This window comes from Lathyrus oleraceus, chromosome 5, assembly GCF_024323335.1.
Source record: "Lathyrus oleraceus cultivar Zhongwan6 chromosome 5, CAAS_Psat_ZW6_1.0, whole genome shotgun sequence".
Lineage (NCBI taxonomy): Eukaryota > Viridiplantae > Streptophyta > Magnoliopsida > Fabales > Fabaceae > Lathyrus > Lathyrus oleraceus.
In genome coordinates, this window is record NC_066583.1 from 261,508,326 (window position 1) to 261,580,414 (window position 72,089).

A 72,089-nucleotide genomic window follows, 5' to 3' on the forward strand; every position below is an offset into this window, starting at 1 on the left:
ATGATGCACAATGGTCAGATGAACTCAACCCAGAAGCAGAAGTAGAAGTCGACGTTGTTGATGAAGAAGAAGAGGAGACTGAGATACAGGTTGATCACATCCTGAACAACGACGATGAAGATGAGGCTCAACCACCACCAATACCTCCTAGTCATGCCTACAATCCTCCTCAACATATGACAAATATGGATCTTCACGACAATGAAACGTCCGACGGTGTCTTCTATAATCCGTATCCGAGACCAGTAGGCGAATTAAAGGTGGGAGACATGTTTCGTACCAAAGAAGAATGTGTCTTGGCAATCAAAAAATTCCACATGAACAACTTTGCTGACTTTACAGTGAAACGCACTGATTCTAGAAGGTATGTTATCGAATGTCGTAACATGCTTTGTAAGTTTCGTTTGGCTGCATCTTACAAGAAGAAAAATGACTCTTGGGAGATCGCTTCAATAGACCCACCACACAGTTGCGTTGCAACTAACGTTGAACAAGATCACCGTAAACTGAGCACAGCTTTGATATGTCAAGACATTCTGCCATTGGTAAATAAAGACCCATCAGTGAAGGTGAGTATAATTATATCCCATATCCGAACAACATATAATTATACTCCATCTTACAAGAAAGCATGGATTGCGAGGACAAAGGATGTTGAACAGGTTTTCGGCAACTGGGAGGATTCATTCAAGGAATTACCACGATTTTTATAGGCACTAAAAACTTATGTCCCAGGAACTGTGGCAATTCTGGAGACAGTTCCAGCAATGATGCCAGACGGAACCTGCGCTACAGGTAATAGAATATTTCACCGTCTCTTTTAGGCATTTGACCCGTGCATCAAAGGTTTCGCTTTCTGCAAACCTCTCCTGCAAATTGATGGCACCTGGTTATACGGAAAATACAAGGGTACTTTGATCATGGCAGTTGCACAAGACGGTAACAACAATGTATTTCCCATTGCCTTTGCTCTTGTTGAAGGTGAAACGGCTGGTGGATGGGGTTTCTTTCTTCGACATCTCAGAACGCATGTCGCTCCACAAGCCAATCTATGTTTGATTTCAGATAGACATGCTGCCATTGAAAGTGCCTATAACAACCATGACAACGGATGGCATGATCCTCCTTCTACACATGTCTACTGTATCAGACACATTGCACAAAACTTCATGTGTGCTATAAAAGATAAGAATCTTCGCAAGAAGGTGGTGAATGCTGGGTATGCTTTAACTCAACCGTCATTTCAATATTATCGTGATGAGATTCGACTGTCTAATGAAGACGCGGGGAGATGGATAAATAACATCCCAGTAGAGCAGTGGACAAGAGCATTTGACGGTGGTTATCGATGGGGCCACATGACAACAAACATTGTGGAATGCATGAACGGGGTTTTCAAAGGGATTCGAAATCTGCCAATAACCGCCTTGGTAAGATCAACCTATTATAGGTTGGCTTCTATGTTCGTAACCAGAGGTGAAAGATGGAGTGCAGTGTTAATGTCCGAACAAGTATTCAGTGAGTGTTGCATGAAGGTCATGAAAGAGGAGAGCATCAAAGCTACGACACACGCTGTAACAGTGTTTGACCGTCATAGACAAAATTTCAGCGTCCAGGAAACAATGGGCAACAACGAGGGGAGACCAAATTTAGCCTACGCTGTTAGACTACACAGAAGTTGGTGCGATTGTGGAAAATTTCAGGCCTTCCACATACCTTGCTCCCATGTCATTGCAGCATGCGCTAATACTCGTCAAGACGCTTACACCCATTTATCTGATGTGTACAAGGCCAGCACCATCATGAATGTATATAGTCAAAGCTTTTCACTACTACCAATGGAGGATTACTGGCCTCCATATGAAGGAGATATTGTTTGGCACAATGAACAGATGCGTAGAAAGAAGAAAGGAAGGCCAAACAACACACGTATCAGAACAGAGATGGATTCCACAGATAAAATGATAAGATTATGTAGTATCTGTCGTCAACCAGGACACAACAAAAAAAACTGTCCCAATCAAGGAGCATCATCTAGATCTTAAGATTTTTGTAACATTTTATTTAGATCTTAAGCTTTTTTTAACATTTTATCTAGATCTTAAGCTTTTGGTAACATTGTATTTCTGTAACAATCAATCATTATATATCATTAAGTTCTTGTTACAACGAGTTTCATAACCAACATCAGTACAAAACATCTGAAAACATAAATAATTCTAACTGATTACAACAATCAAATTAATGTCGTCTCGACCGAACATCATTTCCCTAGCATCCTTATCAGTCTTCATTCGCACCCAACCAAAGATATTATCAAGTCTCTCAATACTTCTGATTTTTTCCTCTTCTGGTATTTTCCCGTCTAACCATCGAACTAGCTCCCTCTTCAGTTGATCTAACGTGGTGATGTTCCAAAACAGCATCACCAATTGAGGTTTGTCTCTCGCATAAATCACCTTACCGTATCGATGACGAACACCAAACATGATAGCCAAATGATTATATGAGTTATGGAAAAATAGGTCACACAACGCATCTATTTATAAGACAAAAAAGGCATTTTATGAGGGACTCGCCAATTGAGTTGGCGACTCCTCTTAAAACCTACACATAGGCGCCAATTGGATTGGCTAGGGCATCTTCCCTAGCCAATCCAATTGGCGCCTCCATTAAAGTTTTAAGAAGAGTCGCCATATGAACAACTTTCATGTTCATCAAAAATCCATTTGAAACTTGGAAGCTCATCATTCATTTCAAAACATTATAGGTCATTTTGACAGAAACCCTAATTTTGGGTCAAGTTCGCAGGGACCTAACTCACTCATTTTTAATTATTTTGAGGTGGGACCAAGTGAATTGGAGAATTTAAGATGTCTACTTCAGTTGTTATGTTGGACAAAATTTCATAACTCTAAAAGAAACACATGAAATAATGCAAGACATTATAGGTCATTTTGACAGAAACCCTAATTTTGGGTCAAGTTCGCAGGGACCTAACTCACTCATTTTTAATTATTTTGAGGTGGGACCAAGTGCATTGCAAAATTTAAGATGTCTACTTCAGTTGTTATGTTGGACAAAATTTCATAACTCTAAAAGAAACACATGAAATAATGCAAGACATTTTAGGTCAGATTACAGTTGAAAAACTCAGAAGTCCAACTTCAACTGCCCATAACTTTCTCATAAAAAATCCAAATGATGCAAAATTTATATCCAAATTCATTGTCTTGAAAATATCTACAACTTTCATGTTAAAGGTTTTTTCATTTGAGCCTTTTTTCAGGGAGTCGCCAATTGGATTGGCGACCCCTCTTAAAAATAACACATAGGCGCCAATTGGATTGGCTAGGGCAGGTGCCCTAGCCAATCCAATTGGCGCCTCCTTGCAATTTTTAAGAGGGGTCGCCAATCCAATTGGCGCCTCCTCCTAAAAGTGGGGTATTTTGGGAATTTTCCTGAAAAGTGGGGTATTTTGGGAATTTTTTCGAAAATGTGGGTTATCTCGGTAAAAAAACCACATTTTTACATGTGCATTATTAGTTAAAACACATTTTTTTAAACATAATTCTAATCTCATGGACTAACCTCAACACAAAAGTGAGATATAGGAACTCAAACTAACAAAAAAAATATATGGATCAAATTCAAAAATTCAATAACTTATAAGAATCAACAAACTATTTAAACATTTATTCTTTTATAATTCCCTGACACATGTCAAGAATTAATTTGAGACTTTTTGAAACTTAAAAAACTTGTGTTGTCTCTCTCTTTTCAAGTGACCGCCACCCAACGACACAAAATCCTCTTTCTTTTTGTTTTATTATTTTTTATTTATTTATTTTTATTTTTTATTATTTATGTTTTTGTGTTTTGTTGGGTTATGCCCAATTGATTTCTAATGTTTACATCTAATACATGCATGCACCACCTAGTTTTATTTTCTCTAGCTTCTCTTTTTAGTTTTAATAATTAATTACTTAATTGATTAATTTTTTTTATCTAATTAGTTGGTTAATTATTTTTGATTTCTTGATTTAAACATGTCTAGTCATTTTAATTAAGTAATCTCTATCCATATTCATATTTTGCATGTAAATAATCATTTTCTCTTCCTTTTGTCTTTTACTTTGATTAGGGTTTGTATATTATTATTATTACTATTATTATTATTATTATTATTATTATTATTATTATTATTATTATTATTATTATTATTATTATTATTATTATTATTATTATTTGTTTTATATTTATTTGCATTATCTTCCAAATGACAAATGTACCTCCATCTGTTTGATTGTAATTTGTATTTTTATTTGTTTGTTTTTTGTTGCCTTTTTTTAGATAGTTATAATGAACTATTAAAAAATTACCAAAATAATGAATTCAACATTTTTCAAGAAAAATAAAAGCACTTGGTCAACATCAAACTTCATTTTCAAAAGCCCTTGGTCAACACCAAGTTTCCATCATTCCAATTTTCAAAATAACTTCACAATTATTTTCAAACTATTTCACATCCACTCCAATTTCAAGTCATTTCATTTTCAATTCAAATCATTTCACAACTATTCCGCAGTGCAAAACAAACCTCGATCAACATCGAGTGCATTTTTCAAAATAAAAACAAAAATACTTAAATATATCAAACATTTTCTCAAATAGAATGAAAAAGGAACATGGTGTATATGACGAGCTTCTGAGGTTAGGATATGAGATGTATATCTCGAGCATCTGAACTCTCGTTATCACCCAAAAATATCCAACACATCAAACACTTTTCTCGCCGTCGCGCGATCATTATACTTTTACACAAAAGAAAGATGTTTTGTCTTGAGACGATGCAAAATAATGTTTCATCCACAAATGTGTGAGTCGAGATAATTGGCATTTTCCCATGAATGTTGATATGTAGAAATTCATTCAATGTGATGCAAACACCCTTTCTTTTTTCTCTTTTAAAAACTCATGAAAGCCAAACATTTTTAAGCAAACATTAGTGTACAAACTAACTAAATGGTTCCCTTTCAGTACAACGGACGTTGGGGTGCTAATATATTCCTCTTGCATAATCGACTCTCGAATTCGATTTAGTTGTGACGATCATATCATTGTTTTTTTAGGGGTTTTATCGATATTTTCCTTTTCTCTCTTTGGGAATAAATTAAGTTCGGTGACGACTCTATTAGTCCATTCCGCGAGCGTGCAACGTGTCCCGTGAGGGTCGTATTCTTTTTTTCTAGGTATGATAGTTGGCGACTCTACTAGGGAACCTGGTTCTCTTAAAGAGAGTCAATCCTAGTTTGGTTTATTGTGTGACTTTTGTTTGTTTTATTTGTTTGGATTTTCTATATCTTTTGCTTTTGTTATCTCTATTGTGTTATAAATCATATAATCTGTTATATGGCTCCATTATGTTGTGGTATTGAATTGAATGCTCTAATTGTAAACATATTATAGGAAATATTCTATCCCAGAGTCTAGAGTGCAAACATAAAATATGACGAGGTTGTGTAATACGGATCCCTGAGGTGGATGCCTCATAAGGGTCGACACCAAAACCTCACTTAGAGTATATTCCCTCGAAGTTGTTGTCGCTCGATAAGTATTTGCCGTGAGCTTAAATATTTTCATAGGGGTCTATGACTCTAATAATATTTGTAGCACATTAAACCCATTTGGCCTTCTAGGGATGATGGTTGTGTAGTATGTGTCCCCGAGGTGGATGCCTAGTAAGAGTCAGCACGAGAACCTCACTCATAGTAGATTCTCTTGATGGAATTGACGCCCGCAAGTATTTACCGTAAGCGGAAATCATTCTTGGCGAATCTATGACTTTGGGAACTGTGTCGAGAAACTCTTTCAAAACCCTAGATCATGCATGGTGAAAACCATGTGTTAAAAAGAAATCAGATATGTTCGTCATGCATACTCGGGCCTTTGAAACCATGTTGCAAAAAAACACATGGCATTGCATTCTTTTTGCATATCAAAAATACAAAAAAAAATATATGCATGACATGACATTGCATTTTTGCATAAAAATTAAAAAAATTGCATGCATTTGCATCTATCAGCATGCATGCATAACATTTTCCAAAAAAAACTCATTTCACCTTTGTCCATAACTAGTCAGTTGATTTCCCACCGCCTATATTGAACCAGTGATAGTTGTTGAAGAGCATTGGAGAATTTAAAGCATGGTCAAGTGAAAATAAGAGGGAATGTAGACGTCTTAAAAGGTCAAGTAGACCAGATGATAAAAGTTATGCTAGCTATGACAAAGAATAATATTCAGCATGTGGTTGTGAAAAGTGTTTGTCCCCTTGAATATCTGCCTCCACAAGTGGGTGTTCCTACTCAACCTCAGCTGATGCATATCTCGTTATTAAGTAAGATTCCTGTCGCACCTCGAAAAAAAATGGGGATACGACTTCAAAGCGAAGCGCGATCGCACGCTCGCAATGATGGACTGAACAGAGTCGCCACCGAACTTTATTTATTCCTAAAAAGGAAAGGGGAAATATCGATAAAACCCAAGATAAAAGAAAGGATAAGATATGGTCATCGCAACCAATATCAGGGTTCAGGAGTCGATTACGCAAGAGGAAGGTATTAGCACCCCTCACGTCCGTTGTACTCAACGGGAACCATTAGGTCAGTTATGTGCATTAATGTTAGTTTGAAGTGTTAGGCTTTTCAATTATTAGGCGGGAAAGAAAGAAAAAATGAGAAGAAAATGTTTTTGGATTTTTTTTAACGAAGGGCTAAACCTAAGTTTTTTATTAGTGGGCCTGACAAGATTTATAAATCCTGCTCCTACGTATCTCAAAAGAGAAATCAAGGCTTACGTAGTTCTGGGTAGAAAAATGTTTGTTTGTTGGTCGATTTTAGCGAAAGCTATACTGTATTAATCGACGAAAACATTGTTTTACCCAAAATAGATGAGGAGTTGACGCATACCACACATCGAACAGATTTATAAATCTACATTCGGAAAAGCGTCATTTATCTCTACTCAACAATCATGGCCGAAACATTGTTTTATATCACTTAAGACAAGATATCTTTCATTTATGAAAAAGGTTCTTTGATTAGTCGCACGGCGGCGAAAAAGAGTTTGATTGGTTGGATGTATTTTGAATGATGGCGAGAACTTGGATGAGCGAGATATACATCTCGAATCCTAGCCTTAGGAGTGCATGGTATACACCATGTTCCATTTCCACCTTTATTGAAAGAGGTTAAGATAGGAATTAAGTATTTTGGAATTTGATTGAGAAAGGGTTTGAAGAAACCGCATTGACAATTTTAGGCGATGGCGAGAGTTAAGATTGGCGAGGCATACGTCTCGAATCTTAACCTCAGGAGTGCATGGTATACACCATGTTCCATTTCCACCTTTATTGAGAAAGTGTTTAAATAAGAATTAGGTATTTTGAGTTTTGTTGTGAAAATGACTTGACCTAGATCAAATATTGATGGACGTTTGAGAAAGATTTGAATGAGTGTTCGATAGAGCAAAGTGGATAAATTTGGATGATGGCGAGAGCTAGGATTGGCGAGATATACATCTCGAATCCTAGTCTCAGGAGTGCGCGGTATACACCACGTTCCACTTCCATCTTATTGAAAAAGTCTTAACTATAAATTAATATTTTTTGAGTTTTTATTAGAAAAAATGGCTTGACGTTGAATCAAGCGTTTGATGAAAGTTTGAAAGAAATGGAATGGAATAGGAAGGAGAAATGAGTTGATTTGTTTATTGAGAAAATACTCGACGTTGAATCGAGTCATATTTTTGTATTTTTTAGAAACGGTTGGTTTTATTCTTGTGTTAGTATCTAGCTAAACAGTCAAGTAATAAGGAAATAAAACAGTACCAAATTATTACACATCGGGGGAGTGGGGTACATCTTGTTAAATGGGGATTAAAAAATCATGAAATAATTAAATCGGGCCCAAACAACAAATAATGTAATGCATGAGTGTAAGTGCAAGAGAATCGGCTCATTGTAAGAAAGCCCAAGAGTAAGCTATGTGAGGTTGATGGTGATGCTTAAAAAGCAATCGACTTACAAGGGTGTGAAAAAGGACTCGATATTAAATCGAGAAAAGTATGATTTTTTTTATAGTTTTCAAATGGTTTCGAACACATGATGCAATTAAAAAAACAATAATAAAAACTATGAGTAATAAAGCATAAACGTAAAATGTTAAAAAGAAAAAACTACACATAGGGGTATCGAACCCACTACACTAAAGACCTAAACACCACCCCCCTCCACCAAACCACTTACTAACTAATTGTTATCTTAATACTAACTTAAATATATAAACTAAGATAAATAAGAAAAATAATTAAAAACTAATAAATAAAAAAAAGAACTGTTGGTCTACTAGTAATTAAACCCAGCCGCATGGCTGTTGGGTTTACAATGAGGAATAAATTGGAAATGATAAAAAAGAATCATAGTTAATTACCAATATTAATATCTACAACCAAAAGTCACTAAATGGGATTAAAAGGTTTTTTAACCAGACTTAAAGTGAATAATAAATAAAAAAAGAAAATGAAACGAGTTGGACAGGACTCTTCCTCTCTCAAAGCTCTCAATCTCGTCCTCTCCGTCGCTCTCACCATCTCACGATTTTTTCTCACCTGTCTCTCTCTCATTCACTCTAACTCACGAAAACCACTCTCAAACGCTCTCCCTATCTCACGATTTACACCAAACCCTCAATCGCGCTCACCTCTCTCAATAAGAAACCTCTCAATCGCGCTCACCTCTCCCAATCTCTTCTCAATTGCTCGCGTCTCACTTAAATACCCTGAATCATGCAAGAAACCGTGGTTGAAAAGAAAAAAAAAGAGCTCACCTCCGGTGGTGGCGATGGCAACGATGAGATTCGAACCTCCCTCCTTCGCCTCTTCAAAAGGTTTGTTTTTGATTGATTTCTTTTTGATTTTGGGTTTTCTGTTTGGCCGCCTCCCTCTCTCAATTTCTTCGTCCTCTGATTAGGGTTTTTTTCTTCTATTTATGTTCACAGCTAGGGCTTTGGTTTGGTCCCCCAAAGGTTCAATGGAGCAAATTTCCAGAAGAGCTTTTGTGTGCTCAGAATCAATTTCATCTTGTTTTATGCTACAATCCGGAAACGGTACTATGAACTCAACCTTTCCCTTTGAGTTTTGTCTTTATCCCGATTTGGGAATTTTTTTGGAATTTACTGCTTGAAATAATTAACCGTGCTTTACTGCAGTGACTTGAATGGAGCATTGATTTTTAACCGCCTTTGACCATGTGAGGGAATTTGTGACTTTCGTCTAAGGGAAGCAGTACCAATAACACTTCCAGCCGGTAGACCATCACCGAAGGAAGTCTTGAAGATGTTGATCAGTTGCAGAGATCCGCAGGCCAACGCAGGGACGATCGTTGGTATCTATGATGATGCTCCACTTCTTAAGAATTCGAAATGGGAAAAGCATGTGAAATATTCAGAATATCAGTTAAGAAGTTTGCATTTGAGACATCTGTATTAACTTTACTATGTGCAAACTTCAACAGGTACAGGAGGAATGGCTGCATGGCATCCTTGAAATTGAGAAGGCAAACAAGGACTCTCCTGGGATTTGCTTTCTAATGGATGGTTAATCGTGTTCAAATCATCCCCATCAACTGCTATGTCTGAGTCACTTTGATCATATTCCTCGGAATCGGATGAATTTCCATATGCTATAGCCAACAATGCAAGAGCCGTGTTTCCTTTTTCAGTATTTGAAGCTTCCATATAACTTTGATCAGCAATTTGTGTCTGTTGTTCAGAAGATTCAATAGGAACATCATATAAATCATTTCCGGCATTCTGTTTTGTCCATCCTGTATATGTGCTCTGCTCGGGAATGTTTACATCTTCATGCGCAGCAGTAAACTTATTTCTAGTTACTCCAGAATCAATTATCCCATCATTAAAGAAGCTACAATCAGCTGACATTAGGTATCTAGCCGCTGGTTCTTTAGGCCGTACAATTGCAACACAGGAAAAACTTAATATTCCACATGTAACACATGAGAATAATCTTTGGTCTGATAACCCATCTCCTTGGCTCGTACTTCTACTTGTTGATAACTTAGCTGTGTTGTGCTATGATAGGTACTAATGGATGCAGGACTAATCCATGGCCATTTCCTGCAGGATAATGATGGTGTGATGCTGTTGCAAAGCAAGATGACATAAGCTGCGACAACAATAGTGGTTAAACTGTCATGGAGTTCCTTGACCAACGGTTAGGGAATTGGTTAGCTAGTTATGAATTTTGTTAATTTGTGGCTTTTTGGTCGATGGTTGATTATACTGTTGTAACACGTTTCCACTGCAGGTTTTGGCTCAAACGAGGCTTGGTGATAGAGCAACTACAGCAAGTGTCATGGCAACATCTCCATGAATAAATAGCTGACATCCCTATATCCCTTCCAAAGGCGCACCACCACAAGTGCTTGAGTATCTAGCAGCAAAATGCGACCGAGTGAACCGGTTATAGCAGCCAATGTACCACTTGGTGATGAGGTAAGCTTTTCACCTTTCCTAGGATGATCCTTTATACATGTCAGGGGTGAAGCTCGAGCAAATGGCTGAGGTTTCACCGCTGATTTCTTTGGCGATTTCTGTGGAGAAGTATTTTCACTCTGCCAAATCAATTTAGAAAATGAAGCTATTGGATTTTGTCACTCTGCTAATATTTTCTTGGTCTTCATCTTGTCAGCAGCATAATTTGGATTTTGTCTTCAAAATCAACTTCAGATGTATCAATCAACAGATAGCTAGTATGGATCACATGGGAAACATCATAACTGTGGGATGAAGGAAACAATCTTCGATGCCGTCAAGTTGTAACCAGAAGGTTCTAAATTGACGGTTATGGTTATGTTTGCTGTAATGCAGGTTATGGTTATGTTTGCTGTAATGACAATGCCGACATTCACTTACGGTAATTTGAGTGATTCCAATTGGCTTAATTGACTTGAAATCCAGGAGAAGAAGTGAATCTATTGTACAAGGATCGCAGGTTGGGGACGAGATTGCAAGCATGTTGATGAAGGAGTACCGGCAGCAGGTGCAGGTGGTGGTTCAGGTTACTTTGGTGAGAGTCGGTTAGGAGGGACACAACACAATACAAGACAAGGCAGTAAGTGTTGTTAGATAGCAATATGAATGAAAGTGTTGATGTGTAGTTTAATTTTTGCAGGTTATTCAAGCGGCAGCAGCAGAGACACAACACTGATATCAAATTTCACTTTCCCTACAACAGAAAAATCTCCTCCAAGTACAAAATAATGCCAAGCATGTCCAGCAACACCCAGCTGTTTGTATGACTTTACTTTGTTTGCATTGCATTGTACTAATCTCTTGGCAAGAAAAACCGGCTCTGAATTCTTTGATTGATCAGTTAATTACCGTTTAGAATACCATTGTTATCATAAACCAGTTTGGATTTTCATGTATGTTGATGAAGTGTGTATGACATGAGAGTAGCTCTTCTCTTCCAATACCATCCATTACCAAAATATGTTTAATGAATCACACCAAAACTTGTTTGATGAATCACATTAAAACTTGCCTGAGCTGTTCCGGATGATGTGAATATGTCCATAGCATTTTGTATAACTGGCTGGACTGTTGAAGATGTTCCTTGCGGTAACAGAATTGCTTTTGCTGCTTTTGCATCTGTCATAGTTCTTTAATGCCGTCAATTATTATTCTGCAGGTTCACAATCATGCAAGACTTGTAATTGGCTTTATTGAAGGATGAACTGGTTCTTTCTTTCAGGTTTGTGATTGCTTCAGTTATCATCTCAGCGAAAGTGGGATGAGAAGGCGGCCTATTTGCTGCAGCGGTTAGAAGAAATGCAGAATTGGCATGGCTTGTTGAATTGGACGGTGGCAACTTTGTTTTATTTTACTGTTACAGCTTTCTGTTGAAATGTTGTTTCGGGAACGAGTAGGGATGATTAGGGAATCTGCGGGTGTTACGGTTTGTCATACAGCTGTTGTATAGGCAAGAATTCTTTTGTAATTGATTTGTTCAGTTTCCACATGATTTTCTTAGATCTGCACTTGTTCATTATATCAATAAATTCATTTCTCCCAATTCCTGCAAGTCTTAAAGCACCTGTTGCACTAAAATTTGGGATGTTGTCATAAGGTTGCTCGTTTCTCATGACTTCAAAAATCATATCACAAAAATACCTGAAAGGAGACACCCTTATTACACGGAAAACATACTCCGCCAAATGCTGGTAGCAGTTGGATTCAGTTCCAAGCAAGGTGCCTTACGAAGAGGAGTCCTTGGCAAGGAACTGGATATTCTTGTAAACTATGGCTTATGCTCTGGCACCTTGAAGCATTGCGGAATATTTCAATCCACGTAAGAGTAATTAATGATCTTTTCCAAACATTGAGGGAATATTCTTGACTTTCCACTGAGTGAAGCAATGCAAGAAAGTTGCATGACTTACTTAAATGAGGACAAAAACCATTAGAAAGCTCTACTTCAATGTCAGATAGAAGCAGTGTGAGAAGGCCCTTGGTCATGAATGAATGATTGGAATATGAAAGATTATGGCGAATCTTTAAACATGAATGGATGGAAAATCTCAATGTGAAATGAAGAAAATATGAATGTAAATTTTAAAATGTGAAAAGTGTAAAAATATGAAATAGTAAATATGAACATGGAATGGAGGATATGAATGTGTGTAGAGGAACATGTGGAATTTATTTTAATCATGCATGAATGAAATGATTGTAACATGAATGAATGAAAGATCTTTCAATATGAAGTGAAGAGTTTAAACGTGAAATGGTCATGAGGAGAAATGCAAATGACTGATCGATGGGAAAAAAAATTCAGGGACAAAATCGGGGTATGACAGTTGCCCCTATTTAAGCGTCTTCGCTAGAGAATATGAAGCAGGACACTCTTCATATGATCATAGTGGGAGATGGTTAAATACTAAGAAGATCCGGATTTTGATCCTGAATCCCTATGATATGATATGATATGATATGATATGATATGATATGATATGATATGATATGATATGATATGATATGCATGGATGCATGATGCTTTTTTGTAATTTTTATGTAATTTTTATCTGCTAGGGATATGATGGACCCTTGACAGGAGATGCTACTAGATAGACCAATCTGTGGGGAATGCTGGTGGTCCACAGGGAGACAGATAAATGGTAAAAAAAAAAAACTCGCTGGGGAAAACAAGTCCTGCTGGAGAATCAGACACACACTGGGGAGTAACCGAAGTGAAAGTTGATAAACAACATTCAGAGCACAAGAGGTTTCGGTAGTAAGTTCATATATGACTTACTAAACCTAACTAAAGGAAAAGATGCTACAAACAGTTCACATATGACCTGACAACGCTGGGGAATATCAAGAAGTTCTGACAGCAGGTTCAGGTATGACCTAACAAACTTAGAAAAATTCAAGAAGAGTGTATCAACATGTTCATATATGACCTGATAATACTGGAACAATCATAGAGAAAGACTCTTCAGAACAGGTTCATATATGATTTGACACTGGAATAAGGCTCAACAACAGGTTCATATATGACCTGAATAGTATTGAACAAAAATTGGAAAAAACTCTTCAGAGCAGGTTCAAGTATGACCTGACCCCGGAATAAAAGCTCAACAACAGGTTCATACATGACCTGAATAGTATTGAACAAACAGAGAAAAAAAATCTTCAGTACAGGTTCATGTATGACCTGGCATCGGAATAAAGCTCAACAACAGGTTCATACATGACCTGAATAGTATTGAACAAAAATTGGAAAAACTCTTCAGAGCAGGTTCAAGTATGACCTGACCCCGGAATAAAAGCTCAACAACAGGTTCATACATGACCTGAATAGTATTTAACAAACAGAGAAAAAAAATCTTCAGAGCAAGTTCAAGTATGACCTGACCCCGGAATAAAGCTCAACAACAGGTTCATACATGACCTGAATGGTATTGAACAAAAATTGGAAAAAAAACTCTTCAGAGCAGGTTCAAGTATGACCTGACCCCGGAATAAAAGCTCAACAACAGGTTCATACATGACCTGAATGGTATTGAACAAAAAGAAAAACTCTTCAGAGCAGGTTCAAGTATGACCTGACCCCGGAATAAAAGCTCAACAACAGGTTCATACATGACCTGAATAGTATTGAACAAAAGGAAAAACTCTTCAGAGCAGGTTCAAGTATGACCTGACCCCAGAATAAAAATAATTGAACTCTGACCGTAAGCAATGGACTACAACCAGCTTTTAACGGATTTTTCCAACAACAATTGGACTTGAAAATGACTGCGAAAACCGGATGTTGGTTTAAGGGCACCAAATACGAACTGGAATCAAAGGTCAAAGGATCATAGGATCGACAACAAGACCTGGATCAATGCAAAATGAGCACGAAGTACATTTCGGCTATGCATGATTTGAATTTATTTTTATGCATGATATATGAATGATCATGATTATGAGAATGCTGACACTGGGCAGACTGGGAGTTTGTAAAGGCTTTTTATGGAAGCCCATGATTCCTCAACACCGAGAACTCAACCAAATATTTTATGATAGATGTTGCCAAAGGAGGATTCTATCCAGTTTGATAACCACAACTTTGCCAATGGGATCCTTTTGGAGGATTAATAAATCGTGCTAGCATAATTTTCGGGCACTCGTCTTAAACTCAATAATTGTTAACGTATGACAGAATTTGTTTGAGCAGTTTGAAAGCACGAAGAAAGAGGTTCTGCCCCTCTGTGGCTCATCTTGCCCCAGTTTGTTGGGACTTTGGAGATGTTCACTTTGAAAGTGAGTTTGGAAACAACTTGCCATGAGACTACCTCGAGATGGCTTGCCCCAAGTGTTTGAAACTTGCAGTGGTCTGAACTTGACTAACCAAATGTTGGAATGGCAGACTCTTGGTTGACTGTCCTTTGGATAGTTGGACTTATTGAGCTCTGAGGTGGCTTGCCCCAGTCTAAGTCTTGAAGCAAATTACTCTTGGCTAACTGAACCATGGAGTGACTGGACTTACTGAGCTCTGAGGTGGCTTGCCCCGGTCTGATTCTTGAAGCAGATTACTCTTGGCTAGATGACCCTTAGGGTGATTAGCTCGAATCAACTGATGCTCAAAGTGACTTTCCCCTGACTAGACTTCTTTCACTCCATCAAGTTCCTCAACTGTGTATTGAATTTCTTTGATGCTAAGTGTTGAATCGCAAATAAGATTGTTCATTCGAAAATGGTAATTTTAATTCAATATTTATGCCAAAATTTGAAATCAAAGTTTATTGATATGAATGGGTGAAATACAATGAAAGAGTCATTGATAAGAACACAATGGTGATCAAGTCATTCACAGTATGCAAATTGGTGCTATCAAATGATTAACAAAAATCGTTTGGAGTCAAGTTAACACAACCTTGTTATAGTATGCTTTCAAAATAAACCCTGCCTCAATTAGGTCTTTTAAGGGTTGTAACGTGGTCTGGTTCGCGGTTTCTTGAAACAAAAGGATATAAGGCTCAAAATTTGTTTTTACCCACCCCTTCTTCTTGATGATCTCCAGTTCCTATGTTCGGTTAATTCAATACACGCATTCGACCTCCAAGAGGGTTCGAAGGTGTGATGAGGATTCAAGACGAATTTTCTTGAAATGGCAGCCACCATATTTTTTTGTCGAGGATTTAATGACCTCTTTTGATTGATTTTCTTTATCCCTAATTTTGCCTGGACCGCTTCTCTGAAGCTTTTGGTCCATCGGGATGCCCTAACTTTTGCCTAAGTCATTTTGTGGTATTTGACCTAAGCGGGCTTTTTCTGTTTTTTTTTTTTTTTTTTTTTAAAAAGTGTGACTGCCATATTATTGGTGGACGAGGATCGACCAGAACTAATTTTAGCTCAACTTCTTCGACACTTCAACATGTGCACGAAGGATGACATGTGGTTGAACCTAATTGGAGGGTGTTCATATGGACGATTTTTTTGAAAGATCGGATGCATGATCAAACTATCTGAACACAACTACCCTGCCCCAGGTTAAGATTAAGGGTTTTAGATCCGAAATAAACACCAAATTCTAGGCTCAAAGTGGTTGTCTAGGGATTAACATCCTTATCACTCCAGTGTTTGGGGATTTGAAACAATGCCTTACATCATCGACAAGGTTTTACTCAAAAGCATACCACAACAATTTCAGGTGTTTCGTTTTCATCATCCTCCCTCCAATCTTTGTTAACACAACAGTTTGATAAACAAAAGTGAATGAGAGGAGAATTTTTGTTTTTTAACATAAATGAAAAACGAGTGAATACGAATGGATCAATTCAAAAGATGCATAAACATTTCATTAATCTTACCAATTCAAATAAAACAACAATGTTTAAAAGCAAATAACAACCAACATGCAAAGAAACTACAAAAGAAGTGTTGAAACAACCAAATGATTGCCAGCTTTAGGGAATTGATTTCTTCAAACTTGAAGATTGGGATCAACCAGCTTTTTGACATGATGATCTTCAAATTCTTTTCTTTCAATCTCATCGTCGAACGCAACCCTCTTGGATCCACTACTCACTTCTCCTTTTCTTTCATTGGTATAGGTCGTGACATTGTAAATCCAAGGCGGTATCTCAATGCTCTTACCAGGAAACAATGATAGCTCACTAGCCACATCCTTGACATCTTCCTTGTGGTACAAAACCTTGAGGGGTCTCAAGGGTCCTTTCCCTTTCTCATTATTTGGCCCAGAAATCAAGGTATATGTACCTGAGCCTTCCTCCTTGAGTGTTGGTGACCTTATGTCAATTAATCCTTGCAACTTGAGCTTAAAACTTATGCATTCCTCGATGGAGTGTCCCATTGTCCCAGTATAGTATTCGCACTTGACCTTCGGATGATCTTCTTCAAAGATTAAGCTATTTTTGTTAATCAGTCCTCGTACCAAGGCTTTTAGCGCAAAGCAAGAATCTAGGTCATGTCCCAATGCCCCTTTATGGAATTCACATGTTGCATTTGGATTGTACCATGGCAGGTATGGTGACACAGGCGTGAGAGCTCGAGGTGTCACCAAAGCATTTTGGATCAACTGCGGGTAGAGCTTGCTATATGGCACCGGAATTGAGTCATTGTGATCCTTGTTCCCCTTGTTCTGATTCTGATTTTTGTTCTGAACCTGGCTTTGGTGACTTTGAGGAGCAATAGCCAGAGGATGTTGATGATGACGTCTTGAGGGAGGTCCATATACTGGTAAATGAGGAGTTGCCACATAGAACTTCCCTTGACTTGAGGTAACACCGGATGGATGCGGGGTAGTAGCTCTCTTTGTTGCAGCAGTGTATATTGGGTGACCCTCTTTTCTCAACAAGACTTGCAGGGTTTCCAAGACCCATCTCATTTGGCTCTTCAAAAGATTAAGTTCCCCCTTCAGTGCTTCTTGGATTTTCCTTAGCTCGTCCATCATCTCCTGAGACATGGTTCTTTGTTCTAAACACGTGTTGAGAATCACTTTGCTTCACGGAATCAGATGAATTTCCATATGCTATAGCCAACAATGCAAGAGCCGTGTTTCCTTTTTCAGTATTTGAAGCTTCCATATAACTTTGATCAGCAATTTGTGTCTGTTGTTCAGAAGATTCAATAGGAACATCATATAAATCATTTCCGGCATTCTGTTTTGTCCATCCTGTATATGTGCTCTGCTCGGGAATGTTTACATCTTTATGCGCAGCAGTAAACTTATTTCTAGTTACTCCAGAATCAATTATCCCGTCATTAAAGAAGCTACAATCAGCTGACATTAGGTATCTAGCCGCTGGTTCTTTAGGCCGTACAATTACAACACAGGAAAAACTTAATATTCCACATGTAACACATGAGAATAATCTTTGGTCTGATAACCCATCTCCTTGGCTCGTACTTCTACTTGTTGATAACTTAGCTGTGTTGTGCTATGACAGGTACTAATGAATGCAGGACTAATCCATGGCCATTTCCTGCAGGATAATGATGGTGTGATGCTGTTGCAAAGCAAGATGACATAAGCTGCGACAACAATAGTGGTTAAACTGTCATGGAGTTCCTTGACCAACGGTTAGGGAATTGATTAGCTAGTTATGAATTTTGTTAATTTGTGGCTTTTTGGTCGATGGTTGATTATACTGTTGTAACACGTTTCCACTGCAGGTTATGGCTCAAACGAGGCTTGGTGATAGAGCAACTACAGCAAGTGTCATGGCAACATCTCCATGAATAAACAACTGACATCCCTATATCCCTTCCAAAGGCGCACCACCACAAGTGCTTGAGTATCTAGCAGCAAAATGCGACCGAGTGAACCGGTTATAGCAGCCAATGTACCACTTGGTGATGAGGTAAGCTTTTCACCTTTCCTAGGATGATCCTTTATACATGTCAGGGGTGAAGCTCGAGCAAATGGCTGAGGTTTCACCGCTGATTTCTTTGGCGATTTCTGTGGAGAAGTATTTTCACTCTGCCAAATCAATTTAGAAAATGAAGCTATTGGATTTTGTCACTCTGCTAATATTTTCTTGGTCTTCATCTTGTCAGCAGCATAATTTGGATTTTGTCTTCAAAATCAACTTCAGATGTATCAATCAACAGATAGCTAGTATGGATCACATGGGAAACATCATAACTGTGGGATGAAGGAAACAATCTTCGATGCCGTCAAGTTGTAACCAGAAGGTTCTAAATTGACGGTTATGGTTATGTTTGCTGTAATGCAGGTTATGGTTATGTTTGCTGTAATGACAATGCCGACATTCACTTACGGTAATTTGAGTGATTCCAATTGGCTTAATTGACTTGAAATCCAGGAGAAGAAGTGAAGCTATTGTACAAGGATCGCAGGTTGGGGACGAGATTGCAAGCATGTTGATGAAGGAGTACCGGCAGCAGGTGCAGGTGGTGGTTCAGGTTAATTTGGTGAGAGCCGGTTAGAAGGGACACAACACAATACAAGACAAGGCAGTAAGTGTTGTTAGATAGCAATATGAATGAAAGTGTTGATGTGTAGTTTAATTTTTGCAGGTTATTCAAGCGGCAGCAGCAGAGACACAACACTGATATCAAATTTCACTTTCCCTACAACAGAAAAATCTCCTCCAAGTACAAAATAATGCCAAGCATGTCCAGCAACACCCAGCATTTTGTATGACTTTACTTTGTTTGCATTGCATTGTACTAATCTCTTGGCAAGAAAAGCCGGCTCTGAATTCTTTGATTGATCAGTTAATTACCGTTTAGAATACCATTGTTATCATAAACCAGTTTGGATTTTCATGTATGTTGATGAAGTGTGTATGACATGAGAGTAGCTCTTCTCTTCCAATACCATCCATTACCAAAATATGTTTAATGAATCACACCAAAACTTGTTTGATGAATCACATTAAAACTTTCCTGAGCTGTTCCGGATGATGTGAATATGTCCATAGCATTTTGTATAACTGGCTGGACTGTTGAAGATGTTCCTTGCGGTAACAGAATTGCTTTTGCTGCTTTTGCATCTGTCATAGTTCTTTAATGCCGTCAATTATTATTCTGCAGGTTCACAATCATGCAAGACTTGTAATTGGCTTTATTGAAGGATGAACTGGTTCTTTCTTTCAGGTTTGTGATTGCTTCAGTTATCATCTCAGCGAAAGTGGGATGAGAAGGCGGCCTATTTGCTGCAGTGGTTAGAAGAAATGCAGAATTGGCATGGCTTGTTGAATTGGACGGTGGCAACTTTGTTTTATTTTACTGTTACAGCTTTCTGTTGAAATGTTGTTTCGGGAACGGGTAGGGATGATTAGGGAATCTGCGGATGTTACAGTTTGTCATACAGCTGTTGTGTAGGCAAGAATTCTTTTGTAATTGATTTGTTCAGTTTCCACATGATTTTCTTAGATCTGCACTTGTTCATTATATCAATAAATTCATTTCTCCCAATTCCTGCAAGTCTTAAAGCATCTGTTGCACTAAAATTTGGGATGCTGTCATAAGGTTGCTCGTTTCTCATGACTTCAAAAATCATATCACAAAAATACCTAAAAGGAGACACCCTTATTACACGGAAAACATACTCCGCCAAATGCTGGTAGCAGTTGGATTCAGTTCCAAGCAAGGTGCCTTACGAAGAGGAGTCCTTGGCAAGGAACTGGATATTCTTGTAAACTATGGCTTATGCCCTGGCACCTTGAAGCATTGCGGAATATTTCAATCCACGTAAGAGTAATTAATGATCTTTTCCAAACATTGAGGGAATATTCTTGACTTTCCACTGAGTGAAGCAATGCAAGAAAGTTGCATGACTTACTTAAATGAGGACAAAAACCATTAGAAAGCTCTACTTCAATGTCAGATAGAAGCAGTGTGAGAAGGCCCTTGGTCATGAATGAATGATTGGAATATGAAAGATTATGGCGAATCTTTAAACATGAATGGATGGAAAATCTCAATGTGAAATGAAGAAAATATGAATGTAAATTTTAAAATGTGAAAAGTGTAAAAATATGAAATAGTAAATATGAACATGGAATGGAGGATATGAATGTGTGTAGAGGAACATGTGGAATTTATTTTAATCATGCATGAATGAAATGATTGTAACATGAATGAATGAAAGATCTTTCAATATGAAGTGAAGAGTTTAAACGTGAAATGGTCATGAGGAGAAATGCAAATGACTGATCGATGGGAAAAAAAATTCAGGGACAAAATCGAGGTATGACAATTCCTATTGTGTAGAGGAACCCCAATGTTCACATTGAGGAAGGGAATCCTCGATTCACAAGGAACATGCCAAATTCTAAAGGTGCCCACCTAATGACAAAAATGGATCATTCTCAATTTGATGAAGTTGTAGAAAAAAGTCATGATTTGGAGAAACGATTGAGGCTTATACAAGGATTTAGCATGTTAAGTCTTGATGACATGTTTTTGGTGCCAGATCTGGTTATACCCTAAAAATTAAAGTACCCAACTTCGTGGAGTACAAAGGGAATAACTTCCCAAGGCTCCATTTGATGATGTTCTGCCAAAAATAGCCTCATATACTCACGACGATAAGCCGATGATTAATTGTTTCCAAGATAACTTTAGTGGGGCATTGTTGACCTGGTACATGAAGTTAGCAAGAAGCCATATTTAATCATGGTTGGACCTAGCCAATGCCTTTTAAAAGCAATATAAGTGAAACTTGAACATGGCTCTCAGTTGCAAAGCTTATCTCAAAAGAGCAATGAATCCTTCAGAGGATATGTGCAACGATGGCGAGAATTGGAAGCCCAACTATAGCCACCACTCTTAGAGAAAGAGTTGTTTAACTTGTTTATGGATACCCTGCAGAGCTCATACTTCGAAATAATGGTAGGAATTGCATCATCAAACTTCTCAGACCCGGTGAAAGTTGTAGAACGCATCGAGAGCGACCTCAAGAGCGGAAAAATTAAGGCGTCTCGAGTAGTCAGACTGGTGAGAATGAATCCTCTAGCGATTCTCAAGAGAAACGAAGGAATTAAATTAATGCAATCATGGAAACTTACAAGCTCTGCATGCTCCGTTTCTAGTGCCTTATTATCAATATCTATATGCAGCGGTTGTTCCATGCTAGTAACCATCACTTTCTGGTCTTCGATACTAGCAATAGCAGCCTAAATTACAAAATCATCGGGCTTGGAATCAGAATAATCAGCATCGACAACAGAGTCGACCCAGACCTCGACGCAATCAAGAGGGAATGCGTCCTCGTTTTCACCTTATACCTATGACATATTGTCAATTGCTGCCATAATAATCCAAAGGGGATTGGTGGATCCCAAATCACTCAAGTTATTGATATCTCCAATTCCGAAGTGGTTCAATCCAAACATTCAATGTGAATTCCGTGTTGGCAGAATAGAGCATCCTACCGAAGACTGCACCGATTTCAAAATTAGTTTACAAGAGCATATTAACAGTGAAAATTTTATTTTCTAAATAGGCCCTAATATGATGGAAAACCTCTCTCCCTGATAAGTACGAAGACCTCAAGGGGCATCTCCTGAAGTTAGTGGATCAAACAAGAAGCCATCCTCAATGTTGGTAGTCATTGGGCATTGTTATCATTTGCATTTGTATTTTCTTTGTTCGTTAAATACTACATGTTTTTAAATATTGTTATTTATATAGGTAATATTAATGAAGTGATCATGCATTTCCTGAATCAATCTATTTCGTATTCACTCTTGCTATTTTTCCTTCACTCATCTTTATCAAACTTTTGTTCAAGCAAAGATTGGAGGGTGGATAATGAAAATGAAATACCTAAAAAAATTGTTACGATATGCTTTCAAAGAAAACTTTGCATATGATGTAAGACATTATTTAAAATACCCAAATATTAAAGAGATAAGGAGTTAATCCCCCTATTCAACCACTTTGAGCTTAGAAGTTGGTATTTCTTTCAAAACTAAAACCCTTAATCTTAACCAGGGGTATGGTAGTTGTGTTCAGATAATTTGAACATACATTCAAATTGTAAGAGATTCGGTCCATCTACACACCCTCCAATAAGAGGTTCAACCACATGTTCTTCTTCACGCGCACCTTGAAGTTTCAAAGAAATCGTGAAAAGCCAAAAATGTTTGTAGTGGTCGTTCCTTGATAACCAATAACATGGCAATTATAAACCTTTCAAAAAATGAAAAAAATCCGTTAAGTGGAACGCCTGAATAAAATACTTATGCAAAAATCAAGGCATCCCAGTGGATCGAAAGCTTCAAAGAAGCGGTCCAGAAAAAAATAGGGATAAAAATCAATCAAAAGAGGTCAACAAAATCCTCAACAAAAATAAGAGAAACAAATAAGGTGACTATCATTTCAAGAATATTTCATCTTAAAGCCTCATTTTTACCATCACACATTTGAACCCTCTGGGAAGTTAAATGCATGTGTTAAATTAATTGAACGTAGGATTGGAAGTCATCAAGAAGAAGGGATGGGTTAAAATTAATTTTTGAGCCTTTTATCCTTTTGTTCAAAATCTGTGAACCAAACCACGTTACAACCCTTAAAAGACCTAATTGAGGAAGAATTTATTTTGAAAGCATACTACATTAAGGTTGTGTTAACCTGACTCCAAACAATCATGGCTGATCATTTGTATTAATCATACCACCTTGCACACTGTGAATGACTAGATCAACTTTGGGTTTTGATAATTGATATGTTCACTGTATTTCACCAAATTGATATCAATAAACTTTGATTTCAAAATTTTGCATAAGCACTACATTAAAATTACCATTTTTGAAGGAACTATTTTTACTACAAGTCAACACTTAGCATCAAAGGATTCCCAATAATGTATAGTCAGTTAAGGAACTTTGTCAGGTGAAAGAAGTCCAGTTAGTGGAAAATCGCTTTGAGCATCGGTTGATTCGAGCCAATTACCCCGAGAGTCGATTAGTCAAGAGAAAATCGCTTCAAGACTCATACTAGGGTGAGCTACTACAAAGAGCTTAATGAATCTAGCCCTTCAAAGGACGGTCAATCAAAAGTCGACCATTCCAATAATTGGTTAATCAAGGGCAGACTACTACAAGATTCAAATATTAGGGCAAGCCATCTTAAGGTTGTCTCATGGTAAGCTACTTTCGAACTCCGCTTAAGGAGAACCTCTTCAAAGATCCAAAAGATGAGATAAGCCATAGATGGGAAAGTCCTTTTCATGCCTTCAAATTGCTCAAGCAATCTCTGTCGTACTTATGCATGGCATATCTGAGGGCCCCAACCAAACAAATCGATGTTCCTTCTAAGTAGTGCAACTAGATCTTCCTTTTCAAATTAAGATAAAGAGGTGCTCAACTTGGTGACATGGTGGTTCAAGTACCCAATCTAGGGTCCCAACTTGCTACACCCAGATTATGTGCATTTGGATGAGGGATAACACCTAGGGAGACGGGCTCCCTCTTTATTTCAAGGTTACTCCATTGTTGATAAATCTCATAATCCCCCTGAACTAAACTAACTCATCTATCAGGTAACCTGTATTTAAGGCTCAAATGAAGGGTGTGCAAGACTGCCCATAGTAAGTTAAATGCGGGTCTTCCAGAGATGGCATTGTAGGGAGACAAGGCATCCACCAAAAGATAATTCACTTCAACCATATGGGCGCTTGCCTCTGAGCTAAACATAGTTTCGAGTATTACGTGGCCCTTTACTTGTACATGTTTGCCTAACATACCAACAAGAGAACCTTGGAATACTCTGATGTTGTCCAGGTCAAGTAGGAGCCTTAAGAAAGCGTTTTGAGTATGACATTTATTAGCTACCAGGGTCGATTAACAATCATTCCACATACCAATTATCGTACTGAACTATAACGATCACGGGGTCATTATTATGGGAAAGAACACCAACAATGTTTTCATTCGAGAAGGTGAATCTAGATTATTGCTCTATCCTCGAGATTCGGGTAGTGCTAACAAGTATGAAGTATGTTGTTAAAACCTATTTGGCGTACTTTCTCTAGAAGAAACTGTATTCTTTCCCATAGGTGAAACCTCTGACGATGGTGTTAATAGTGATCTTAGAGTTTTGCTTAAACATCCTCACGAGAAGATGTTAAAATCAATGATGGGTAATATTGAGTGTGACCCAAGTCAGTTTTATTGGGTCCCACAGTAGGCGCCAATTGTACTTACTAAAAACGCAATACGTGACAATCCCTAGTGATTAAGAGTTGTCAGAAGCTTTAGGGTATGTTGTGAACGCCAATTATACTTACTAAAAGCACAATAATTGAGAAACACACACACACACACACACACAATATTACATATTATTCCAATACATTTTTATTTCATCAATTTTCAATAATAAAATCAATATTTTATCTATCCTTTGCTAGGACTAGCCTCGTCAATATTCAAAAAGGGGCTACACAACTTAAATAATATATTTCGTTTGAAATATTATTTTTAATTTATTTAAATAGGTATTAGTTATCAGATAATGCTTATAGATTGAATGGATCCAGACTATAATCGTGTACTAGACATTTTCCTTATAGTATTTTAAGCACTCTCGGATGTTTTAGAGTTTCAATGCAGGAATACTCAGAATAATTCAGCCTATACTCGAGTTTGTACAAGACAGATGAAAACTCGAATGTCGGGAAGAGAATCTAGAATTTTCTAAAGAGGATATGTGTTTTGTGATGTAATTTATGAATTCAGAATAACTTATTTATAGGTCAAATTTGTGTTATTTCACAAGATTGAGACACTTGATGAAACAACATATTTTCAGTAACACTTTTTACCAATAGTTGTGTTGTTTCTCCTGTAGCAACGTTTTCTAAAAGTTGCATATTTTCATTCAGCAACACTTCACTAAGTGTTGCATATTTTCGATTTCAAAAATAAAACTCAAGCAACGATCAAAACAAGAGCAATAGGAATTTACCATATGCCAGCCGAAAGCCGACCACCGATCGCTGGAGCGCCACTGGCGTTGCCGTATAATATCGCAAGTAGCCAAATTTCTCAGATATGTCACGCCTAAATGCTCAAGTGCCGCCTACAAGCTGCCAATATCGCCTCTATAGATACGCTCTTGGAGCCGGAGCCGGTGTTGTTGGTGGCAACACCAGTGAGGGGGTGTATGAAGAGGATACGTCGTATAATGCTTTAGACCATCACACTTGTCCATGTGGAACTTTATCCTCTTCTGTTGTTTTGTTGAGTTAATGAACATAACTCTTTATAAAGGCTTTTAATGTGAGTGTCACTTTCTATGTGGGACTATTTCCTAAGCATTTATTGGCATTTACTTACTTCCACTTTTCTTGTCATTTTGGAACACACCCATGGATATTTATTGTTCATAAATTCAACAATCCCCCACTTGTTCTAATAATGACAAGACCAATTCCAGAAAAGAGAAATAAATAATGTTAATACAGTTAAGTATCTTTCGATTTGAACTTAACCTTAATATGAATAACACAAAGTCTAATATGCTTTGAACCGTTATCCCTTGTGATTATATCGGTGTTACCTTACACATGCTTTTCCTGTTTTTCATGAATTTTTCATAAGAGAAACTCCAACTCTCACTTTGAGAGGACACCATCTCAAAATTCATATAGGCAAAGTTCAGTTTGTATCTATTTCTTAAGATACATATCCTCGATATACAACTTCATTAAGAGTTTGAAAAAAATCAATCCTTAATATATAATACTCAACATTGTCACAATATGTTACATAAACATCTAAATCAATGACTTATTGTTACCCATTGAATCTTAGGTTAAGGTTTATTAACTTCAGATTGGGTTGCTACCATTATAGGAACCCTTATTCAAGGAGTTTTATACCTCTCGAGGTAGTCTTTACTAACTCTTTAGCCAATGACTTAGTAAACGGATCAGCTAAATTATAGCTCGTTCATATGTGTGTCAGTGAAATGATCCCATCCTTAATTAACTTTCTCGCAAAAGAATGTCTAAGACCTATGTGCATAAACTTTCCATTATATACTTCACTGAATGTTCTTGCTAGGGTGGCTCGGCTATCACAATGTATCAACACTTTTGAAATATTTTCTTTAGCCAATGGAACTTCCAATAGAAGGTGTAACACCCCGATGAAGTTAAGATAATTGTTTAAATTAAGTTAATATTTTATTTATTAATTTAATTAAATAATTAGAAAATTATTGGATTATTAATATTATTATTGGGATAATATTATTGGGTTTTATTATTGGAGTATATAAGTTGGAATAATAAAAAGTCCTAATTTTTGGAAAAGGGTTTTTCACGTGAAAAAGGAAAAGAGAAGCGGCTGAAAGAGAAAGGGAAAAGAGGCAGAGCAAGAGAAGAGGAAAAGCTTGAAGCTAACGGAATTGCCGGATTAACTCAGATAAGGGGGGTTTATCATCGTTTGATGGGTCTTATGGGATAGCATGTAATGGGTAGTGATGAACCTCTGAATTTGACTCTGATTGAAATGATATGATAGGTGATGAATTTGTGAAATATTGATGAACGAAATTGGATGATAATTGATGAAATTGTAGGAATTAGATGTAGTAAGGTTAGCGATTTGAGAAGTTGAATGTATCTGAGTTGTAATTGATAAAACGAACGAACGTGTATGAAAAATTGGACTGTGAGAGGTTGGATCTGAAGGATCTCGTAGCAGAGAAAACCCATAGCAGATCTGGAAAACTGGATTCTGGTCATACGCGTATGGCACTAGGCAATACGCGTATGGGATGGCTTGAAAATGAGGGTTTTGGCGCTGGTACGCGCCATACGCGTGTGATACGCGTATCCCTGGAGTGGTACGCGTATGGTGTATGCTATACGCGTATGAGTGAAAGAGATGATGTTTTGAACGTGAAAGCGTCTCTGTTGGTACGCGTATGAGGATGTGGTACGCGTAGCATACGCGTATGGGCGTGGGCGATACGCGTATGGGATGGGCGAGGAAATGCGCCATACGCGTATGGGCATAGGCGATACGCGTATGGGCAGACTTGTGGTTTTCCTGAACAATGGTTGTGCAGTTTTTGGTTGTTTAGGCTGAGTGATGTACTTAGCTGAGGTATGATGTTGTAGGGATCAATTCCCGTTGTTTTGAATAGTATAGGTATTAGTAGAGTGTGCTAATACTATGATTTATTATGTGGCATGATATGATGTGCTTTTGTTGATGATATGTGATGGTATACATGATGATGTGAATGTATGCATTTGTGAATAGACTGTTTTATGGCTTAGAGTGTGAGCATATGTCTATTCTTGAGTTGTTGTTGTTGTTGCATTGCTAGGTGATTAGCATGCATATCGTGGCCCATTTGGGGTGGTAGCTAATTCCCATGGTGAGGAATTAGTGAGTAAATCATTTTGATTGTTGTTGATGTTTGCATGCTAGGTGATTAGCGTGCATAGCATGGCCCATTTGGGGTGGTAGCTAATTCCCATGGTGAGGAATTAGTGAGTGAGTCACTATGTCTCAAATGAGTGGGACTAGTGAGCTTGGTAGCCGTGCCTGGATTTGGACGGTGAGGTTGAACTATATGTTCACAAATAGTCGGTACCGCATGCATGGAGTCTCATTGCATAATATATGTATAGCGTGTAATATGAATGGATGTATTCCAATATTACACGTGTGTTTGTGTTGGTATTGTTGTGCTGTTATTGAGTATGATGTTTGAATTAATATGTTGTTCCTGAATGTGTGTTTTGATTAGGGTGATGAAGTGTGTTGAATCACTTAACATAACATGATATTTTATAATACTCATTATATTGATTGAGGAACTCACCCTTACAACTGTTTTTCAGGTAACGAGAAATGAGTTGAGTAGAAGCTAATTATTGGAGTCCGTAGTGGGTCGTGCTCTGATAGATGTAACATCGGGATGGGTTGTCTTAACTTGTTTCGAATGTTTTATTGTTGGTTGAGAACCATTGTCCATGTAATGTTTTACATGATTGATGAAACTATATCCGCTGTGTTTTATGCAATTGTCTAAGTTTGAAATTAATAAAAGAGCATGACCGTCCTATTGTTGAAAAGTGTGGAATATTGTGTGACACCCTTAATGGGCATAATTACTCTGATGTTGTATTTTGATATTTAATTAAATTATTGGGGTATTTTAGAAGGGTGTTACATTAGTGGTATCAGAGCATAGTCGGTCGAGTCGAGTCGTAATTATTCTGTTTCCCCTGTACGGGATAGGTGTTGTGTAACCCTATCAGTACTTATTTTTTTAGTTTGTTGGATTAACTCAGAATAGAGATGGCTGGAAGAGGTAGAGATGATGCTGCAATTGCTGAGGCTCTGGGTATGCTAGCTGGAGTACTTGGAGGAAATCCGAATGTTGTGGGAATGGGAGCTGCTCGTCAACTGAGTGAGTTCCAGAAGAACAATCCTCCAATGTTCAAGGGAGCATACGATCCAGATGGCGCTCAGAAGTGGTTGAAGGAGATAGAGAGGATCTTCAGAGTGACTGAGTGCGCCGATAACCAGAAGGTCAGGTTCGGTACGCATATGTTGTCAGAGGAAGCTGATGATTGGTGGGTTGCTACCCGCACTGAGTTGGAATCTGCTGGGAATGCTGAGATTACTTGGGCAGTGTTCAGAGAGAGATTTCTGAGGAAGTACTTTCCAGAGGATGTCAGAGGAAAGAAAGAAATAGAATTCTTGGAATTGAAGCAGGGTAACCGGTCTGTTACTGAGTATGCTGCTAAGTTCACAGAGCTGTCGAAATATTACACTCCCTATAGTGAGGCTGCTGGAGAATTTTCAAAGTGTGTGAAGTTTGAGAACGGGTTGCGTCCCGAGATCAAGCAGGCTATTGGGTATCAGCGGATCAGAGTGTTTTCTGATTTGGTTTACTGTTGCAGGATTTTTGAACAGGATTACAAAGCCAGAGCAGAGAGCTATCAGCAAAGGGTTGATAGGAAAGGCAAGAGTCAGAATGATCGTGGAAAACCGTATGCAGCTGGCAAAGGTTTTCAGAAGCAGAGTGGGATGAAGAGGCCTAGTGGGGGAGACTCTAGTGCCCCTGCTAAGTGTTACAGATGTGGTCAGGCTGGACATCGTATCCATGAGTGTACCAGTAATGAGAAGAAGTGTTTCAAGTGTGGAAAAGGTGGTCACTTGGCTGCAGACTGCCGGTTGAAGACTGTGACTTGTTTCAACTGTGGAGAGTTGGGTCATATCAGTCCGCAGTGTCCTAAGCCGAAGAAAGAGAATCAGTCGGGAGGCAAGGTCTTTGCTTTATCGGGTTCTGAGACTGATGCAGATGATCGGTTGATCCGAGGTACGTGTTATATTAATGGCTTTCCTCTTGTAGCTATTATTGACACCGGTGCTACTCATTCCTTTATATCTTTGGGTTGTGCTGTGAAACTTAAGTTAGAGATATCTGAGATGCGTGGTAGTATGGTGATTGATACTCCTGCGAAGGGTTCAGTGACTACTACTTCAGTTTGTTTGAATTGTCCTTTGAGTATTTTTGGTAGAGACTTTGGAATGGACCTTGTGTGTCTTCCACTAGTACAGATTGATGTTATTCTGGGTATGAACTGGTTGGTGTGTAACCGAGTTTATATCAACTGTTTTGATAAGACTGTGATTTTTCCTAAGATTGAGGAAGGAAAGAGTTTGTTTCTATCTGCAAGGCAGGTGAATGAGGAAGTAGCAGATGGGGCAGAGTTGTTTATGCTGTTAGCGACTTTGGAAGCTAAAGATAAACTGGTGATTGGCGATCTAGCAGTGGTGTGTGATTTTCCTGATGTGTTTCCTGAAGAAGTGAATGAATTACCACCAGAACGTGAAGTCGAGTTCTCGATTGATTTGGTACCTGGTACTAGACCGATATCGATGGCTCCGTACCGTATGTCTGCTGTTGAGTTAACTGAATTGAAGAGTCAGTTGGAAGATCTGTTGGATAAGAAATTTATTCGTCCGAGTGTGTCACCGTGGGGTGCACCAGTGTTATTGGTTAAGAAGAAAGAAGGTACTATGAGGTTGTGTGTGGACTACAGGCAATTGAATAAAGTGACGATCAAGAATCGGTATCCTTTGCCGAGGATTGATGATTTGATGGATCAATTGGTTGGTGCGAGTGTGTTCAGCAAGATAGATTTGAGATCTGGGTATCATCAGATACGTGTGAAAACTGAGGATATTCAGAAGACTGCTTTCAGAACGAGGTATGGACATTATGAGTATTCTGTAATGCCTTTTGGTGTGACTAATGCGCCTGGAGTATTTATGGAGTATATGAATAGGATTTTCCATCCGTACCTAGATAAGTTTGTTGTGGTGTTTATTGATGACATTTTGGTGTATTCGAAATCTGAAGAAGAGCATGCTGAGCATTTGAGAGTGGTTTTAGAAGTTCTCCGAGAAAAGAAGTTATTTGCTAAACTGTCAAAGTGTGAATTTTGGTTAGAGGAGGTTAGTTTTCTTGGTCATGTGATTTCAAGAGGTGGTGTTGCTGTTGATCCTTCTAAGATAGAAGCGGTATCTAAGTGGGAAGCTCCGAAGTCTGTTGCTGAGATTCGAAGTTTCCTTGGTTTGGCTGGTTATTATAGGAAGTTCATTGAGGGATTTTCTAAGTTGGCGTTACCGTTGACGATGTTGACTAGAAAGGGGCAAGCGTTTGTTTGGGACTCAAAATGTGAAGAAGGTTTCCAAGAGTTAAAGAGAAGGTTAACTACTGCTCCTATCCTGATATTGCCGAGTCCGTCGGAACTGTTTGAGGTTTACTGTGATGCTTCATTGTTGGGTTTGGGTGGTGTGTTGATGCAGAATAAGCAGGTTATAGCTTATGCTTCGAGACAGCTGAGGGTTCATGAGAGGAACTATCCGACACACGATTTAGAGTTGGCAGCTGTGGTATTTGTTCTGAAGTTATGGAGACACTATTTGTACGGGTCAAGATTTGAGGTTTTCAGTGACCATAAAAGTTTAAAGTATTTGTTTGATCAGAAAGAGCTGAATATGAGACAGAGGAGATGGTTAGAGTTTCTGAAGGATTATGATTTTGGTTTGAATTACCATCCGGGTAAAGCAAATGTAGTGGCTGATGCATTGAGTCGGAAATCATTACATATGTCTATGTTAATGGTGAAGGAATTGGATTTGATTGAGCAGTTTAGAGACTTGAGTTTGGTGTGTGAGAGTACTCGCAATAGTGTTAAATTGGGAATGTTGAAGTTAACGAGTAATATTTTGGATGAGATCAGAGAGGGTCAGAAATCCGATATGCTTTTGGTTGATAAGTTAACTTTAGTGAATCAAGGCCAAGGTGGTGAATTCAGAGTTGATGAGAGTGGTGTTTTGAAATTTGGTAATCGGGTATGTATTCCGGATGTTACCGAACTTAAGAAGAGTATCCTGGAGGAAGGACATCGTAGTGGCTTGAGTATTCATCCTGGAGCTACGAAGATGTATCATGATTTGAAAAAGTTATTTTGGTGGCCGGGAATGAAAAGAGAAATTGCGAGTTTTGTTTATTCCTGTTTGACTTGTCAAAAGTCGAAGATTGAGCATCAGAAGCCGTCTGGGCTAATGCAACCGTTGGCTATTCCAGAGTGGAAGTGGGATAGTATCAGTATGGATTTTGTGTCTAGTTTGCCGAGGACAAATAAGAATTTTGAAGCTATTTGGGTGATAGTTGACAGATTGACGAAGTCGGCTCATTTCATTCCGATCAGAATGGATTATCCGTTAGAGAAATTAGCCGAGTTGTATATTGAGAAGATTGTAAGTTTGCATGGTATTCCGTCTAGTATTGTTTCGGACAGAGATCCTAGATTTACATCGAAGTTCTGGGAAGGTTTGCAGAAGGCTTTGGGAACTAAGCTGAGATTGAGTTCTGCATATCATCCGCAGACTGATGGTCAGACTGAGAGGACGATTCAGTCACTAGAGGATCTTTTGAGAGCTTGTGTTTTGGAAAAAGGAGGTGCTTGGGATTGTTATTTGCCTTTGATTGAGTTTACCTACAACAATAGTTTTCATTCGAGCATTGGTATGGCACCGTTTGAAGCTTTGTATGGTAGGAGATGTCGGACACCTTTGTGTTGGTATGAGTCCGGTGAGAGTGCTGTGGTTGGACCGGAGATTGTTCAACAGACTACAGAAAAGATTAAGATGATTCAGGAGAAGATGAGAATTGCTCAGAGTCGTCAGAAGAGTTATCATGACAAGAGGAGGAAGTCACTTGAGTTCCAAGAGGGAGATCATGTGTTTCTTCGTGTTACTCCGATAACTGGAGTTGGTCGAGCTTTGAAGTCGAAGAAGTTGACACCTCGATTTATTGGTCCTTATCAGATTTTAGAAAGGATAGGAGAGGTAGCCTATCGTATCGCTTTACCGCCGTCGCTTGCGAATTTGCATGAGGTTTTTCATGTGTCTCAGTTGAGGAGGTACATTCATGATCCGTCACATGTAGTCCAAGTAGGTGATGTACAGGTGAGAGATAACCTGACTGTTGAAACATCACCTATGAGGATCGAGGATCGAGAGTTGAAGCAGTTGCGGGGTAAAGAGATCGCCTTGGTGAAGGTAGCGTGGGGAGGACCAGCAGGTGGCAATGTGACTTGGGAACTTGAGAGTCAGATGAAGGAGTCTTATCCTGAGTTGTTCGCCTGAGGTATGTTTTCGAGGACGAAAACTCTTTAGTGGGGGAGAGTTGTAACACCCCGATGAAGTTAAGATAATTGTTTAAATTAAGTTAATATTTTATTTATTAATTTAATTAAATAATTAGAAAATTATTGGATTATTAATATTATTATTGGGATAATATTATTGGGTTTTATTATTGGAGTATATAAGTTGGAATAATAAAAAGTCCTAATTTTTGGAAAAGGGTTTTTCACGTGAAAAAGGAAAAGAGAAGCGGCTGAAAGAGAAAGGGAAAAGAGGCAGAGCAAGAGAAGAGGAAAAGCTTGAAGCTAACGGAATTGCCGGATTAACTCAGGTAAGGGGGGTTTATCATCGTTTGATGGGTCTTATGGGATAGCATGTAATGGGTAGTGATGAACCTCTGAATTTGACTCTGATTGAAATGATATGATAGGTGATGAATTTGTGAAATATTGATGAACGAAATTGGATGATAATTGATGAAATTGTAGGAATTAGATGTAGTAAGGTTAGCGATTTGAGAAGTTGAATGTATCTGAGTTGTAATTGATAAAACGAACGAACGTGTATGAAAAATTGGACTGTGAGAGGTTGGATCTGAAGGATCTCGTAGCAGAGAAAACCCATAGCAGATCTGGAAAACTGGATTCTGGTCATACGCGTATGGCACTAGGCAATACGCGTATGGGATGGCTTGAAAATGAGGGTTTTGGCGCTGGTACGCGCCATACGCGTGTGATACGCGTATCCCTGGAGTGGTACACGTATGGTGTATGCTATACGCGTATGAGTGAAAGAGATGATGTTTTGAACGTGAAAGCGTCTCTGTTGGTACGCGTATGAGGATGTGGTACGCGTAGCATACGCGTATGGGCGTGGGCGATACGCGTATGGGATGGGCGAGGAAATGCGCCATACGCGTATGGGCATAGGCGATACGCGTATGGGCAGACTTGTGGTTTTCCTGAACAATGGTTGTGCAGTTTTTGGTTGTTTAGGCTGAGTGATGTACTTAGCTGAGGTATGATGTTGTAGGGATCAATTCCCGTTGTTTTGAATAGTATAGGTATTAGTAGAGTGTGCTAATACTATGATTTATTATGTGACATGATATGATGTGCTTTTGTTGATGATATGTGATGGTATACATGATGATGTGAATGTATGCATTTGTGAATAGACTGTTTTATGGCTTAGAGTGTGAGCATATGTCTATTCTTGAGTTGTTGTTGTTGTTGCATTGCTAGGTGATTAGCATGCATATCGTGGCCCATTTGGGGTGGTAGCTAATTCCCATGGTGAGGAATTAGTGAGTAAATCATTTTGATTGTTGTTGATGTTTGCATGCTAGGTGATTAGCGTGCATAGCATGGCCCATTTGGGGTGGTAGCTAATTCCCATGGTGAGGAATTAGTGAGTGAGTCACTATGTCTCAAATGAGTGGGACTAGTGAGCTTGGTAGCCGTGCCTGGATTTGGACGGTGAGGTTGAACTATATGTTCACAAATAGTCGGTACCGCATGCATGGAGTCTCATTGCATAATATATGTATAGCGTGTAATATGAATGGATGTATTCCAATATTACACGTGTGTTTGTGTTGGTATTGTTGTGCTGTTATTGAGTATGATGTTTGAATTAATATGTTGTTCCTGAATGTGTGTTTTGATTAGGGTGATGAAGTGTGTTGAATCACTTAACATAACATGATATTTTATAATACTCATTATATTGATTGAGGAACTCACCCTTACAACTGTTTTTCAGGTAACGAGAAATGAGTTGAGTAGAAGCTAATTATTGGAGTCCGTAGTGGGTCGTGCTCTGATAGATGTAACATCGGGATGGGTTGTCTTAACTTGTTTCGAATGTTTTATTGTTGGTTGAGAACCATTGTCCATGTAATGTTTTACATGATTGATGAAACTATATCCGCTGTGTTTTATGCAATTGTCTAAGTTTGAAATTAATAAAAGAGCATGACCGTCCTATTGTTGAAAAGTGTGGAATATTGTGTGACACCCTTAATGGGCATAATTACTCTGATGTTGTATTTTGATATTTAATTAAATTATTGGGGTATTTTAGAAGGGTGTTACAGAAGGTCCCTCAATCATTATGCTTATTGACCAACGGAAGTAAGAGCCACAAACTCAGATTCCATGGTCGAAAGAGTAATGCATGTTTGTTTCTTGCTCTTCCAAGAAATTGCACCTCAAGTTAATGCAAATATCCATCCAGCTGTAGATTTATGATCTCCAACGCTCGATATCTAACTCACACACACACACACACACACACACACACACACACACACACATATATATATATATATATATATATATATATATATATATATATATATATATATATCCTTCTAGTATGGCAAAAAACCTACCATAATGAAGGCCAAGATTTTTAGTCTTTAAAAGGTAACCAAAATTCGTTGTTTTTCCTTCCAATGTTCATGATGATGGTTGTTAGTAAATCTACTCATCTTACTAACTGCAAATGCTATGTCAAGGTTGGTGTATTGCATTAAATACATTAGACATCCAATTGCACTTGCATATTACAATTGGGCCACAATTCTTTGATTGTTCTTTTGAAGTTTGACACTAGGATAAAATGAAGTGTTTACTTCCTTAAAGTGCAAGTGTTTGAACTTATCCAACATTTTCTCAATATAATGTGTTTGACTAAGTTCATAACCCCCGCTATTTCATTTTACTTCGATCTCTAAAATAATGTCAACTAGTCCGAGATCTTTTTATCTTGAATGTGGAAGTCAAAAATCTCTTTATTTCTAAAGTTCCATTCATCTCATTACTAATGATCAGCATATCATCAACATATAAACATAAAAATGTTACAATGTTTTCATGCACCTATGTGTACAAACATTTGTCACAAGAATTTGGAGTAAATCCATTTGAAAGTATGACAAAGTCAAACTTTTGATGCCATTGTTTTGGTGCATATTTTAATCCATATAAGGATTTGACAAGTTTGCATACTTTTTGTTCATTTCTAGGAAGCACACGACCTTCTAGTTGTTCGTCGAAATCTCCATTTAAGAATGTTATTTTAACATCCATTTGATGAACTATAAGGTTATTTAGAAAGGCTAATGCAAAAAATACTCTTATTATCGTCGTCCTTGCTACTGGTGCATATGTGTTGAAATAATCAACACATTCCTTTTGTCTGAACCCTTTTGCTACTAATCTAGCCTTATAGGTGTTTAATATACCATAATCATGATACTGCTTTCTAAACACCCATTTATATCCAATGAAACTTGAATCCTTTGGAAGAGCGATAAGTTCTCAAGTGTGGTTTGAAATGATCGGATCCATTTCGTCTTAGATATAATATTTTCAAAAGGAAGAGTCCCTTGAAGCCATTGCTTCTTTATGGGTTTTTGGATCATCTTCTAATTGGAGAATAATAGGGATCTTATGAACATCATTCTCGCAATTTCCTTCAATTAGATAAAAGGAAATGCGTTGAGAATCTATTTCATTTAGTCCTAGAACTTTAGCTTTTCGGGCTCTTTTGCTTATCATATACTAAGGTTGTGTTTCAACAATCCACGAGATACTTTCGGGTTGTACTTCAACAATTCGTGGAGAGTCTTCATCACAAGATTCTTCATTTACGGGAATATCAGATTCCTTATCATCCGTGATAAGGTTTTCAAATAACTCAACATCTCAGGATTCAACAATTACGTTAGACTCCCAATTTAAAAGTCTATATGCTTTATTATTGGATGCATATCCTATGAAAGCACATTTGATCCCTCGAGGACCCAATTTAGTTCTTTTAGGATCCACATTCTTTTAATACGCCACACACCCATACTCTAAAATAATAGATATTTGGGGATCCAACTTTCCATATCTCATATGTAGAAATACCGGTTAACTTTAAATGAATCTTATTCATTATGACATATGGATAATAATGTTTCACCCTGCAAATTAAATGACAATTCAGAATGCATTAATATAGCCTTTATCATTTCTTGATATGTTCGATTCTTTGTCTTGGCTAGACCATTTTGTTATGGTGTACGAGGCGTGGAACGTTCATGTATAATGTCATATTCTTCACAATATGCATCAAATTATGTAGAAAAGTATTCACTGTCCCTATCACTTCTAAGGAATTTGATACTTCTACTTAATTGATTTTCTATTTCCGTTTTATAAAATTTAAAGGCATTAAAAGTATCATCTTTATGTTTTAAAAGATATATACATGTGTGAACCTAGAGCAATCATCATGAAATACCGTTTTTTCCTACGGGTTAGCATGCAATTAAATTCACACAAATCAGAGTGCACCAGATCAAGCAAAATTGATTTTCTTTCAATATTTTTGAAAGGTTTCTTGATCATTTTTTATTTGACACATATTTCACATTTTTTGAAATCATAAATATTGCATGAGATCAAACCAAATTTAATTAGTCTATTCATAGTAATAATACCAATATATGCTAATATAGAATTTCATAAAGAAATAGATTCAAGTTATAAATTCCATTAATAATATTATCCGTATTACAAATTTGATCATTCTCTTAGTAAAATATGATTTTTCTACAAATACACTATTACAGGTCAATATTAGATTGCCCGATTCATATACAAACTTAATACTCGATTTTCCCTAAAAGTTCCCACTAACAAGGTTCCTATTCATGTCGGGGATATGGAGTACATCAACAAGAGTGACTTTCTTTTTGAAGGTGAAGTTTAGTTCTACGAATCCCTTTCCAACGACTCTAGATCGTACTTCATTTCCGATATACACTTTTTGTCCATCGTTTACTTCAGAATAGGTTTTAAATGCTTATTTGTCATAAGAAACATGCACAATAGCACATGTATCATACCACAATCCTTGCACTTTGCCTTTGATTGCCATAATCTCATTCACCGTAGCAATTACGTCGTCATTTGCATGAACAACCTTAACTTCGTTTTTGGACTTGTTATACCTGCAATCTCGAGCAAAGTGATATGGTTTTTCAGACACATAACAGTCACAACACTGGCTTTAGAGTATCCAACGGAGTCTGACTTTTCTCTACCCTTCGTCTCCTCCTCGATTGGAAGGTGTTTCTGAAGTTTCTCCCATGGGGAATCCTCAGAACTATGCAACAATTTTTTCCTGCATCCTTTCCACGAATGTGGCAGCTTTGCAATGATTGCACCAACTGAAAAGCTTTTGGAATGTCTATTTTTATGGCTTTTATTTTATTCACAAGTATCTGGAATTCGTGTACTTGTGCAAGAATAGGCTTGGAGTCTAACATTTTAAAATCAAAGTATTTATATATTAAGAACTTTTTGATACCCACCTATTCAGCATTGAACTTGAATTCGAGTGCTTTCCAGATCTCTGTTACAAACTGCGTATCAGTGTATAGATCATAGAGGCGATAAGATAATTCGTTCAGAATATGTCTGTGACATAGCAACTCATCTTCCTTTCGTTTCTTTCGTTCCTTCTTGACTTTATCAGTGTCATCTTCGGTTGGTTCTAGAATTGGTGTCAAGTCAGAATCTAAGACATAATGAATCTTCAAGGCAGCTAATAGAAACGTCATATTGTCTTGCCAACGGGTGAAGTTTGTTCCATCGAAACGATCTAACTTGACAAGGTCCTGGTTCATCACTTTGATGCTTGAAACAAAAGCGTCGTTGGCTATGATTTGAGATACTATAAAACTATTAGATAATGTTTCTAGATCAAATGAATCTAGACTGAAATCGCGTATGAAACACTTTCCTTATAATATTTCAAGCACTAACGAATGTCTTAGAGTTTCTATGCAGGAATACTCAGAATACTTCAGCATATACTCGAGTTTGCACAAGACGGATGAAAACTAAAATGCAGGGAAGGGAATCTGGAATTTTCTGAAGAGGATATCTGTTTTGTGATGTAACTTCTGAATTTAGAATAACTTATTTATAGGCCACATTTGTGTTGTTACGTAAGATTGCGATCCTTGATGAAACAATATAATTTCAACAACACTTTTTACAAAAGTTGGGTTGTTTCGCCTATAGCAACATTTTTCAAAAGTTGCATGTTTTTATTCAGCAACACTTAAGTGCGCAAGTGCCACCTACAAAGCGTCACTAACGCCTCTACGCCCACGCCCTCGGACCCGGTCCCAGAGCCGGAGTCGGTGTTGTCGGTGACGACACCGACGAATGAGTGTATGAAGGAGACAAATGACATAATGCTTAGCACCACCACACTTGTCCGTGTGACTCTTTATCCTCTTTTGTCCTTTTGTTGAGTTAATGAACATAACTCTTTATATTTTTTTTTTAATACTTGAGAACATTTTCCACATTTATTCACATTTACTCACTTCCACTTTTCTTTATCATTTTAAAGACACCCATGAACATTTATTGTTCATAAATTCAACATTAGTGATCTATTATAATTATTTTTTAACTCAGATGTATTGTTTTTTATTATATTTCTTTTATATTTATTTACCCCTCTTTTACATTATTTATTTTTTAATTGAAAGTGTGATGAATATTATATGTAATTATACTATGATCAATTTTATGAAATTTATCATAAATAAAATTTAATCATACATTCTCGTGCATAAAAACTAGTTCTCTCTGCACATTTAATACTAACATGCGACTTTAAGCTAAAATACAAAATATTAAACATTTGTCTTAAAATATGTGTATTTAACTTTTAAAAGTTAAGATATTATTTTATTTAATACTAAAATTTTATTTTAAAATTTTCTAACATGTAACCTAACTAAAAATGTTTGTACTAAAGTGCATTGAAACATAAAGTGCATTGAAACAAATCACATATCAGTTTAATTTTTAATAACCATCTCTATAAAAAAATTAATTATAGATAAAAAGTTTCAACTTAATTATAGGCTCGGAGTAAACTTAATTTAAAATCAATTTAAAAACAAATTGTATAGATAAACAGTTTTTTTTTGAATTTTTTGTTTTTTTTAGAAATATAACAAAATTTCAAAAGATCAGTTTTTATTATAGAATTTTATTTATTTTTCAGATTTTTGTATATATTTTTTTTCCATATATTTCTTTAAAGTATTTTGAATAATCTATAATTTATAATTACATATAAAGGCAAAATTTGGTGCAACTTATTTTTATTTCAATTATATATTTTCAATTTTTGTTTTGAATTTCAATTTTTTATATTATCAGTTATATGGCAATTTTCGTATCTCTTTTATTTTATTATTTTTATTATTTTATAAAAAATACAAATTAAAATAAAAAAATAAATATAAAAGCAGACAGACGGATGTGGACATTAATTTAAAATAATTAATTAAACTATTTAAATTTAATCAGCTGAATTATTTACCATATATATTTAAATAATTCAATTTTTAATTTAATGCAATTATTCATATTTTTGCACACCATCAATAACATTTAAATGGCTTAATATAATTATGCTTTTACCCAAATCTTTATAGAAACACAATAAAATACAAAGTTTCACCGGCAAAATTAATAAAAAAATACATGCATAACCGTGATAGTGATGATAACTGAAAGGGGTAAAAAAGCAGTGGGAAGGTAGAGCGCTAATGAAAGCTGGACTCGCAAACAAAAACAGTGATTGATTCTATTGAGACGAATCAGTCACGACACGCCCCAATCCTAACTCAATTCTCCAATCACATGTAATCAAAAAACCAAAACCCCTTTCTTCACATTCTCAACGTTCATACTCAATTTCACCATCTCATTCTTTTTTCCATGGCGTCGAGAACCGGCAACACAAAGCTTTCCTTCGAGGTTCTCCGCCGAAATCCAATCATTGAAGAGGATTCTTTCCTCCATCGTTCCAAATCGGATCCACCAACTCTACCCGATCGCAAGAAACGTAAGAACCGAGCATCCAAGAAGAAGAAGAAACCTCTCGATCCCGCTGATTCCGTCGCTGATTCCGGCGATCCGAACCGGAACATTGAATTGCCGCTCGAAAACGGACGAGCGTGTAACGGTTTCGGGATTGACGCAATGAGGTATTGCGGTAATGGAGGAAGCGTCGTGTATGAGGAAGCTAGTGAAACGAGCATCTCTGGTGTTACTGCGGCGCCTGAGGTTGGTTCTTCGTTTCCGACGACCGTGCGTGGGAGTGTAGAAGGGTTTAATTTCGGTGAATTGAGGCAAAGGAATGTGAATAGCAGTTCTGAGGATTTAGTTGCTTCTGTGGTGGACGATTCCGGTGAAATTCGGGTGGGCGATGATTGTGTGAAGGAGAGTCCGGTGGAGACACCGAGAAAAGAAACGGAAAGGACTGTCCTTACAAAATCGGAAACAGTAGAATCGGTTGACTGGAAGCGGATAATGGAAGAAGATCCGAATTGTGAGTAGCACACGTTCTTTGCTCTGCTCTGCATGCAACATTGCATCTTTTACTTTTCTGTAAAGTTTTCTCGGAATTCAGTATGTGATCATACTGTAACTTGCAATTTGATGGAAATTAAACTAATCAATACTACTTTAGTTGAGCAAACTGGATTCATGTTAGGACCTAGAATTAGTTTCAGAAACAGCCAACTGTTCAAAAAAAGTTGTATGCTAATCATTTTTCAAATACCATTCTATAATTCTATCTTTTATTACGGTGGAGTTTGTTTGGGATCCAAATTCTTTAGTAGTTTGCAAGTGCGGCTTTTCTTTTGGTATTCTAGTTCATGCCTGCATCCAATCAGTTACTATCTAGCTCTATAGGTTTTCTTACATTGCATGTTCTCCCTCAATTTTTCTTTTCAATCTATGTTACAACAAAATTACACATAGGCTTGGTGTGATGTCAAGGAAATGAAAGTTCGGCTGTCCCTGTGTCCCTATATGTAATGTGCTTTGTGATAAATATGGCAGTTTTGACAGGGCTAAAATCCTTTGCCGGTTTTTGATTATGCTCCAGCAGCTCATTTATGACTCAGTATTAGTAAAACGGTCTCTCAGATAATTTTATGTGAAGCATTTTTTTGCTCAACTCTCTTACTTTGTCATTTTAATTTACTCATACTGTGTGTGCTTTTTGGCTTAACTAACCTTTTGGTGATATGTTTTGATGTCAGATGTGTTCACAGTAGATAGGTCTCCTGTAGCATACTTCTTGGAGGAAATGTACAATGGGAATTCGTTACGAAGCACAACTACTCTTGGCAATGAAATAGAAAGAGAGAGAGTTTATGACACTATCTTCCGCTTGCCATGGAGATGCGAATTGGTACACTTCTTTTTCTCAAATATAAGGAAGAATAAATAAAGATGATTTCTGGTTTAGTTTCATGTACTTTTCCTCCAAAGGTAGGGGAAAAGAAGTAAAATTTAGACCTTCCACCTAATGCATAATAGCCAACTTATATTGCATATTTCTGTCAAGGCATTCTACATTTTGTATTCTGGTATCTTAAACATGGAGTGCAATTGCAGCTTATAGATGTTGGCTTCTTTGTCTGCTTCGATTCATTTCTTTCGTTATTAACCATTATGCCAACAAGGATCTTGATGACCATTTGGAGGCTTCTAAAGACAAGGTATGCCTCCTTTCTTAATTTTTCTCCCCTTGTAATAAAATGTTAGTTGGGCCTAATGTGAGGATTTAGGTGATAGATTAATCTTACAGCATCAGTTTCCTTAATTTAGACTTGTCTTTAAGCCGTGCTCATCGAGTACAATCGTACTAGTGCTTTAAATATCGTTGTAAATCTTGGAACAATGAAACAAAAGGTTTTCCTTGGACCATGTCATCCCAAACTAGTGTGTTAGTTGAAAATATAAGATACATGTTTAGAACTTGTTAGTTTATATACAGATTGAGTTAGTCAATGATTTTCTTGTAGCTGACAAATCTCTCCTTAATACTTGTTCATGGGCTTTGATTAGTATTCCCCTTATTCGGTCCATTTAGTATTCTGTTATTAAAATTTGTGATAGTCTATCATGGTTTTCAGTGTTACAATATGACCTAATCATGCTTGTGACAGACAGTTCAAGAGGCTCTCAACAATGGAATTGTCAGATTTCGGATGTTTTATTATTATGAGCTGTGGAGTTATTCTTTTGCAGAGAACAGGTGCAGTGATTCTCTACTCCTCTGATTGTACTTTTTTTTGTATTGACCGGGTTTCATGTTATACTAATTCTGTTCTATTATGTCTTTCAAACCTGCTTCCTCAGATATCAGCTTAATATATCATATGATCCGTGGTCAAGGAACAATAAAATTGTATGTGGTCTACAACGTTTTAGAGGTGAGCATAAATTCATTTGCAAATTTGGATTATGGGGAGTTACTAGCTCCCCATATTGCAAAATTTAACCACACTGTATATTTATGTTATTGAGTTTGTGAGCAAGATCTTCTGAGGGACAAAGGGAATTTTACAGTAATTGGAAGAACAAAATTTTGTCTTTTACATGTAAATCATGAAACTATGACATTTGATGGAATCAAAATTTGCTGTATCTAAAAATTTTTAGTATCAAATACACATCTCCAACTTGTTTAGTTTGTCATCACACCCATTATTTGATCATATAAAGTAGTAAACTGACAAAAAGAAAAAGCTGTTTTATTTTTCATATTGCCTTAGGTAAGATTTGGGACAGCCCCAAACCCAAAGGGAAATTTAACAATAGGAGTGGGATTAATGAATGATACAAATAATCCGATGATAGTTTTTTTTGAAACATCCACATGGGTATGCCATGGCCTTTTGGTGCTTAAACAGTTCATCAGTTCACAGATACTGAAATTGTAATCTATGCAGCTAGAGATGTTACTCGTGGTTACCTACTTTCTACTTATTTCATAAGTGACAAAAATCATAATATCCATAATGAGACTTATACTGTATGTTTGTAACTGATAATTGAAATTCTTGCAGATATTTGATAAACTGTGTCAAAGTTTTAATGGGGATGTGTTGCAAACATCATTTCATTCTGCTGAAGGACTTGCAAGTTGCCCTCCAGAAAATATGAGATTCTGGCTTTGGAGATTTGTCTGTGACCAAGCTTTAGCTGTGGTAGCTTCAAATATCCTTTTTCATTGGGTTGACTTTTCTCCCCAGTTGTTTGGATAACTATTTTCTTTTGTAAAAAAAAAGAACTTCAGGGTCGGTTATTGAGTTCCTTAACCAGTCTTACTTGTTCATTCTTTTATCTTATTAGCTCAGGCAATCACTCTATCTACCTGTATAGTTGCTCACAACAATGCGTTGTTAGCTTTGCTGGTGTCAAATAATTTTGCTGAGATTAAAGGCAATGTTTTTAAGCGGTACAGCAAGGATAATGTTCACAGCTTGGTTTACTTTGGTAAGTTATCTTTCTTACTACAGTTTGTGTTCTTTGATTTCAGCTTATTTGGGGTAGATATATATGCTTCTAAATTCAAACATGGAAAACGGTTTCTGTAATTTGTTACACTGTAATATTAGTTTGAGCTAGTCTTGTCAATAGGTATTCTAATAATTATGCGCAATTCTTTTATTAATAATGCCGCGAATTGAGTCCCGTTAAGATAGCTCAGTTCGTAGCTGTATAGGGACATCGGATGCAGGGGCGCGGGTTTGAACCCGCGACATCCCACTTGTTCATCTTTAATAAGATGGACTCTAGTCATTAGGCTACTTAACCAAACAAAAAAATGTCGCGAGGAAGGTACTTTCAACATTTGAGCTTTTTTTTTCCAATCCAATTATTTGAGTCTTGTATTAGTGCGTAGACTTAGTTTTGCCTTCTTTGGCACCTTGATCCTATGCCATTTAGTATCAGAAAAAACTTTTGCTTTAAGTTGTTTGACTCCTTTTATTTTTGTTATATAATTCTAAGAGCATGTTCGAAACAGAGTCTACTTTTGCAGAATCAGAAAGAGAATGCAAAGTCTTTTAATGGAAATGATAAATATATCGACACTTAGGAATGTAATTGTATTTTATTCTATATAATAGGTTTGGTCATCAGTCATGGAATAATTTAAAAATAATGAGGGTTGATAAAGAAAAGCATTAGTTTATTCCCAGCGATTTGAGGATTCAGGTTTTGTCTCCCACGCAATCAAAGATTGGAATCTGAGTTTGTCTTTCCAGTGATTTTAGTTTATTTGTCTTCCTTATTTTGAGGAAGAGACAAATGAAATGAATGAATAAATAGCAGTAGGCTCTGTTTCCTGTAATAGTAGAATCATTTTCTATCAATGACAATGGCAAAATTGCGCCTTTCACATTTCTAGATTGATCTTGATGAAGAACATTTCACACTCTTTACTTTTCTAATATGGTATTATGAGCCTATGGTCCATAATATTAATAATGGCTTCCAATTCTGAAACTGAACAATCATCTACACTGCAAGATGGATCTTCCACGAAGAACATCTTCAAAACCTTTGCTCAGACACGTTAGTATCAAGCTTGATGACTTGAATGAAGAACATCTTCAAAACCTTTGCTCGACACGTTAGTATCAAGCATGGTGACTTGAATTTTCATCCCTGGGAGCAGCAAGTTGAAGGAATCATCTGGATTCACAAGCTTCATCTCCATCTCGTAAATTCAGTTATTCCAATTTGATACCTCATTATTGAGGATCGTGCGTCTGACACTGAAAACCCTGCGTACTTGACGTGGCAGCTGGAGGATTCATTGCTCTTTACGTGGCTTCTCACAGCTCTCTCGATTCAGTCCTTCCTCGTTCGTTGTGTTCACGCACATGAGGTACGGGCTGCTTTAGATCAATTTCAGAAAACTCAAATCAACGTAAAGTCGTGATGATGGTTAAACCCTACATACAATTCACTCTTATTGCCCCATCATTGGCTCAATGCTTTATCTCAACAAAATCAGTCCAGTCGGTGGTTAGCTTCTTCAACTTCACCTCAGTGGCATGGAACTCCTCCTGGTTTCCCTCCTAGACCTTCCTTTCTTACCTACACCTCAGTTCCAATCAAGACAACCTCAAGCCTATCTCACTAGAAAAGAAGGTCATAATTCTCAACTTTCAACCTCTTAATGGTATCCTGACTCAGGAGCCACTCACAATGCTTATAATTTCTAAAAAAGCATTCATGTATCGGGATCAGATCAAGTAATGCTTGGAAATGGACAAAGCTTGCCTACCACTTCTATTGGTTCCACAACCTTTCACCCATCACACAAGCCACACACCACTCTCACTCTCCACAACTTATTATTGGTTCCTAATATCACTAAGAATTTAATTTCTGTGAGTCAATTTGCTAAGAACGATGTGGTATTCTGAGTTTCATCCTGATTTGTGTCTTTTTAAATCTCAGACTTCCTTTGAGATTTTGCTGCAAGGATCACTTGGGAAAGATGACCTTTACTTCTTTGATCAACTACAACCTACAAAATCTGGGTCTATCAATCACAAGTCACCTTATGTTAACACTCTCACCACATTACACCTATAAATTTGAATTCTAATGCAAATAAAATATCACTGGAATAGGTCCTTCTCTGTACACCACATGGCCCTTAAAGCTACTCACACACTTTGTAATATTCCTATACTTGTACAACAAAATTAGATTTCTGCACTGCATGTTGCTTAGGCAAAGCTCAAAGATTACCATCATTTACTTTAACTACTTCTCATCACGCCCCTTTTGAATTAGGCCCTTCTCTGTACACCACATGGCACTTAAAGCTACTCACACACTTTGTAATATTCCTATACTTATTCAACAAAATTAGATTTCTGCACTGCTTGTTGCTTAGGCAAAGCTCAAAGATTACCATCATTTACTTTAACTACTTCTTATCCCGCTCCTTTTGAATTGGTTCTTGGTGATGTCCGTGGTTCTACGCCTATGACCTCATCATCTGGATACAAGTACTTGTTAACTTGTGATGCTTTCACCAAGTGCACATGGACTTTAATACTTAAATTCAAGTCTGAAGTCCACATAACTCTCACATATTGTTGCAACTCGGTTTAAGATTAAGGTTAAGTCAATACAAACTAATGAAGCTGGGGAGTTTCAAACTCTTCTCCTATTTTTTCCTAACATGGTATAGTCCACATACTAACTAGCCCTTACACACACCATTAGAATGGGTATGTTGAGAGGAAACATAGACATGTTGTGGAAACTAGACTTACTCCATTAGCTCAAACCAATCCTCCACTCAAGTTTAGGGACTATGCCTTACAAGCTGCAACTTATCTTATAAACAGAATGCTCACCGTTACTCTAGCAATGAACTCTTCTTATTTTGTTCTACTCAAAGCCGTTCCTGATTATAAATTTCTTAAAACCTTTTGTTATGCCTCTTATCCACACTTTAGGCCTTAAAATCTCCACAAATTTGCATATCACTAAAGGGAGTGTCTCTATTAGAGTAAAGTGTAGGTTAGCTTAAACTTTACTCTAATAGTCTCTTCCTTGTTTGCTTTCCTACACTTTACTCTAATAGTCTCTTCTAACCACAAGGTCTACAAGTCTCTAGCTAGTGATAATAGGAGAATATACATCTCAAAGGATGTTATATTCAATGAACTCGAATTACATTATTCCACAATGTTCTCACCTACTTTCCCTTTCCCAACCAATTCCAGTAATGTGTCAATCCCATTTCCTTCCTCATCCTTCCACAATACCACACTCAATCTTCCCTCCAATTCTAGCCCCCTTCTAGTTACTCCCACATACCTACACATTCATCTGGACCTGACACTCTCCCTTTTCTAATCAGGCCACTGATATTATTTGTAGTCTGTTGATATTTGTATATATTGTTAAGATATTTTGTATATATAGATAGTCCCACATCCACTATAGCATGTAATTAGCTGTAAATCTCTCTCTCTCTCTCTCTATAATACGGTCTCTGTAGTACTTTTTAAAACATAGTTTATTCAAATGTTTCTCATTCTCTCTTATTTTAACATAGTATAAGAGCCTATTGAGAGCCAACCGTTCACTGTGCTTTACTCGGTTGATTCATTGTTTTCTAGTGATAACGTTTTTCCGGTAAACCGTGTCCTAACTCCGGTTTGCCTTCCTTTCACTGGCGTGAGTCTTCTCGACATCGATTTTCTGACCACCATCACATTGCCACCGCCGATGCTACTGTTTTCGGCTACCTTCCGGCAAGCCAACACTATCAGCAGAAGCGCCTCCTCCGATACGACCGTTCCCCAAATTTTCACTCTTAGAAGCCACTTGCACAACGCGTGAAAGCGCGTCCGGTGGCCGATCCCGGCGACTTTATTTTGTCACCTTTATTGATGTTTTTTCACGTTGCACGTTATTTTTAATGAAAAATAGATCTGAATTATTTTTTAATTTTGAACAATGTTATAAAGAAATAAAAACTTAGTTTGGTGTGTCTATTCGTACCTTAAGAAGTGATAATGCTCGTGAATACTTATCCCAACAATTTCAAACTTTTATGTCCAGCAATTGTATATTCCACCAAACATCTTGCCCTCGTACACCTTAACTGGGGTGTTCGTGGTGCGGTTTGGATCGGTTTTGAAGCAAAATATCAACTGATCCAAAGATAAATTTACTCGCGGTTTGGTTTGCTTTTGGATGATTTGTTAAAAAAATTCGATTCGATCCGATCCAATTTCTGCTTTGGATTGGTTTTTTAGATATCCAAATTACAAATTATATTTTTATTAATATTATAAAAGTACTATAAATAATAAGTTTGATATTAATATATAACATATACTATATTAAAAGTTTTACAAAATGATAATGATTGCTTATGGTTGAAACAAATGAAATAATAAAAATAAATAGATTAAATCAAACTAATAAATATTATTTACAAAAGTAAGTATCATCTAATAATAAATTAACACAACATATCATACTAATAAAAAATAAAAAAGTATAAAAATATGTTCGGTTTAGATCGGTTTTGAAAAATAAATCCAAAATCCGATCCGAACCGAGCGGTTTTTACAAAATGACATTCAAACACATCCAATAATTTTTGGTTTTTTGCGATTTTCGGTTTTTTTGATCGGTTTGCGGTTTTTATTTGGATCGGTTTGGATTTGAAAACCCCTACACCTCAACAAAACGGAGTAGCCGAACGCAAAAATAGGCATCTCTTAAAAACCACTCATACCCTACTTCTCCATGGTAATGTTCCACTCTAGTTATGGGGGAATGCTATGCTAACGACATGTTATCTTATAAATCGCATGCCCTCATCTGTCCTTAACGACAAAATACCTCACTCAATAATTTTTCCCCATTCCTCCTTCACCCAATTCCTCCCTGTGTTTTTGGGGCTATATGCTTTGTACACAATCTCTCTCCTGAACTTGATAATCTATCAGCTCGATCACTAAAGTGTGTCTTTCTTGGTTATCATCGATCCCAAAAAGGTTATCGTTGCTATTCACCTACTCTATGACGATACCTCATATCGGTCGATGTTACCTTCTTCTCGCCATTGTAGCCATTCGACATTGGTCTCTTCATCAATTTGACATCAAAAATGCATTTTTGCATGGTGATCTTGAAGAGGAAGTATATATGGAGCAACCACCTGAGTTTGTTGCTCAGGGGGAATCATATACTATCTGGAAAGTTGAATTATCTCACGGTCACTCGTCTGAATATTTCTTCTGTAGTTAGTATGGTAAGGCAATTCTTAAATTCTCCTTGTCAGGAACACATGGCAGATGTTATCCGGATTCTGAGATACATCTAATGTGCTCCAGGAAAAGGTCTCGTGTATGAAGATAAAGGACATACTCAAATAATTGGATAGTACCACAGAACTTCGAGGATCTCCAATGCTGATTGGACAGGGTCACCTAATAATAGATGATCCACCTCTGGGTATTGTGTATTTGTTGGAGGAAACCTTATATCTTGAAAAAGGAAGAAACACAATGTAGTTGCAAGATCAAGCACCGAGGCAGAGTATAGGGTCATGACAATGGCAACATGTGAATTCATTTGGTTAAAATAGTTACTCAAGGAACTTCAAATTGAAGAAGCAAGACCAATGATACTTATTTGTGACAATCAAGCTACATTGCACATTGCTTCAAATCTAGGCTTCCATGAAAGGACCAAAGATATTGAGATAGACAGTCACTTTATCAGAGAAATGATTGAATCAGGCGACGTCGTCACAACCTTTGTCAACTCTAATGATCAATTGACAGATGTGCTTAGAAAATTCTTGCAATGTCCCAGAACTAATTATATATGTGACAAGCTTGGTGCATTTGAATTATATGCTCAACCCTGAGGGGAGTGTTAATATTTGTATATATTGTTAAAAATATTTGTATATATAGTCCCACATTGATTATAGCATGTAATTTGTTGTAAATCTCTCTATATAATACAGTCTCCGTAGTGTTTTTTAAACATATAGTTTATTCAAATGTCTTTTATTCTCTCTCTTATTTTAAGTCAAAGTTTCCCTTCCATTTCACCCATACACATCAATGCAGAATTCATTCCAGCCTCTTCCCCACTCTGATTCAGACACTTCACTTGTGTCATCTTCTACCTCTCATGCTTCTGTGCATAGTTCTCTTACTATCCCTCCCCAACCATACAAAATTCACCTTAAGAATACTCAACTTAAGAATACTCAACCTAGACTTCATCCCACACTTCTATTTACTAAGCTTGAACCTACTTCTTACAAACTAACCCTTAAATGTTCAAAGTGGCAGTCATCTATCTATGTGGAATACAATGCTCTTCTTAACAGCAACACTTGGACCCTCACCTCTCTCCCTCCAAGTAGAAGTTCCATTGGGTGTAAATGGATACAAGGCTTGTTGCAAATAGGTTCCTTCAGCATCTAGGATTTGACTTCCAAGACTTTCTCCCCAGCATCCAAACTTGCCATAGTAAGGACAATACTCACTTTTGCAATTTCAAGAAAATGGCATATCGCCCAATTAGATGTGAATAAGGCCATTCTAAATTTGTTACTTAATGAAAAAGTCTACTTGCAACAACCACCTGGGTTTCTCAACTGACATATCCTTAGTATGCAAGCTAAATAAAGTTATCTATGGCCTCAAGCAAGCACCATAGATCTGGGTAGAAAGGTTCACAGCAGCTTTACATTGCTTTGTCTTTCGGGTAAGTAAGTATGATGCCTTCTCTATACACAGTTACCAGACCCACCTACTCCATCTTCATGTTGATCTATCCATATGGCATTATTGTCACTCCATCTTCACGTTGATCTATCCATATGGTATTATTGTCACGGGAAACTCTCAATCTCACATTCAACATCTGGTTTCAAATCTGAATGCTCAGCTCCTACCCAAACAACTAGGTAACCTTGATTAGTTTTTGGGAATTGAGTAATCTCATCTCTCCAATGACAACTTAGTCCTTTCTCAAACAAAGTATATTAGAGATCTTCTGGCTAATACAAACATGAGTGATGCTAAAGGCTTATGCACCTCATGGTTGCTAATCTCAAACTCTCCAAAATGGGATTTATTTATCTTAGTGACCTCATCTATTACAAGTCTCTGGGGTCAGTGTCTTGCAATATTTACCAGCATAACAAGACTAGAAAGCAGTTTCTCTGTAAACAGAGCATGTCAATTTCTCTCCCAATCTCTTGAAAGCCACTGAACTTAGGTATGGCAACAGGGCGCTGTGGGGGCAATTTTTCAGCATTAACGACCCTGCCTCCACCCCCAGAAATTGTAACTTTTTCAACAAAACAAAACATGTTTGTGTTTTCGAATATTTGTATTTCATTTCTTCATAGCATCAAAAACAAATAATTAAATTAAATAGAAACATTCAACATAAATTAATCATACCATAAACAACAAACGTTCAAATTTTTTTAAATAATGTTTGTCACATCCATAAACACATTATCTTCGAATAATCAAATCCGTTGGATGTAAAATTTAAATTCCCCACACTAGAATTCTTCATACCAGAGTAATTAATCCCAGATAACGGAGAGTGGCCGACCCCAAAAATGGGATAGCGGGATAGCGGATAGTGGGATAATTTTTTGGACTAATTATATGCATAATCTACTTATATTATTATTCATCCCAAAATCAATATATTTTAAAAGAAAGGAAAAAAAAACCATGATATGAAAGAAAAAACAACCTGAAAACGAATAGAAAAACAATGAATAGAGAAGAACAGGATAAAGAACAAAATAGAAAAGGAGAAAACAGAAGAAACGTGATGGAGAAAGGTGAAAAAACACGAAGGAGAGGAGAAAACATGGATAACTACAACAATTTTTTCAATTTAAAAACTTTTTAAGTGTTAAAAGGTCTTTTCGCACTCCAAAAAAGCCCTAAAAGAAGAAAACCACTCTAGACTGGAAAGCGCTCCGCTCCTCTAACCCGCTATCCCAGCTTTCCCGGCCGCTATCCAAAACTGGGATGCGCGCCGCTCCTCTGTAGCGGAGGGTTTCCGCACCGGGAGAGAATCTCGAGATAGCGCTTGGAGCGGCCGCTATTAATAACTGTGCTTCATACAAAACTCACATGATTTTTTTTGAAACCGCAATTTGTTTGGGAACATCCTGCGTTGCAAAGGTACGAGTAGGTACGCGGTACCCGGTACCCGGTACGGGTAGGTATGCGATACCTGTACTGGTACAGAATATGACATTTTTAGAAAAACAAGGTATGGGTACGGTGTCGGTATGTACCATAAGAGTATCGTACGTGTACCGGTACCCGGTACGTACCTGGTACCGGTACTTTGCCTAAAATTGAGTACCCGTGCTTCACAGAGAACATCACAAAATTGTGGCCAAAGTATGTACTTAAGCCTAATAAATACAAGGATGACTTAGTAATTTTAAGTAGGCCGGTGGGTGTAGGGCGGGTATCCCTGCCCCTGCCCCTGCCCCTGCCCCTGCCCCTAATTAGATCGATATTTCCGCATTAAAATCAGGGAGGGTTCGTCCGGGTTCTGATCTTGTTGCCGTGCCTAATTGGACTGCAGTCAAAAGAATTGTGTGATACCTTAGAGGTACTCTTCATCATGGACTGCTGCTCAATCCTGCTCCAACCTCAAAACCCCTGTTGGTTACTGCATTCTCTGCTGCTGATTAGGGAGTTGATCCAGATGATAGGAAGTCCTCATAGGGACTTGTATCTATCTTAGACCAAATCTTGTTTCTTTGGTGGTCTAAGAAACAAATCTTGGTGGCCAGAACTAGTACTGAAGCTAAGTACAGAAGTTTGGCTACCACTTCAGTAATGGTTCCTTGGCTGCAATTTCTTCTAAAAGAGCTCAATGTTCCTCTTACTACTCCTTTTCTATTTTGTGACAATTTGTGCACCGTGGCTCTGTCACGCAACCCTGTTTTAAATGCCAAAACAAAGCAGATGGAGCTGAATATCTTTTTTCTAATTGAGAGGGTGATCAATAAGACCCTGGTAGTTCAACACATAGCAGTTATAGACTCCGAGTTGCTGACAAGAGTACTCTCTCAGAGAGAAATCTTCCAGGATTTGAAGGGTAGATATTAGAGTAAATGTACCAAGTGTATTAGTTATATCTGTAATTGTTTTGTTTATGTTAAGCAAAGCAAATTAGATTGCAATTGTAACAAACACTCTATGCCGAGGCAGCATAGTTGTAACTGAGTAGTTGCTCGTCCTTATACATAGAAGTGGGCTATTTCCTGTAATAGTAGAATCATTTTCTGTCAAATTTATAATAGTTTTCATAACAGAATTATTTCTTTCTCGTTTCTAGATGAAGAACACTTCACCCTCTCTAATTTTCTAATATACCATCTGTTTTTTTTTTTCTTTCATTTTGTCTCATAAGTTGTTAATTTTTATTTTTATTTCCTTCCATTTCTTATGGTGGCAAGCAGATTCTGTGGAGAGATTTCACATTTCAGCATTTATCTTATTCGTTTTGGCTCAGAATATTCTTGAGGCAGAGGGTCCCTGGTTTGAAAGCTTTCTTTATGTAAGATTTGGAAATATTTTAGCTCCTACAATTTGTTGAATAAATTTAGTTTGTCGTGTGGAATCAATTTCTCTTCTTGCCTTAGTCTTGCTCCTGACATATATTTTGTTTGATCCAGAATATCTTCTTGGTGTACGTATGTGAAATGGTTATTGATATTATCAAGCATTCATTCATTGCTAAATTCAATGATATTAAGCCCATTGCCTACTCTGAGTTCCTTGAAGACCTATGTAAACAGGTATTTCAGCTGATTTACGTGTATATTATGAAAGCTATATGATTAGTTGTTGTGAAAGCTAATATACAGCTGGAACCACTTTGATAATGTGGTATCTTTTTTCGAATTGCTACTTAGAGCTGATAGCCTTATTGGGTTTTTGAGCAACAAACTTGACAATGCATCAAGATACTCCACCAATCTATATTTCAAATGCCTTTTGGAGTTATTTGCCACAATAAAGAAATAATCTTTACTGTTCAGGTTTCTATATTGAAAAAATTGTCTTTTTTTCTTAATTCATTTGAGTGTCTTTGATTTAATTTTCTGATTTATCCCCCCACCTACATTGTTTATTCCGTAATGTTAAAAAATGAATTTCTTTTTACCATGTAGGAGTTTCTTATACAATACTACCTCATGTTTTTTACTAAGAGTCATTTAAACATTTTCACATGTATTAAGAAATGTTACCATCGATGAATGAAAAAGATAAATAATGAAGGATTTTGCAAAATGGTATAATAGGAAAATAGCATTAATGATTTATTGGTATTGCAAAACCACTTATAATTTGATTTTTTTTTTCTCAAAGCAATTTATAATTAAAAAACGGAGGGAGTATTACGTATTAGTGCATAGAAGTGTAGTGTATCAAAACAAAAATTTAGCGGACACCAGAGAAAGCCACTATTAGTAATAGTAGGTTAAGAAATATGTATAGTTCTGTCTTTATATTATGACAATAACATTGCATTAACCTTTTAGCCTGTTAAGAATATATGCCTGACCTTGAATTTTCGCTTTATGTAGACTCTAAATTTGCAAACTGAGGGTGTAAAGAAAAACCTAACTTTTGTCCCGCTTGCTCCGGCGTGTGTGGTAAGCATAAATGAGTTTCAGATGTTTGTTTGCATCCAATTTGATGTCTTTATATTTTTTCCTTTCATTACTTGTTCTTAGGTTATTCGAGTTCTAACCCCAGTATATGCTGCAAACCTTCCTCAAAATCCTCTTCCATGGAAAATTTTCTGGATTCTGCTTTTTTTAACAATGACCTATGTTATGCTCACAAGCCTCAAGGTTCTCATGGGTATGGGCCTACAGAAACATGCCACTTGGTATATTAATCGCTGCCGAAGGAGGAAGCATCACCTTCATGCAGATTAGTTTAGGAGGTCAAATATTTCTTGAGTTAATGTGATCTGCTGCCCAGGGAATCACACTCATGTGCCCAAAGGACATGGAGACTTTTCTGACATGGCTCAGCTCTTGCTTAATCATCGGTGAATGGCACATATGAGAACAACTTTATCGGTCTTTTGATAAGACAAACCTGGAGATGGTTTCTCCTTCCAATTTTGACAGCAAAGTATAGTTTGATGATTACACAATAAGGATAGAAGTTTTTTTTTTTTTTGTTAATTTTTTAATTTTTACAGAATAAGAATAGAAAGTTAAATAGGCTGTGTAGTTGTCATGGGTTGTAATCATGCCTCCCCTTCCATTCTAAATTTTGCAAACAAAGTTACTTCCCAATCTTCCTTAAAGGCAATGCAAAGTGTGTTTGGTTACATCAGGGTGCTCAACGGGTTCCAATAGAGACATAGAAATGCATAAAAACGAATATTAATTGCCATTGGAAAGAGATTTGAACCAGTCCGTTTCTCTAATGCTGGTGTGTCTTGAAGCGGGATTTTGTGAAGAGAGGAAGCAGAGATGAGAGAAGACGCATGAGAAAGCCCAACTTGCTTGCTTGACTGTGTAAGTCACTAACGACTATTTTGAAATTTATTTGCATAAACTTGTCCAGAACAAGTTACAAAAGCATAAAACAAAATAAGCTATGATGATCAGTGTTTAAAGATGAAAACCTTTATTTTCTCTCCTATTATTTTACTATAGAGGAACAAGTATAAAGATACAAGCATTAAAAGAAGTGTGAAATTATTCTATGAAATTATTGTATGGTATTGGTTGGAGGCGAAGAGGAACTTTCTTGTTGACAGTGAGCCCAAATTTCTCAGTCATGTCTATTTCTTGAAGAGATGCATCGTCATTTGTAGGTAGCTTCCAGTCAAACCAATACAAAAGATTAGCAACCATATGCTCGGTGGAAGCAAGCCCAAACGCAATACCAGGACATTTTCTTCTCCCAGAACCAAACGGGATAAATTGGAAGTCTTGACCATTGAAATTAACCTTGTTATTTTCAAATCTCTCAGGTAGAAACTCTTCTGGCATTTCCCAAAATTCAGGATCCCTCTGGATTGCCCATGCATTGATATATACCAATGTTTTATCAGGAATCTCATACCCTCCAAGTTTAACACTAGATGTTGTTTCTCTAGGAGCCAGAAGAGGAGCAGCTGGATGCATCCTCAACGTTTCTTTGATTACACATTTCATGTAGTCCATTTGATCGACATCACTGTCCTCTATTTTTGTTTTTTTCCCTACAATTCTCCTTACTTCCTCCTGTGCTTTCTTCATTATGGCTGGATTTCTTACAAGTTCTGTCATAGTCCATTCAACTGTTGTTGAAGTTGTGTCACTTCCTCCTAAAAACATGTCCTGAAAATATGGGAACAGAAAACAGTTGGGATTATGTAAAGAATAAAACCCTGCAAGATTATAATGCTTATTAGCCACTGTCAGACAATCAACTCATGCTAATATAAAAACAACTTCTGATGTTTTATGAATTAGTATTTTAATATAGCGTGAGCTTTTAATTAGTTAGATTAAATTAAACCAATATTTTAATTGCCATTGCGACACATCCAAAATCTTGATGGGTATTTGAATATAAATTGTCAATGGATTTGGTTTTCCACGTGGAGAAAGGGATTGGAAGGAAAACCATTAAGATTGCTTTTAAGTCACTTTCTGTGAGGTCGAACTCTGAAAGACCATCAGCCTGAAGTTGAAGCAGAATGTCGAGGAAATCTTTCTTGTTGGGGTCTCTCCTGGACATCCTATGTCCTACAATTATTTGATCAAAGAAATCGTCCATTTCTTCAAAAGTAGCTTTGAATTTTTTAATTTGGCCAGTAAGAACATCAACCCAACCCAACGAAGGGAACAGATCTCCAATACTAAAATCTGAAATTTGAACCATTATCTGCCTGCCAAGTTCTCCGAATCTGCAACCATCAGCGTCGTATTTTTTTCCAAACATACACCTACAGATTATGTTGTTTGCAGTTGCTATCAACATCTCACTAAGGTTCACAGTGCAACAACCTTCACTCAAACTCAATGCTTTACGTATCTTTTCAACCAATGCCATCGCTTCCTCTTCTCTAATAAACTGTACTGATTGCACCCTTTTCTGACTCAACAATTCAATCACACACAGTTTCTTTTTCTGTCTCCATGTATCACCATAAGATGCAAACGCAATGTCCTTGCATCCATAGAGTAAAGCTTTTGTTGATGTCAGATTCGGCCGGCTCGCAAAAATGGTATCATGTGTATGCATGACTTCTTTGGCCATATCTACTGAGGAAACCACCAACACACGAAGCTGGCCAAACTGCAACAGCATCAGAGGACCATACATTTGTGATAGGGAATGAAAAGAACGATGAGGTAGAGTTCCTAGCTGAAGGTAGTTGCCAATTATTGGCAATCCAGGTGGGGATGGAGGTAGGTTTAATTTGTTTATTCTTGTGAACTTGAACACCAGCAGTATGCTGATGATGAAGGAAAGAAACATGAAAAGGGTGGTATTTAGATCTTGGAACATTCTTAACATTTTCTTGCTGATATGAAGTACTTGAAAATATCTATCTTTTATTTGTTTATTTGATTTGATGTGTGTTGTTGATTCGTTATGCATGTGTTTAAATACCGAGAAATTAACCTCGTACCGTAAGAAGCTACAAAAAAGATGCGTACGTGTTGCATTTAGGTGGTAGAGGTGACGCCATTCTTCTGATCAGACCCATATAATACAAAATCTTAACTTCAAAAGAATTAGAATGGTTGGGATTGGTATACTCGATCCTACAAGAAGAATAACACAGGGTGTGTAGAAGTACCCCTTTACTCTAATCGGTGTGTCGGCAGATTTCTCCCATATACATGTCATAACAAGTTTCATTATTTACAGTTTTCTAAATCACTGATTTTTATCAGACAACATGGTTTCAACACAAATCTTATTTTATTATCTCTCGAACGATCAAATGTCTTCTAAAAGACTAACACAAATCTAATAACAAAACTAACAGTTCATAGCACCGGATTCAAATAGATAAAAAGACTAATATAACCAAGACTTGAATCAAAATCCCAAGTTGAGTATTTAACATATGGCTGCATTATTCAAAAGTTTTTTTTTTGTACATATACAATGGAAGAGCTTGACCTCCTTCGAAGGAGTACACCTTCCAACCAAACCAACGGTGGATATTAGCAAGCACGTATTCAGTAGAACCAAGTCCAAATGAAATTCCAGGACCCCCCTTCTCCCATAACCAAATGGAATGTATTGCAAGTTGTCATTCAACAATGAACTAACTGGTTTATCCAACTTTCCAAATATGGCAAGTTGTTACTAACTTTTAAAGGAAATTTTCTAATACAGAAAGTTGTTGTTAGCAGTGACACTTAGAGATTTGTTAATGAGTTTCTATCATGCATGAGAAGATCTATCATAGATAGGATGGACTCACACCCATGTATATATAAATTTTGTAATCTCATTTCCAAATAATGAAGAATGATTCACATTCCATGTTATGGTATCTAGAGCCATCATGAAGAAGTTTCATCTTGAATCTTCTTCTTCCAATTTCAATCCTTCTTCTTCTTTACTCATTGATTCCGCTGCAAATTGCTTCATCGAGATCATTCAATCACTGAATTGTTGTTGATTTGTGTGAATCATTCAGTTTGATTTTGTGAATCATTATTACTTTCAACTGATTAGTTGTTCTTTAGTTTCTTTTTCTTCGATTGTTCATCAATTTTCTTGATCAAAATTCACCCCGCAATACAAATATGGTTCCAGTTCAATCTCAACTCGGTTCTGTTTACTATGTTCACCAAAGTCGTGGACCGAATTCAGTCACAGTCACACCTAAACTTGATGGCACCAATTATGTTGGTTGGATCATATCTACGCGGATAACTCTTGGTGCAAAGAACAAACTTTCCATGATGGATCACTCAGTACCTGTACCAGATGATGATGATCTCAATAGATCGACTTGGAAACGATGCAACCATTTGGTACATTCTTAGATCATAAATTGTGTTTATGATTCTATTGCTAAAACAATTTACTCTATGATAATGTAATTGAAGTTTAAGATGACTTTAAAGAAAGGTTTTCAAAGATCGACAGGGTTCAAGTCTCAACTCTTAGATCTCAACACAGTTCTCTGAAACAAGGTTTCAAAACTGTTCTTGAATACTTCATATAAATGAAAGAATTATAGGATCAATTGAGTGTACATAATCCAGTTCCCTCATGTACCTTCTACATAAATGCATATGTGAAGTTATGCGTTCAACCAGAACATACATCCTTGAAGATCAAGTCATCCAATTCTTAATTGGCTTGAATGATAGTTTTTCAGTTGTGAAGACTCAAGTCTTATTGCTTGAAAATCTTCCATCCATCACAAGATTTACTCATTAGTTGTTCGGGAAGAGAGTAACGTGATTCCTACAACTAACCTTGACATTTCAAAACTTGACGACACCAATTATGTTGGTTGGAGCATATCTATGTGGAGAGCTCTTGGTGCAAAGAACAAACTTTCCATGGTGGATCACTCAGTACATGTACCAGATGATGATGATCTCAATAGATCGACTTGGGAAAAATGCAACCATTTGATACATTCTTAGATCATAAATTGTGTTTATGATTCTATTGCTCAAACAATTTACTCTATGATAATGTAATTGAACTTTGAGATGAATTTAAAGAAAGGTTTTTAAAGATTGATAGGGTTCAAGTTTCAACTCTTAGATCTCAACACAGTTCTCTGAAACAAGGTTTCAAAACTGTTCTTGAATACTTCATAGAAATGAAAGAATTATGGGATAAATTGAGTGTACACAATCCAGTTCCCTCGTGTACTTCTACATAAATGCATATGTGAAGTTATGCGTTCAACCAGAATATACATCCTTGGAGATCAAGCCATCCAATTCTTAATTGGTTTGAATGATAGTTTTTTTAGTTGTGAAGACTAAAGTCTTATTGCTTGAAACTCTTCTATCCACCAACAAGATTTACTCATTAGTTGTTCGGGAAGAGAGTAACATGATTCCTACAACTAACCTTGACACTTAAAAACTTGATGGCACCGATTATGTTGGTTGGAGCATATCTATGCGGAGAGCTCTTGGTGCAAAGAACAAACTTTCCATGGTGGATCACTCAGTACCTGTACCAGATGATAATAATCTCAACAGATCAGCTTGGGAAAATTACAACCATTTGATACATTCTTAGATCATAAATTGGGTTTATGATTTTATTGCTAAAAACATTTACTCTGTGATAATGTAATTGAAGTTTGAGATGACTTTAAAGAAAGGGTTTTAAAGATTGATAGGGTTCAAGTTTCAACTCTTAGATCTAAATACAGTTCTCTGAAACAACGTTTTAAAACGGTTCATGAATACTTCATAGAAATGAAAGAATTATGGGATGAATTGAGTGTACACAATCCAGTTCCCTCGTGTACTTCTACATAAACTCATATGTGAAGTTATGCGTTCAACCAGAACATACATCCTTGAAGATCAAGCCATCCAAATATTAATTGGTTTGAATGATAATTCTTCAGTTGTGAAGACTCAAGTCTTATTGCTTGAAACTCTTCCATCCATAAACAAGATTTACTCATTAGTTGTTCGGGAAGAGAGTAACATAATTCCTACAACTAACCTTGACACTTAAAAACTTGGTGACACCAATTATGTGAAGGAGAATACCGATCCATAATGCAGCAGAACTTAAAATTTCTCCTTTAGTGATCCTTACGAATGAGCATGATCAATGATAAAATCGTTACCTCTTGTGACAATTGTAACCTTTGATGCAGATCTACGGAGCGATCATGAACGTTGAACGATGACAACGCATCTACTCAGTCCACACGAACGGATTCCTTCAATCTCAGTGCTATCTGCTACGAATGAAAGCTTTAAGTGAGAGAGAGAGAGAGAAACGAAATTGCAACTGCACAAATGCTTCTACATAAGGGTTCTATTTATAGAATCACTTGTGTGGGTTGCAAGCTAAAAAGCCCACTCAAGTGTATGTGGCACATATCTTATAATATGCCAAAATCACTTAAGCGCGTGGTACCTTACCATATTTCGTATTCTACTTAAGTACATCGTACCTTACGATGTTCTACAATTCACTTAAGTGCACCGTACATTACGGTATTCCTTAGTTACTCTATCTCTCATCAATCCGTCCTTTTGGGTGTGATCCTGTAGGTTTTCGCGACATTGGCAATTATATTAAATCACGTATTTAACATAATAAACAGTGAGCGGTATCTAGCAACACATCACTGCTACCAAAGACATGAAAATGTCATGTAATCTGACAAATCCTTTTGTGATAATACTTATGTGTAAAATTACCCTTTTGCCCTTATGTCTATATTGAACACAAGGCATAGACTGTGTCATCCTTGTCCAGTTCAATATTGGGCCCATAGACATTTATCCTGTTATGCGGGATGGACAAATTCCATCTAGGTCACTCATGTCCCTTAGCATGCTTCGTGGAGTATCCATCAACTGTCTTTATGGTCATCCAGTTATGGACAACGTTTGATCAGCAATAAGGCACTCGACTCTACATCTAGGGTCCATAGTGGTTTCAGGTCGAAGGATGGTATACATCATTATCACCATGAGAATAACTTATGACACTTTTCATAACATTCTATATAGTATTCTCATAGCGGGTCAATCTAGTATAAATATTACTCTTAATATTCATACCTATGTTTAAGACTTGATAACTCCTTATCCATGATCCATGAGATGTGATCATCAGTCTATATATATATATAATAGTCTTAATGCTTTAATGTTATCCTACTTCACAATAAAGCTCGACTATGGATACTTCAAGAATAGTGTCCTTATGTTTAATGTGATCTCATGATTAAGTCACACTTGATACATTAAACGAACTATCTATTCTAGGGACTTTATTAGACAAACATAATAAAGAAAAAGCCTTTTATTATTAATAAATAATTCGATACAAGTACCAAAAGTATTGGCCTCTAGGACTTACACCAAAAATCTCCCACTAGTACTAGAGCCAATCAGGCATACCCCTAATGCCCATAGATCTAGTATGGCCATCATGCTTCTGCTGCGCAAGAGGCTTTGTCAGTGGGTCAACAATATTGTCAAGTGTAGGTACTCTACATATTTTCATATCTCCTCTATCTATTATCTCTCGAATGAGGTGATAACTCCTAAGTATGTGTTTGGATCGTTGGTGAGATCTAGGTTCCTTAGCTTGTGCGATAGCACCATTGTTATCACAATATAGACCAATGGGATCCACAATGCTAGGAACTATGCCAAGTTCACTAATGAACTTTTTGATCCAAACAACTTCCTTTGCTGCACTTGAGGCAGCAATATACTCGGCCTCGGGTGTAGAATCAGCAACTGTATCTTGCTTTGAACTTTTCCAACTCACAGCGCCACCGTTTAAGCAAAACACATAACCAGATTGCGATCTAAAGTCATCCTTATCTGTCTGGAAGCTAGCATCACTGTATCCAATTACAGCCAGCTCTTTCTGACCTCCATATATCAAGAATGAGTCCTTAGTCCTTCTCAAATACTTAAGGATATTCATGACAGCTACCCAATGAGCATCACCAGGATCAGATTGGTACCTACTCGTTGCACTTACAGCATACGAGACATCTGGTCGAGTACATAACATGGCATACATGATAGATCCTATTGCAGATGCATATGGAATCTTATTCATGCGATCCCTTTCTCCCTTAGTTGAAGGGGATTGTGTTTTTGATAGACACATGCCATGTTGCATAGGTATGAATCCTTTCTTGGAATCATGCATACTAAAGCGTCTCAGCACTTTGTCTATGTACGTACTCTGACTTAGGCCAAACAGTTTTTGTGATCTATCTCTATAGATTCTGATCCCTAATATATAGGCTGCTTCACTTAGGTCCTTCATAGAAAAGCATTTCCCCAACCAAGACTTTACGTGTTGCAGGGTAGGGACATCGTTTCCAATGAGTAATATGTCATCTACATATAATACCAGGAAAACGATCATGCTCCCACTAACCTTCTTGTAGGCACAAGGCTCATCTTCGTTTTTGATGAATCCATATTGTTTATTGTTTCATCAAAACAAAGATTCCAGCTTCTGGAAGCTTGCTTCAATCCATAGATTGATCTTTGTAACTTGCATATCTTTTGGGCTTCTTCTGGTATGTCAAATCCTTCAGGCTGTGTCATGTACACATCCTCAAGAAGATTCCCATTAAGGAAAGCAATTTTGACATCCATCTGCCATATTTCATAATCATGATATATAGCGATAACAAGTAAAATCCGAACAGATTTAAGCATTGCAACTCGTGAAAAGGTTTAATCATAGTCAACCCCATGAATTTGTTTATATCCTTTTTCAACCAGTCTTGCCTTATAGGTATGTACCTTACCATCCATGTCAGTCTTCTTTTTGAAGACCTACTTTCATCCTATAAGGTTAACTCCTACAGGAGGCTCTACCAAGGTCCAAACTTGGTTTATGTACATGAAATCCATTTCAGATTTCATGGCTTCTAGCCACTTTTCAGACTCGGGACCAGTTATGGCCTCTTGGTAGGTCACATGCTCATCTTGATCCATGAGTAATACATCACCTTGATTAGTTATGAGATATCCATATCTCTCAGATAGGCGACGTATCCTGCTTGACCTACGCTGGTCTTGTTCTACTTGAGCAGGTTGCTCTTCCACAACTACTTGTGTTTCCTGCTCTAATTCCTCCATAGGTGTATCAATGCTTTGTGATTCTTGAATTTTTTCAAGCTCTACTTTCCTCCCACTGATTCCTTTGGAAATAAAATCCTTTTCTAGAAAAACTCCAGTTCGAGCGACAAACACTTTGCCCTCAGAAGGATTGTAGAAGTAATACCCTCTGGTTTCTTTAGGATACCCCACAAATAAGCATTTGTCAGATTTGAGCTCAAGCTTAGTTGAAATTTGTCGTTTCACATAAACTTCGCAACCCCAAATCTTCATGTAAGACATATGTGGTTTCTTACGACTCCATATCTCATATGGTGTCTTCTCAACCTTTTTGGATGAAACACGGTTAAGTGTGTAAGCTGCTGTCAATAGTGCATGTCCCCAAAAGGAGTTTGGAAGATCGGCGTGACTCATCATGGATCGGACCATGTCTAACAGGGTTCAGTTTCTTCTCTCAGATACACCATTCCATTGGGGTGTTCCAGGAGGAGTAAGTTGGGATAGGATCCCACACTCTTTCAGATGGTCATCAAACTCTAGGCTTACATACTCACCACCTCGATCTGATCGAAGAGTTTTACTATTCTTACCTAGTTGGTTTTGTACTTCATTCTTGAATTCCTTGAACTTTTCAAAGGACTCTGATTTGTGTTTCATTAAATACACATAACCATATTGTCATACCCTAAAATTTGCCTGTTAATTTTTATGATAAATTGATTCATGCATGACATTCATTTCACATTTGCATTCATTCATTAGCATACATTCTCATATAAATTATAAATTTTAATTTATTTATTATGTGATACAGATATAAAAAATAATAATAATTTTGGTTATCTGTATGATATAAATAAATTATATATATATAAATAAAATAGTTTTAATTTAATGATAAATAAAAATAGATTTGAATTTTAATTGTATAATTAAAATTTTAAATTAATTTTATTTGTTAAAGCTCATTAAATTATAATAACTATTTTTTATAATTTAGTGACTCATGTTCCATTTATTCATTATTTATAAATAGTATTTATTTAGTAATTCACGTTTTTTACTTAATAAAATTTATTTATAAGAGTAACATTTTTTTAAGCCCATAAATTATAAAATAATTTTGGTTGATATAAGTAAGAATAATTTTGATTTTTTTTTAAATGATGAAAGTAAAAATAGAAATAGGTTTAAATTTTAATTCAATTATGTAACTAAAATTTAAATTAATTTTTATTTAAATTATTCATTATTTATAATAATATTTGTATTTAATAAATATTTAGCAAGGTTAAACCCTAACTCTCCTAAAGTATAGGAAGGGATCCAAATATTTAGCAAGGTTAAACCCTAACTCTCCTAAAGTATAGGAAGTGATCCAAATATTTAGCAAGGTTAAACCCTAAAGTATAGGAAAGGATCCAAATATTTAGCAAGGTTAAACCTTAAAGTATAGGAAGAGATCCAAATATTTATCAAGGTTAAACCCTAATCCACACCATTATAAATACTTCATATGGCTGCAGCGAGAGGGAGGAGACGAAAAAAGAGGAGAGATACAGCAGAAGAAGATACACAAGGCAAGGCAGAAGCAAGAAGATTCACGGGCAGGGAAAAGAGAAGCAACCATAAAGCACTCATAGCCTGAATAAGAACAACACACATACAGTGAGCAAGCTAGAAGAATCAAATCCCCAGTAATTGTTCATTATGGAATTTGCATCCGGCATGATTACCTTGCAATACTCTTTAATTTATGCATGAATAATATTGGTTTAATATATATATATATATATATATATATATATATATATATATATATATATATATATATATATATATATATATATATATATATATATATATATATATATATATATATATATATATATATATATATAATATATATATATATATATTGAGATGATGTATTCATAGTTTGGTGGATGTTGATATTGCTTTATTCAAGTATGCATCTGTTCTTGATATGTCATAGCATGTTGGAGAAATTCTGTTTGCATGATTAAAGAATTATATCTGCCATTTAATTATTATTATATGAGTGTTGTTTCTAGCATGATTATGTTTATTTGATATGCTGTTATTACATAATAATGATGATGATGATGATATAATGGTGATAATATAAATCCTTGGTTGTCTTTAACATGTATGTGTAAGGTTTGTTTTATCATTATCACTTGCAGTAAAGAGAACTAATACATGAGTAAAATAATATAAGCTTCTTGATTTGTGCATGGCTATTTTTATTATTGCATGATGATTACTTATGATCTTATTTTATGTGTGTGGTTTGATATAAGATGAAGTTACAGGTTTGTTGTATTCACATGAAAGAAACAGCATGAGAAAAATAAAGTAGCTTGCCGTAAGAGAGAACGCTGTAACATGCATGGTGGTGTTGTGTCAAAATGGAAAAATCCATGTAGAATTAATATATATTTTAATGAAGGCGAATAAATAACGAATGGACCAACATAGATCGTTAGTAGCTCCCCTCTCACTGCAATGTAGAGGTCCTAGGTTCAAGCCCCCCAGAACCTATTTTTTTAGGTCCTGGGTTCAAGCCCCCCAGAACCTATTTTTTTAGCTTTTCAGTGTTTTTACTATGTTTACTCCATTTCCACTCTAATTAATTCACCACTATTTTTCTATTATTAAAATAAAACTCATCAATTAATTTTCTAATTAATATATTATATTAGTTATTTAAACTAGGATATAATTTAATCTAGTTTATTAATTAAATTTTCATATATCACTTAATTAATTAAAATGGGCTATTTTGAATAATAAAAATCTAATTATATTTTTTTTCTCTTTTCTTTTAAAATTTCTATCAATTTAGTCTAAGTTTTCCCATAAATTCATAAAAAAAAGTTTATATTATTATAGACTAAAAATATTCTTAATTCATTCTTAAATTTTTTTTATTTCTTTCTTTTTAGTTTAATTCGGTTTTATTATTTTGTATGCCCTTTTAATTTTGTACTCGTTAGTTAAGATTTAGATATTTTATATCCCCTTTTAAATTATGTACCCCCCATCCCGAAGCCATGTAATAGCGTAGTCTTATTTTTCGCACTTTAATTTTTCCATACCGTGAATACAATTGTCTAGATGTATGCTAATAGGATTGCATGGAAAGATAAATAATCGAACTTAGATAAATTAATTCAAGATAATATATCCGAATCCAATCATTTCCACACTTGCACCTCTAGGGTAACCCTCTCTTTGTTGCCTTACGATATTACGGTCATGTCCCGTGAATGTGGGGATACCCTTAGCAAAGACCCTTTCGATTAAATCATCATCATCCCTAAACAGATAAGTCATAGTCCCTTTGATCAAAAAGGTCAATGTCCCTACAAGATAAATCATAGTCCCTCGAACGTTGCCTTCGAATATATGACCTTGTCCCTCGAACGTTGACTTCGAATATATGACTTTGTCCCTCGATGACCCTTCGTTGTAGCCTACGATTAAATGATGATCGTCCCTTCGAATGCTAAGGTATCCTTACAAATGTTGCCTTCAATGGCCAATCGAAGACGCCACGATGTCCCTTTACATCCAAAGGATAAGACTACTTACTTCTCAATAGTAAGGACAATTTTACCCTCATAAGGATAGGAAATACCTATAAAGACCTTGGTTAGGTATAACTCTTAAATGCTTGCTCACAGCTTAAAATACTTTTCACACCTCACACTTTTCATAACATCTTTTAGAAAATCACCACTTGGTATACATTCGCACCAGAATCATCGCCGAGTTATATTTTTCTAAACATCTTTCAAAATCAAACGAGATAAACACTTTGTATACATTCGTACAAGAATCATTACAAAGTTAAACTCTCATTTCAAAATATTTTTTAAACACACCACATTTCTCAAACACTTTCTCAAACAAGGAAAACATAAGTGAGTTAAGCAATTAAGAGCCCATGGATAACCATGGATGCAAAGGGTGCTAACACCTTCCCTTTGTATAATGTACCTCCCAAACTCAAAATCTAATCAAGGTCTTTCCTGTTCTTTTCCGCCTTTCCTTATTGGATAAAAGAAAAGTCGGTGGCGACTCTTACTATCCGCAACATTGCTTTTCAAAGCAAAAAGACAAAGTCAGTTCACCGTATCACAGAATTGGCGACTCTGCTGGGGAATCTTAAAAAGAGAGGTTACCTTAAAGATAAGATCACTTATGTTTTCAAATTGTTTCTTTGTCTGATTTACTTTTAAGGGATTGTTTGGGTATTCTATGCTTGAGTGAAAGATCCTACACCCGGATCTAGTGTACCTTAGGTAAGTAGCAAGAGATCATCGCGACTGTCCGGCGTATACTGGAATGGTTAAAATGATGACTACGGTTAATGTGATACTTTGGATGTCCTGATGTTCCTCATGTTTACTTGAGGAAAAATTTGGCGTCTGCGTGGTGTCATCAAAGCATTAACCAGACCTTTAGAACCCTAATTGACTCATCCTAGCCATTAGAAAGTAGTGAGATAACTGACTTCGGTTTCGACTGGGGTTGGTTGATACTCGATACTACACTCTTTGAGATTGGACTTTAGGGAAATTTTGGTCAACCGCTTGGTGTTGCACTGAAGTGGACTTAAGGAAAGGTCAATGATTTGAGATCCTTCTAGAACCCGGTTACTATTCTAGGACAGGTTGAACCAACCAAACTTCAGTGGGGAGGGTACTTACCTATGGAACTCATGCAAGCCTTAAAACCTAGGAATGATTGTGGTGTGACTTGTTTGTGCTTGTTACTTACTTGACATCATAACATCATAACATCATGACATCATGGCATTGTACTAACCATTTCGAGGACTTTGGGATTTAACTTTGCTCTGTTTTGTAGGGCTATGGCTTCCAGGAAGACCATCCGGATCAATTTTGTAGCGACCTCTCCTCAACTCAAGGATTTAGTGTCGAAACTTCCCGATCATGCTCAGTTCATCAAGAAACATGGTTATCTCCTCAATTTAGTTACCACCGGTTTCAAGGAAGATATGATGAGAGTTCTATTCCAGTTCTTCGATCCTAAACATCATTGCTTCACCTTCCCAGATTATAAGTTGGTACCCACATTAGAAGAATTTTCCAGGTTGCTTGGGATACCTATCCTTGATCAAACACCTTTCAGTGGTTTAGAAAAGATTCCGAGGTCTGAAGAGGTTGTCGCGGCTTTACACATGACAAAGTTCGACATTGAAACTAATTGGGTAACAAGAAGTGAAGTTAAGGGTTTACTTGCCAAATTTCTGATAAATAAGGCCCGAGAATTCCTAAAAGCTATGACTGTCCACGCTTTCGAAGATGTTCTAGCATTACTAATCTATGGTTTGGTGCTATTTCCTAATCCGGATCAATTCATTGACATGAATGCTGTTAAGATATTTCTCACTCATAACCCTGTGCCCACCTTGCTTGGAGACATTTTGCATTCCCTTCACACTCGTACTATGAAAAGGCAAGGGACTCTCATGTGCTGCGTACCTTTATTATCTAGGTGGTTTATTTCACACATTCCTTAATCAGTCTTGAAGAATGAGCAAAATTTGAAATGGTCTCAAAGGATAATGTCGCTCTCCCATTCAGACATCCATTGGTGTCCCCAACCCAAAGAAAATGTTATCATCATTGACCGTTGTGGAGAATTCTCTAACGTACCACTCCTGGGGATAAGAGGAGGTATTACTTATAATCCTGCTTTAGCCCTACGTCAGTTTGGTTATGCTCGAAGAGATGGTCCACATGAAATAATTATCCAAGGCACTGTGTTTGACTATGACAACGATTCTCAAGGTCTCCGTCAAAGGTTTGTACGAGCTTGGGGCATGGTGAAAAGAAGTACTTTAGGACAGAAAAACTCTATTCCTATGGAACCTTATCTCAGATGGGTACGCGGCATATCTCGTGAGCTTATCATGCCATATCTTGCAATCGGACCTCTGATTGTTGAACCAAAAGTTGAAGGAGGTACCCCTCAGATCATTCCTTATCCAGATATGCCTACCAATGTTGAAGAATTGAAGAAATCTTGGATCTAGTTGAGAGAGGAAAGGGATACTTTTGAAGCTCAGTTCTGTGCTGAAAGGAAGAAAGTATTAGAGCTCACCAGCCAGCTTAATGAGGAACGAAGTCTCAATGCATATCTCTGCCCAAAAAGAAGTCGTCCCTAGGAGACTTGAGCTTTCATTTTTTCTTGTAATGAACATTGATTAAAGAAATTATTAATAAAAGTTCCCCTTTTTGGTGGTTTACGCAAAGTTAAATTCCAAAAGTCCTTGAAAACATTTCATACATTGCATAGCATAACATAACATTGCATAACAGGTACACTAAATGATCAATGTTCTCACGGTCTTCCTCTTAAACAGAAAAATGGCCCTCGAACAAACTGTCAAGGATCTCCAGGCTCAGAATGCTCAATTCTAGGAGATGATCTTGAACTTATCCAAGGGGCAGGAGGAACTGAAGACTCTATTGCTCGAGAAGAAGAAGGACAAGAAATCTGTGAGTTACATTAACCCGGGAAGAAGGCTTAAAGGATAGGCTCCAGGAGTCAAGATTGGAATTCCGAAGGATAAAGAAGATGAGACAGAAAATGATTCGGAAGATGAGAATGTTGATCCCTTCAACCCTGAGGACGACTTTGAAAATTATGAAAATGAACAGTACTCTCCGAAAGATGATAAGTATAAGTTGCTGGAAGAACGTATGCTAGCTATGGAGGGTCAGAAGCCACCCGGTCTGGATTTTAAAAGCTTAGGTATGGTCTCTGATGTGGTCATTCCTCGCAAATTCAAGGTCCCCGCTTTCACTAAGTATGATGGTGCGTCTAACATCCGCACCTGGACTGATTTAGCGACAGCTTTCTACAAGCACTACCAGTATAATTCTGAATTAGCGCCTACTCGGCTACAACTGCAGAATATGACTATGGGCTCTAAAGAAAGCTTCAAAGAATATGCTCAAAAATGGAGAGACTTGGATGGCAGAGTCAAACCCCCTATGACTGATCAAGAATTAGTGGACATGTTCATGGGTACACTGACTGGCCCATTCTACAACCATCTATTGGGAAGTTCCTCATCGGGTTTCACTGAACTTATATTGACGGGTGAACGTGTTGAAAGCGGCATTCGAAGTGGAAAGATACAGGCAGGTACCTCTGCAAGCACCAAAAATTACTATCAGGGGAAGAATGAATCGAATGCTGTGTACGATCAAAGGGGTCATAACAAGAAAAATCGTGACCATACTGTTGGAGCAGTTACGATTGCAACACCGCCATCTCAAAACTTCCAACACAGACAAGACAGGGCAAGAAGGCAGTTTACCAAGATCAATATGACTTTAGCACAAGCACTGCAGGGTATGCTAAAAGCAAATTTAATTACCCTCAGAGATCCTCCTGCAAATCCCAACACTACTTCTCCTCGTTATAATCCCAATGCCAGGTGTGCATATCACTCCGATAGCCCCGGGCATGATACAAACGATTGTT

The 72,089-nt window shown here is 36.9% G+C and overlaps 2 protein-coding genes across 2 annotated transcripts; one reads left to right on the plus strand and one right to left on the minus strand.

The window, feature by feature from the left end:
- The first annotated feature begins 40,864 nt into the window (after window positions 1–40,864).
- On the plus strand, window positions 40,865–56,083 carry LOC127083727 (protein POLLEN DEFECTIVE IN GUIDANCE 1). The gene is made up of 11 exons (XM_051024059.1): window positions 40,865–41,690; window positions 42,412–42,563; window positions 42,770–42,873; window positions 43,324–43,412; window positions 43,517–43,590; window positions 44,227–44,377; window positions 44,489–44,656; window positions 54,192–54,289; window positions 54,408–54,530; window positions 55,323–55,391; window positions 55,473–56,083. Exons 1-11 carry the CDS (start codon window positions 41,078–41,080, stop codon window positions 55,677–55,679), a joined length of 1,848 nt encoding a protein of 615 aa, XP_050880016.1. The 5' UTR covers window positions 40,865–41,077; the 3' UTR covers window positions 55,680–56,083.
- A 191-nt stretch (window positions 56,084–56,274) lies between these two features.
- On the minus strand, window positions 56,275–58,336 carry LOC127083729 (phenylacetaldehyde oxime monooxygenase CYP71AN24). Its single transcript, XM_051024060.1, has 2 exons — window positions 57,373–58,336; window positions 56,275–57,083 (listed from the first exon to the last, which is right to left on the minus strand). The coding sequence occupies exons 1-2, from the start codon at window positions 58,267–58,269 to the stop codon at window positions 56,457–56,459; spliced, it is 1,524 nt and encodes a 507-aa protein (XP_050880017.1). The 5' UTR covers window positions 58,270–58,336; the 3' UTR covers window positions 56,275–56,456.
- Window positions 58,337–72,089: the final 13,753 nt, after the last annotated feature.

Excerpts from the sequence above, each read along its gene's own strand:
- LOC127083727 (XM_051024059.1), top strand. The coding sequence starts at position 41,078 with ATGGCGTCGAGAACCGGCAACACAAAGCTTTCCTTCGAGGTTCTCCGC. Across the intron at positions 41,691-42,411 it reads AATGGAAGAAGATCCGAATT|ATGTGTTCACAGTAGATAGG; the intron begins GTGAGTAGCACA and ends TTTTGATGTCAG. Across the intron at positions 42,874-43,323 it reads TGGAGGCTTCTAAAGACAAG|ACAGTTCAAGAGGCTCTCAA; the intron begins GTATGCCTCCTT and ends TGCTTGTGACAG.
- LOC127083729 (XM_051024060.1), bottom strand. The coding sequence starts at position 58,269 with ATGTTAAGAATGTTCCAAGATCTAAATACCACCCTTTTCATGTTTCTT. Across the intron at positions 57,084-57,372 it reads ACTTAAAAGCAATCTTAATG|GACATGTTTTTAGGAGGAAG; the intron begins GTTTTCCTTCCA and ends CCATATTTTCAG.